At 41.1% G+C, this 72,089-nt stretch overlaps 1 protein-coding gene across 1 annotated transcript; it reads left to right on the plus strand.

Annotated features, from left to right (window-relative positions):
- Nucleotides 1-28,625: 28,625 nt before the first annotated feature.
- LOC146521966 (uncharacterized) lies at nucleotides 28,626-31,253 on the plus strand. Its single transcript, XM_085153810.1, has one exon. The coding sequence runs from the start codon at nucleotides 28,787-28,789 to the stop codon at nucleotides 30,839-30,841; it is 2,055 nt and encodes a 684-aa protein (XP_085009936.1). The 5' UTR covers nucleotides 28,626-28,786; the 3' UTR covers nucleotides 30,842-31,253.
- The last annotated feature ends 40,836 nt before the right edge of the window (nucleotides 31,254-72,089 follow it).

Here is a 72,089-nt window from a genome sequence, read left to right on the forward strand (position 1 = left end):
CTTGAAGGAACATGCATCAGTTCTTCTGTGTGTTGAAGTCGTGACATTATCACGGCTTGTACTTCACTAGGTTCTGTAACTTCCTTCTCTTTCATTAGGAAGGCCTTTCATTGGTCTTTTTTGGGGAAACATGTTTCTGAAGTATAAAAAAGGACAAATTCAGTGAAATTCACTCTCCTTAAATCATTTCCCAAATACCTTATGCTTTTGTCTCTCTTGTTCCCACCAGTAAGCACAATATAACAATACGATCCCTTGACCAACTCATGGGTCCTTTCTTTAATCCATAATTTCACACCTGCTTATGAGATATGGGATTACAGTCCTGTTTGGTTAAAAGGGCCAGCACCTACCCACTGTCAAGTACACCCAAGCCACTGTGGATGTTTAATGAATTTCTCAACTTTTTCCTCTTCCCTGACGTGCAATCCCCTCTCCTGCTTAACAAAATACACGCTGGTGCTAGTCTCACTTATGGGGCAATAGGGAGAGAGTGGGGTCAGGGTGTGTGGCTAAACATTTGCATTTTTCTACACATATACGTACTAAATATGGAAAGATTTTCCAATTATAACTAATTTAAGGTATAGCTCTTAATAGAAACATATAATTTTTTATCTCATATTAGATGAGCAATAGTATTATCAGTACCAGGAGAGGTTCCCTAAATGCAACTAAAATACTAATGGTCATGTGACTACATGAGTTATTTCTAAAAACAAAATGCAGTATATCTTTAAGATACATTAAATACAGTTTAACTGCTAGTTCTTATTTAAAAAAAAGTGCTTAATCCATATCAAACTGTTGACTTAATTTATTTAAAATCATGCTCTTTCCCTGGATGAGTAAGGAAACATTTATTTTACAAACAATTTTGATAGAGGTTATTATTATTTATTTACTGCAGATAGACGAGATGGTGACAAAAAGGTAATTTACAGTAATTGTGGAACCTTTTTGTAATGTGTAAAGGCTGTAAAAATGCTGTTGAGTGGGGTTCTAATGAGGCACTAAACACCATTTATTCATTTTTAAATGGATGGTGCCTCCGCGTGAACAATTAAAATGGAAATGAAAAACAAGGACATGGCCTCAGTGTCTTTAATGATGGTATTGGTCGATCTTTTGACGTAAACCATTTTTATAATTTAGTTTCTTCTTTCAATGTTGCTTTTAAAGGACCAATACTGTTCTTGGAAGTGTAAGAAAAATGAAAATACATTCAAACTGGGTATGCGAGAGCCACAAACAGGGTTACTCACTAGGAAACATCGCTGAGAGACCCTGAAAGAAAATGTGAAAAACAACACACGCAAAAAAAGTTCACCCTTAGGAATAAGTTTAGTCCACCGTTACAGTTACAGAGAGTGTCCAGTTTTCATTTTTAGAAAATCTCTCGCTGTAGCCTCCATGTAAAAATGATTCAGCTTCACCAGAGGGCATTATGTGGCCCCTGGCTCCATCTCTGGCGTCTCCCTCACCACTCTGCTGATTAGCCGAGTATGAAGATTACTGGCATGTCATGGCCAGCAGGGCTGTACACACCGAATTGTGCCAGGGGATCCATTCGCTCTGGCACAATGACCGGGCCAGAGTTTGCCATGGGCTCACTTTCTGATGATGCAAGAAACTTGGAGAGAGGGATAGTGTTGTGACTCTCTCCAACAGAGGATATAAAACTAAGGGGGAAATTGCAGATTTTCAGGAATAACACGTAAAATGCGAGAATCCTTTATGCTTTTGGGGTCTGATGTCTTTGAAAATGGCTGCACATTTATCACGTAGAATATCCACCAAGCAGCCCCAACATTCAAACTAGACGTTTGATGATGGATTATCTCATTATAATAAATACTCAGTTCTTGAACTTGATGTTTTTGCAGCAAGAAAACGAGTAAGAGTTTATGAAATGAGGCACTGTGGGCCAAATTGATGGCCTGACAACTGCTTATATGGTTTTTCCAAACAGCAGGTCATGTGGAGGTCATGTTCCCCATAAGCAGTGGTTTGTACACAAAGTTGTCCTGAGGAAACAAATGGACTTAATCATTGATGTGCATGGAGAGCGAAAGCTGGCCTGTGTGATCTGATGCCAAAGAGCTGCAAAACGTCAATCGCTGAAAAGCTCAATGCTGGCAATAAAAAGTTTTCAGAAAAAGAAAATAACAACAAGAACTACAAAATCCCCCAAACAGCGCATTGCTGTTTAATACATATCTACAATCCAACATGTTTTTTTTTTTTTTTAATTTTTTATTTTTGCCTGTCCCGTTTGGCTCTTTTGCCATCAGAATTATTGTCTAAAGGCGAAGAAAGATGCCCAACGGATTTTCTTTACCAAATTGACCATCCCAGCTTTGCCGTAATGGTCCATTTGATTCACCTTTTAGTCTTTATTTTATTTTCACTTGCTGAATACGGGACAGACTTGACTGGGGGAAAGAAAAGGGAGAAAGAAAGAGGGAAAGAAAAACAGTTGAGAAGAGGGACGGGGGAGAAGGGCAAAAAACAAAAACCAACAGAATAAGCAGAAAAAAAAAAATACATATATCGATCACCTGGATCACCTGTTGAGAAAGAAAAAAGAAAACAAGCAGAAGAAAACGAGAGTAATACAATAAACAACATCACAATGATATATGGGAATATGACAGTAAATACTAAATATTAAACATTATTGTGCAGCACGTAAGATCGACAGCACAGTGTGCATTGAGGTAGGAGCCAAAAAGGGTGTAGTTTGTGTGTGTGATCACCCGTGTGTACACCTGTGAGCATGGACGCGCTTGTTTTCTTAAAAGGTTCCCTCATGTAATGATCTGCTAGAGGGTGTGGGGGGCCACTACCCCGTCCTCCAGGGCATGAAGCAGGTATGGAGGAGATCAAAACTCCAGACATCCAGAGGCCCCCAGAACACAAGAGACCAAGGAAGACCAACAGAGGGGCAGCCGTGCCACTGTCCCAGAAAGAGCTGAGGAGAGTCCCAGATGAGGGGTCACCCAGCAGCCACGGAGCAGAAGCCAGGGGGGGTTGCAGTGATGTGCCCGTGAGCTCCGCCGGCAGCCAGCTGTGCCTGAGTGACCGAGCCCCAGGCCGAGAGGCCGGGGGCACCCCACCTCCGAAGTGGCCCAAGCGAGCCCCAGGCTCCAGGCCCCGATAAGCAGCCGCCAAGGAGTGAGCCGGTGTGTACCCGGACGCCCACCCCCGGACACAAAGAACCACCAACGCACCGATGTCTGAGGGAGTCCGCCCCCGGCAGGGGAAGTAGTGGGGGGAGATAGGCCTCCAAACCTTGGAGGGCCTGAGCTGTCCTCAGAGAGGTGGCGTCTGATACCCAACCTGACATATGGACACAGACATACAGGCACACACAGATACAAACATCCATTCCCACCCTCATGCTCTCATATGCACTTACTCCACACTCAACCAACGTGGAGACAGACATAAAGAGACGCTGTACACACAATCACACTCCCCAAGCGTACTCTACGAACCGGGTCTAGGTACCCTTGCCCCTGGAGGGGGGAACTGCACCCAGACCCAGGTTGTGTTACCCTTTTCCCTGCGGTGGGGAGAAGCAGACCGCTCCGACTCCGCAGCAGCAGGGAGGCCCCACATTCCGGACCCCAGTCGGACGGCCAACTCCTCCTCCTAGCCCCCCTGCTCCAGCAGACCGCAGAGAACGAGGGTGAGAGAAGACTCCTAACCTCCCTCCACCCGCTCATTGTAGTGTTGATGTATGTGTGTTCTAAGGTGCATTTAAAACCCAGGAGGGCATGGAGCTACCTGCCAGAGAGCAGCAGGTAAGCGCATAGTCCCTCCTGCTAGCCCTCAATGTCTACGTGTATTTAAAATTGAGAGGTGCAACGACGCCAGGGGTGAGGTGTACACCCTGATGGTAATTGGGATTCCGTGTAGCGTGCCCACCCCCAAGATCCTATATGTATGTGTAATGAGAGTGTGAGTAATGTGAATGTCTAAGTTGCGGGATAAAATTGAGGCAGAGGCAGCCAGAAGGGGACAGAGGGGGGGGTTACCTCCTCTGCACCCTGGTGACACACCCCTACTCCAAGGCCCTGCATGTGTGGGTGGTTGTGGTGGAGCGGGAAGAGGGAGGCAGCTGGAGATGGGGAGGGAAGGAAGGGAGGGGCAAGTGACCCCTCCCTGGGGCCAGCTCCCCCGCTGACCCCAGTAGGCACCCCCATACTCCGCGACCCGCCAGGCCCATCCGAACCGGGGCCCAGTGCAGCGGCGCCGCCCGGCCCCACAGAGCCCGGGGCAGTCCACCCAACCCCACCACAGAGAAAACTGCACCCACCCCATCATCCACTCATCTTCCAGACTACATAAGACAATAGACGCCCAGGCTGAGATCTTCCTCCACCTCTCCTGTATCTCCCCCTCTTGCAGAGAGAGTTCCTGAGAGAGGAAAGCTCCTGCAAGATGTGACAACCCCCCCCCCCCCCCCACCAGTTGAAGAGCCCCCCAGGTGGCTCGGCGCACCGGCGGCACCCTGCGCCAGTGGTGGGCCCCCATATACCCACCGGCCCACAACCCTGGCAACACACCAACCAGGACCCAGGCCCCCGAGGCCCGGCCAGGGCCCCAGGCCAGAGCCGGAGCGCCCCCAGAACCTCACGCCCGTCCCGGACCCACCCAGGGGCAGCCAGGCTACCAGGTCAGTAACCCCCGTCCGTCAGCACAGACCCTCCCCTAGCCCTGCTGCACGTAGCCACGAGGAAACCGCCACCTAAGAGCCAACAGAGCCCCTAATTGGCCATGACCGCTACCCCGGGTTGAGCCCCCCAAGGAAGATGCTCCCGGGGAACCCCCCAACATGTTAATGCTGTTGAGTGGGCTTCTAATAAGCTGCTATCCACAATTTTTTCATCTTTTACAATGAATGGTGCATTAGCGTTAACAATTAAAATGGAAACGACAAACAAGGAGTAGACCTCAGTGTCTCCACTTACTCGGGGAAGAAATCGCAGCAACGTGCACAGTGGAAACAAAGCAAATCCTTCGGTGGCAATGTGATGTTCTCCAGTGAAAACTTGGCTCCTTGAGCTCATGTAGATATAACTCGGGCACGTACTAGCAACCGAAGATCACGGACACCCCTTCAGGGCAACTGTACGGTGGTAGTAGCCACTTGCAGATGGGTGTATGCACCCTGTCACTGCTGAATCTCTTCAGGAAAGTTTGAAGAACAGGATAAAGAGTTCAAGGTGTTGACTTGGCCTTCAAATTTCCCATCTCTCAAGCGCATCGAGCTTGTGTTGGATGTGGAAGTCAAGTCAAATCCATGAGGCCCCACCTCGCAAGCCGGCAGTACTTAAAACATCTGCTGCTTATGTCAAGGTGTGTTGCGCATGCCAACAAACAATCTGAAAACTACATGCTTGGAAAAGTATAATGAAACTTGCCTCAAGGACAACCACATGTGGATTTTGAATATCTCCAATCCAGGCGTTCACCGAAAGACAGTAATTTCCTCAGCATTCCCCACGGTGTCCACTTTCATGTAATCTGAATGAATTTATTGACTTCACCTGTGGATGGTGTTGAATATTCAGCGCATGTCAAAAAAAAAAAAAAGTGGCATGTACACGCACATTAATAAAAATCAGAATCTTCTCCTCAAAAACAATTCCACAAAATGTAAATGATGCATGTGACCTTGCCTCGTGGGGAAATGAGAGGAAAATGTTGCACACATCATTGTCAACAGAAGCGATAGAAGCAGAAACTATTCCCCCGAGGCAACTGGAACGTCTCTTTTCCTCCCCCTCCACCCAGCAGGAGTGGCAGGAAAAAAACAGCTTTTTAAAATGAAAGATTGTGAGCTTTTGGATATTGACATCAACTCAGTTTCTCCCAGTCAAACAGGTATTATCTGCATAGTGAAGCATTTTGCTTTTTAAAAAGTCTGCGTAGTCGATATGAGTGTGTCCACTTACCGTGAATAATGGATGAGGTGTGAAAGGATAGGTGAGGTGAGAGCGGGTGAATTCATGCATTGTGTGAGACAGGAAATCACAAGGATAGCTGCTGCTTAAAAATATGCATGCATAGTCACACAAATCATTGTACATTCACTCACATAAATCATCACATGCAAACAAAAAAAGTTTTTTTTCCCCCGGTAATTCTGAGCTGGTATTCAAACAGGATTCAGATCTTTGTAAGCAGCGCGTTGCTAGGATGGAGTACTACTTTTACTAGTGTCAGTGTTCACAGGAAAAATTAATTGTAAGATAAAAGGGGCTATTTTATACTTGCAAAGAAGAACGTGTTTAGCATTAAAAACTGAAAATTACAGCATACACTATATGGAGCAGTGCTTGAAAATTAGTAAAGAATTAGTAAATTAGTAAAAAGTTCAACACACCCCTCTAAGGGCAAGAGCTATACTAAAATTTTGATGTTTTATGATGTTTTTATTACAGTATGCTGATGTCAGCTTGATTTTATAACAACATGCTGATATCTGACCTTTGACCTATGGCCTTGAAGCGTTGCATGCTTTGCAAATGATGTATTTTATTATCTTTAACCATATATCTGGAGCAGAACTGACTGAAATCTTTGGCCAGTAACCCATTATGGTTACTTTAAAAAAAAATTTCAAAGTCAAAGGTCGACTTTGCGCTAACAACGATGGTCAAGCTCAAATGCTCAGGTACTCATGCCCCCCCAAGGCTTAGTATATTGTTGTGAAGTTTGAAGATAATATTTGTACTGATTTTCATATTTTGGTGTGATCTTGACCCGATTTTCACCTAAATTAAAACAGCTCAAGCTGACACAAAACTCGGAAATTATATGTTGAAAACTACAATGCTAGACTGCAAACAAACAGACTCGCTGTATGGTGTACTACTGCCATTCCCCACATTAAAAGGACCCAGTTGAGGTGGTTTGGGAACATGACCAGGATGTCTCCTGGTCAGACCTGGCATCTTCCAGGTCAGTTGTCCCAGGTACATGCAGTAGGGAGGAGTTTCCAAGGCAGTGTAGAGGAATTTCTTTCACTAAGGTATTAATCACATTATTTCATTGTTTTAACATGTCTGACACTCATACTTAAGACAAATGGTAGGGGGTGTAGCAAAGATGTTGGGGGGAAAACAGGAACTCCAGAGGACCAGTCTTTTGTCTCTTGAGGACTCTGGGAAGTAGCAAGGGAGTGTGAACCTTAAGGTGTGAAACAGCTGTGTACTGCCTTTTGTTCCTGGAGAAGGTTTTTAACTGAGAGGTTGACTTTGGCTCAGTGAGACTCTGCTGACCGTCTGTCCCGCGGCCATGGGGGCTCCACAAGCTTGGTTGTATGTTGTGTGCATGGGAATAAAAGAATGTTAGCTACCGCTCACCGCTCGTCTGCAGACTTTATTTAAGTGGAAAAACTTCCACAACAAAATGGCGCTGTGAGCAGGGTGGTCCGTGTGGTCGCTGAACAACGGTTCCGTGGACGGGCTGATCACCCCTGAGGGAAAAGGTACCTTTGTCTTACCAGCTGTTGAAGCGAAGGAAATGGAGGAGTCACGGAGCCGTGTGTTTCAGTCACCACCGAGATCATCGATTTTGAGGGGACTTCTGCAGATGGGTGAGTTGTAGCTAACTTTGTATACAGTTATGAGGAGTTTTTTGTCTGGCCGAGGGGGGGAACGCTGGCCGACCCCGGAGTTCGAGTCTCCGGGAGGAAAAACCTGGTGGTTTGAGGCCCCAGGCTTGTGTTGGGTACGGCTCATCACAAGGACATTGGCTCGAGCGCGCTGTTGGGGAGAAGCCGGCCCAGACCTGTGTTCGGTCGAAGTACGTCACAGGGACAGCAACTCGGGTACACTGTCGGGATCCATTTCCGTGTAGAACGGAGTGGCGGTGTTCGTTCCTTGGTCCGTAGAAGGCAAGGGCCTCACGGGGGACGCCTCGTGTAGTAAAATGGGATCTAGATCCAGTAGATCGGCAGACGTTCCACCAGGCGGCCAGAGACAAAACTCAATACGTGACTGTATGGTAAGAATTGAGTAAATGTGTAGTGTGTAAGATTGCAGAGAATGGTTGTGTGGGAAACGTTGATGTGTGTGTAAAAACAGTGAAAAATTGGGTTACAAAATGTTGAAAATGGGGAACAAAAACAAGAAAAAAAAAAAAAAGAGAGAGAGAGAGAGAGGAGTGTAGAAATGTGTGTAACAGTTGTTTCCAACTAGAGGGAGAAGGTGGTACTGCAGGCCACCAGCTCCCCTAGGGTGGACACACACGAAAATTTTTTTTAGCAGAATTGTTGATTAAAAAGGAGCAATAAAATTAGGGCAAGGGTTTTGTGTTTAATGATCAAAATGTCTCAGTGTGTCACTTGCAGGTGAAGAGCAGACCTGGATCAATTTTCCACGTGCAGCAGTCGGAAGAAAATTATAGGTTAACACCATTAGAAACACTCAAGCCAAGCTTTGGCTAAATTGTTTTACAGCTTAACTTCCACGTGTTTGTCACCCTGAGAACACAAGCTCCAAGAATCTCTCCCTGAAGACAAGAAATGCAGTTCCAGAACAACGAGATGGATCTCAAGAGCTCACAGCAGCATCCTGAGCAGTGAAGAAAAGGTCCAGCAGCAGCAGCTGTGCAAGACAGCGACAGCAAGGAGAAAAATGGCATCATCATGACTGGATGGATGGATGTGCATTTCCAACGAGCTGCACCTTCACTGTGTGTGAATGGACTTTTGAAAAGACTGCTTGAGTTGGACATTTGCCACTTTCGGCGCAAAAATGGCAAAATGAGACCGTGGAAAACAGGACAAAGCTGAAAGACAACTGACTCTCACTGGACTGCTGCAAGGGGGAGAGATGAGATGAGACCACAGTCAAAGGAGAAGGGGACAACATGGAGGAATGCTGTTGTAGTGTGGGAATAAAATTTGGGTTTAGGAAAACTGGGAAGGAAAAAACGACTGCCTTGCGTGGAGAATTGAAAAGTGTCTGGAGCACCGCAAAAAGGAGAGGTACACAAAAATTACACAAACAGAAAATGCATTAATCCTACTAACACAAACACACATGCAATGAAGCTCATGAAGACCAAATAGCATTTTAAGCATTTCTGTTACCATCATCTTGTCCGGTTAGCTTAGTAGGTTAAGAAGTGATACATAGACTAGTGAACTAGTATTATTTTTGGGGAAGGATGATTGAATCAGGGGTGAACAGAATGCTGCGGGAGGGTCAGATGAGTGGGGACTAATAGATTATTGAGTTTCTGGTTTCTGATGTGTGAGGGAGGTCTTATCATGACACACATCTGGGTACATGGGGAAAACAAAAACTCATTTTCTAATAGAATATTGCTGTTGTGTGAGGTGTGTGACTGGTGGATGAAAGTTTTGGGGATTTACTGATGCATTTTCTTTTGGTACCACTTTGAACCTGCCAATTAGTTTTTTTTTTTTTTTATCATTCTAAGAGAGTATGCTTAGACAACTTCTAAAAAGAGGCCTTCATATTTTTTGATTTTTAACAGTGCACTGAGATTTTTGTTTGGCAATTTTCTCTTTTTCAAGCAGGCCTGCAAGATCGGAATCGAAAGCGCTATACAACATGTTGATCAATCGCAAGTGAGCTTCTCCAAAATTAAAATGGGCTCGGGAGAAAGCCACTTATTTGGGACAATCAGAAAACAAGTCCCTGGCAAAAAGGATTCAGCGAGGTAATCCAGTCTAAATTCTTTCTTTTTCTTTTTTTGAAATGACGTCATTGCTGGCAGTAGAGACTTATTGCGACACAAGAGGTTCTGCTATCAGCAATAAACACGGGGATTGACTGGACTGACAAAAACTTGACTGACTTGACACCAATATGCAAGATTGCACCTCCACCCAGAGAGACAAAAGGGTGGATGTATATATGTATGTTTCTTTGTTACAGGAGCAGAAAGGTGACAGCAACATCCTGGGTTGCATGGGCTTTTGAGCCGTGCTGACTTAACCTTTTAATTGCCACTTTTGGTGTCTTTGTGAATTTACCAGCGGTGTGTTATTCATGACCTTGTATTGTTTACAGTGCAGAGGTCACTGTGAGAAAGTGTGCATACAGACGCGCTGCGCTAACATCTATATCACTTTTTCCACAGCAGAGGGCTAATCATATGATCTAATCACATGATTTACAGCAGGACACACCACTGGCTAATGTTTTTTTTTCTTACAACAGGGCCTGGAGTGAAGCTACTCTAGGGGAGAAGCCCTGAGAATTGTTAGCTACCGCTCACCGCTCGTCTGCAGACTTTATTTAAGTGGAAAAACTTCCACAACAGCAGACACAGGGAATGTAGGAAAGATTACATGTCTGTGCAGGCTAAAATTCCCTGGTAAGTTGGAAGAAGTGGCCTGGTGGAGCGAGGTCCGGGCATCTGCGTATATTGTGATTAGTATAGTGAATTTGCATGATACATATTACCTCCTTCATGAATGATGCAAACTATTTTTTTTAAGATTAAAAAACAATCTACATATGTTTAATGTAGATTGCTGTTAAAAACACCTCTGGTAGTTTCAGGGATTAAGATTTAAAAATACAAAACTGTTTCTGTGTCATTCCATCATAATAACCTGTTAAAGGAAACTTTGTGTGTGACCCGAAAACACATGTTTATAATCATCAGGGTTGCAAAGTGAAAAACTATAAAACAAAGTGCACATACAGCCCCACAGTATTAGTGAGCTGTAATACAGTGCTACCAATAAAAGGTTACAAATAATTTCACATAGCATAATATCATAGAAAGTTATGCCAAAAAACATCCCAGAGATGCCATTTCTTCTGTAGTTTAGTACATTCATGCAAGATATTTTTTGCATTGAAGTGAGAAGTGAACCCAGTTGTAGTTTGCTGCAGTGTGTATGAAAAGGAAAGGAATGTTTTCTGACTGTGGTGACGATATCAGTGAATGAGTCAATACTGGAAATTATTTTATGACATCCAGAGCAAAAGAAAAATGTTGCTTCCCAGAAATTTCAGAGTACCGAAATGATTGTGCTGTTGGGAGAAAAAAGTTTAGCGTCTTAGGCACAGGTGTCGAACTCATTGTACATTAGTGATGGGTCGTTCGCGAACGAAATGGCTCTTAGAGCCGGCTCTTTGAAGTGAACGACGCGAGCTGGCTCCTTATTGGGAGCCGTGAGGTTTTTTTTTTCTTCTTTCTCTCACCCTCTCTCTCGCCCCTTTTTCCGCTAAACTCTGCACGCACGGCCTGTACTTTGCGCTGGGCAGAGGGGGGAGGGGCGTTAGTTACACTCGCAGTAGCACAGGAACAGAGCCAGAGAGAAAGAGAGCGAGGGACAACAACGTCACATTAGAAAGGTATAGTAATCATCCACTATTTTCAGATGCAGATGATAAAGGATTCAGAAATCATGCAGGCCCATATGACAGAGAATGTGCATCTTCTTTTTGTTTTAATATTTTAATTTATATTTAATTGTGTTGTGGTTTGCAGTGTTTTGTGTTGTTTCACGTTAAATTTATTTAAAAGGAAAAAGCTGAAAATTGAAATAGTTAAAAGTCTAAAATGTAAATAGTTGTTCTTTGTATTATATGATTTATTTATTACATTTTATGTGGAGTGAATAAATAAAGTATATTTATGGTGGCCCTTAGAGAAAAAGCATGTACAAACTCCAAAACACGTAAAAACTCAGAAGCACGTACAAACTACAAAACACGTACAAACTCAGAAACACGTACAAAAGACAACAGAAGTGCTCCAGGATGCTAGGGCGCAGTGTTGAGCTTTTGTTACCTAGTGGCTACACAAGCCAGGAAGTATCAACAACCAGATTTGGTGTGTGGTAGTAACAGGTAATTTTTTTTTTTTTAATTATTTGAATAAATATGAGTGCTTGTCTATAAATACACAAACAATACACACATGCTTTCAATTGTGTAATTTAAGTGATCTGGGTAGCTCTGTTTTGGAAGTTCAGTTAACGCTAGAAATGTGCTTTGGAGTTTGTATATGCTTTAGAGTTTGTACGTGCTTTGTCTCTAGGGGCCATATATAAACATATATAAATAAAACCACTTTTTTTACATTAGTAATTCCTTTTCTGCATAATTTTATATTATTGTTAATGATTAAATAATTAAAGCAACAAAACAACCTGAAGAGCCGGTTCGGAGCCGAAAGAGCCGTCTCTTTTTAGTGAGCCGAGCCGAAAGAGCCGGATCTCTAAAAAGAGCCGGAAATCCCATCACTATTGTACATCGCGGACCACATACAGCCGCTTTAATCTTGACTGGGCCAGACCAGCGAAACTCCCAGTTCTGTCATTTTAAAGAAGCCACATGTTTAACTGATTTAAAAAGAAAAAAATAAGAAGAAGCTTAATTACTTTGTGTAGTATGAATGGCCATAAGTTAGGTTTTTATCAGAAAGAAAAGCTGCAAAACTTATGAAAATACAGTTAAAAGTCCAACATTTCTGCAGCAGATCAAACAGGTTCAGAATTATAAATGGCTTCAAGCGCACATTCAGGCCTGTGAGACTCATTCAGACACTCAGACACTGAGCCATGGCTCTGTGCTACATGCAGACATTTCTGCATCTCTGCCATTCAAAGACACTTTTTATATAACATTCAATACTGAACCGTAACTTTAGTGTTTTTCAAGAAAGCAATTTTTTTATCCAGCATTTTCGTAAAAGACTAATTTCTATGTATTTGCGTCTATGAAGGACATGTTTGGTTTGAAACCTTTTGTCCTCCACAATGGAAAATAGCTCAAAATAAAAACGGATTTGCAACTTGTAATTGTATGACTCAGCTTTGCAGTCTCCAGTGTCACTGAAACGCAGCCAGATGCTGCTCGTTTTACGTTTTCGCTCTTTCAGTTTTTTCTGACACGCTTGCATTTAAATCCCCGTCTCTCGGTGTGCCTGGACTTTACTGCTACACTTGCTGTCTTCACAACATCTGGTCACCTTCCTTCTTTAACATAATGGTATAATCTCAGTCTGTCAAAATAAAGTCCCACCCCTGCCTGCATGGATTCACAGAAGGGCTGAAGATTAGGCTCCCAGATACCGACGGGCCATTAATAATTAACATCTGAAATTATCTCAAGGATGTGGCTCACAGGCCATACGTTTGACACTCCTGGTCTAAGGAATATGAGTTTGAGGCAAAGAGACATTAAGTTCTTTGAACACAATACTGTTACTGACTCCAAAGACCAACGGCAAAGTTCATTCAGCGTGCTTCTTCTTAGTTTGACCAGTTGTAACTCATATAACTAAATAAAACACAAACTAATTCCAGCCACAAAGTAAAACTCTGAGAATTGTTTTGATCTGCGATTCTTCAGGAGGTGGCGGTGTGTCTGCAGACATGTAAGGAACTTGACATGAGTGAAAATGCACAGGTGTCAGTTTCACACTTATCCTTCAGTTGTCACTCTGTAAAATCCGCACCTGCGTTCTCCTGCTGCTTTCCGCACTTCACCCTCAGATATGTCTGTGCATGAAATTTTTAGGAAAATCACAATGCTCTCGCTCCATGTACAGATATATCCACCAGATGGGGAATGAACAGAGTAACGATTCAGAGAAGTCAGAAATAAATAGCACAGGAACAAACCCTGACCAGGAAAAGGTGAACACAAGGAGCAATAAATAAATAAATCAACACTGACCATAAAATATGGTAAATTCGTGTTACTTATTCAAAATCGAACAGCCCGTGTGTGCTTTTGCATCATTTGATACCCATATTATACAATCAGCTCACCACAGGACTTGATCTGGAATGAATGAGTGGAATGAACTTGATTAGAGTGAATGCTTCTGCAGAGCTCTGATACTGGTAATAGTAGCATATCGTAGAACAATCGAGAACCAGAACTCCACATGCTTCCTTGTGATGGATTCACTTAAGTCCTTCAGCTAGTGAAGCACATGCACAATGCTGTGAAAAAGTATTTGCTCCCTTCCTGAGTAGCTGGCGAGTCGTTTGTACTCGATGCAGTTTGTCTGTTTTCCCATTTATTTGCATACTTGCTGTAAGAGCCCTTGATGTGTTATGCGGTTTTCTTTAGACAGAAGTTTTTAATAGGCCGTACAAAGTACAGTAAAACAACAATTCAGCCATAACCTTTTGTGCAATATTTATCTATACAGAACATAAAACATCCCAAACCTTTCATCCCCAAATTCCCGCCATTATTTACAAAGTACTACAGGAAATGATTTTTGTCCAGTCTAGTATTTTCTCCTCTCTAGAGTGTAATAGCATCATCACACACACATCAACACTCACTATCAACCTGTAGTCCTGTTTTACATAACGTGGCTCCACAAAAACATGCACTGCGAGAAATCATTTTCAGGTACTCTCTCAACAGGGCAGACTTCCTGAAAATTACAGGTTTCAAGCTCTGCGTCATACAAATGACTAGTATTATGGTGATGACAGGGAATAAGCAGGCGTGTGGGTGTAAAAATGGGTGGAGGGAGGGGAGGTAAGTGGAAAGGAAGAAGGGCAAGATCACTTCAGAGACACGACCTCCTTTCCTGCCCACTACCAAGAGCTCGGATTGAGAAGAGATGACGAAGAAGCAGGCAGTCATTTAGTGGCACCAGTAAATATCCCAGTACAGCCCACCCCCACTGCCTGGATAACTAGGAGGAACAGAGGAAAGCTTGGACCAAATTTCCACCCTGGTGGTACGTTGCTTTAATTAAAGCCATTTGGCCTGGGGGAAAGTTCAGGTTTAATTCAATTCAGGTTTATTTATATAATGCAAAATCATAACAAGAGTCACCTCAGAGCGTTTTATGCTGCAAAAGGACCAGGCGGCATTCAGGAGGAAATCACAACAATCAGACAACATGCTTTCAGCAAACACTTGGCAAAAGTGGGAAGGATTTACTCTCTTTTAATAGGAAGAAACTTTCAGTTGAGGCATGCTTAGCAAGCCATGACTAGCTGGGGGTGAGGGGAAAGAAGAAGATAGGATCACACATGAGCAGTCAGAACTTATAGTGGCATTACTAATGGATGGTTTGAGGTCATCTGATCTGGCCTTAATTATAAGACATATAACTTATAAGTGTAGTCCTAAAGGTGGAGAGGGTTTCTGTCTCTGTTTTGAGCTGGTTCCACGGTAGAGCGGCCTGATAGCTGAATTCTCTGCCTCCCGTTTTACTTTTAGAAACTCTAGGAACCACAAATAAACGTGCGGTATCAGAGCTGTTTCGCTTTCTCATTCCTGTCAGCACTCTTGTTTGCAGCCTTTTGGATTAACTGGATGATTTTTAGGGAACAACCTGATAATAATGAAGTAACAAATTCATTAACTAATATTTCATCATCACCCCGAGACAACATGTTTCCAATTTGAAAAACATCCTGTCTCGTGTCTGTTTAGCAAAGTTTAGCGATACCCAAAGAGGGCAGGATGACAGCAGATGCCCTCTTACGTAACCTACACCTCTGTATCCGCCTCCTCATTCTCATCACCCTTTAAATCTTTTGCCCATGCCACAGCTGGCGCACAAAGCTGACAATGAGCTTTTCATTGCTGCCATTCACCTAGACACAAGCCACGGTAATTGTTTCTCGCTTTGATTCTCGCTTTGATTGTGCATCCCCCCCGGCTACCCGCCAAGCAAACTCAACAAAGAAACCGTGGGTCCTCTTATCACCGCAGATGAATGGGTGTGCAACCAGTTAATATTTCAGTGAGGTGGAACAGCAGTGAGAAAAGGGGGAGGATTTCTTTTTGCCAGTTGAAATCAAGCAAAGAACCCAACCTCCTGTCAGTGGCCCAGCGATTCCACGTTGAAGTGTACAGCTGTCTCACCATCTGTGAGGGGCCTTGTAAAATCCAGGACTGCATGAATGAGGTTAAAGGTAGATGATCATGCACTCGAAGGGATAAACTTCTGCTGGCCTCGTCTTTACTGGATTACATAGTTAAGGATGTCAGCATATGATATTTTAACATGCGGTACCACGCTTACGGTACAAAAGTGTGAGAAAACAGCTGTGAAATGTGCAGATAGAGGTGTCCAGGCACCGCAATGAAAGCACTGCACGGATAGAGAGGAGTAATGCAGCAGCGAGATGAGCTGACAGACTGTTACACTATAGCGAAGCATACAGTGTGTCCTTGAAACGTGTCACTACAAAACACAATAATTGTCTGCTCTGAAACACTGAAAACACATCTCCAGCGGGAATTGGCAACAGTGATTTATTTGCATGTCTCAGGGAGCCCTTTGCTGTTCATGGCTCCCATGTAGCATGTCTCTGACTCATCTGTGATGTATTGAGACTCATACAAGAACAGGAAATTCCTATAGTACCTATCTCAGGCAATCTCTCATGTCATGCCGCCAGTGTATAACATGATTAACTGCTCTTTTTAATGCACATAGCAAATGAGACAATAAAATTATGTGAGCGAATGAAGGATCTGTTTGGAATTCACTGTGGAAAGCCAAAAATTGGTGATACTATAGCACGACTACACCGGATGACACGAGAGGAATCTCAAGTAAGGAATATGAGCACAAGGGTAATATATATTTTCCACCCACTGCTGCTGCTGATAGATCTAAAACGCTGATCTTTTAAACTAAAATTGACAGAATCTTTGGACATGGAAAAAAGATCATATTCTGTGCTGTCATTTGCACTAAAAAGAAATATATGTCATGTTTTCCACAAAGTGAGCTAAATCGCAAACATTATAAGATAAAAATAGAAATAGAGGGCACACAGCTGCCATCCTTGGCCTATCAGAATTCTTCTGTCATCAAAGAGCCTATTGTCTGCTTTATAATAACCACCTGAGAAAGGTGAACCATTCATACTGTTGCAAAGACCCATGCACACAGTTAAAGGTTCAAAGTTTTGTGGCGACAGGTATATATAATTCGGTCTATGAGCTTATACTTGGACGATAGCACACTTTTTTGTCACACTGCCTCTGTACACCACCACCAGTTGATCTTAAATCAAATAATCAAATTGTGATTGAAGTGCAGACTTTCAACTTTAATTAAAAGGGATTTAACCAAAGTGTTGCACTAGCCTTTAATTACAGCAATTTTCACACCCAGAGCCTCAAAATTAATTGGACAAAGTGACATAATTTTAAATATGAGGATTGTTTTAATACTTGGTTGAAAATTCGTTGCAGCCAATGACTGCCTGAAGTCCAGAACCCATGGACGTCACCGAATTGTTCCCGTGGGATGCTCAGCTAGGCCTTTACTGCAGCTGCCTTTACTTGCTGCTTGATTGTGGGTCCAATGAATGAATTGGCCATTGAAGAACATCCCATTTTTGTGCATTGAGAAACTCTTGGGTTGCTTTTGCAGTATGGTTTGGGTCATTTTTCATTTGTACTGTGAAATGCTGTCCGATCAGTTTTTAAACTTTTGGCCAAATTGGAGCAGAGTGTGTTCATCCATCAGTCACATCATCAGTAAACACTAGTGAGCTGGTTCCATTAGCAGTCATACATAGCCATACCATAATATTGCCTCCGTCTTATTTAACAAATGGCATGATAGACGTTTGGTCACGAGCTGTTTCTTTTCATCCTCACATCATCAAGTTGTGTTTGATCCACCACATTAAAAGCCAGAACTGTGCAGGCTGTTTTAGACGTTTCCTGGCAAAGTTTAATGTCACCTTCATGTTCTTGAGGGTAACCTCATACTCGACCCTCATACCCTTGGACTTCAGATTGAGAGTATCAGTGAACACCTACCAAATACAAGTTCAGTACTTGGAATCAACATCTTATTTTGACATGGAATAACAAAGCAACAGCTCTTGCCTGGACAACTTTTCAGTCAACTGACAATTAGTTTTTGATTTTTGTAGTTAACGTTTTTTTACTACTTTTGTCAAACCCCTTGAATTAAAGCTGTAAATGTACACCTAAGTTACATTTTGATTATATTTAAAATCCAAGGTAATTATGTACAGAGACCAAAATATATAAATCAAAAATTCATGTAAATAACTGTATGAAAGTAAGATGTTTAATTTACAGCATTTACAGCTGTCAATCAGTAAATCTTTATTCATTAACACTGTTTAAGTACGCTCTTTCAACAAAATCATCCAATCAGTAGATGCTAACATTGTTGTATAATCCGCTAATTTAAATGCTGCTTCCCAAAGTTAATATGCATTTCTGAAATAAAATTAGAACCTGGGGATACAATATCATGCATTTTTAAACTGATTCACCAACTTTACCTCCACTTTTGACTTACAATCATCTCTGTCTCCAAGCCTGGATGTTGACTGTGAACAGCTAATATTCTCTGTATTCATGCTACCAAAAGGAAGAAACTTATTGATTTTGGTGACCTTAAGACCTTCTCTCAAGTGGTATCAGACCAAAAAGTCTTTACTGTCGTCTTCTGACCCCTTACTCATTCCACTACACCATTTGCTGAGAGAAAAAAAGAAACACTTTTTGGAGACTTTTTGACCTTTCTAGCCCCACCACGGGGGTAAACTTTCAAATTTCAAAGTACCCTTAGTGCCTGTGGTGATATTTGGCAGAGGAGAATTCATGCAGCCAGCTTTATTGCAAAAAAACAAGAAGTTTATAGCAATTACCATTTAAGATATTTTACTGTAATTTTAAACAGAAAATTCTTAATTGGTTCAACTGATTAAACCTCTTTAATTAAAGCTCCAATCACATCTTGACAAGAGGAGAAAAAAGTTATTTACCTAAAACAAACTGTACTGTAATTTAATCTGAGCTTTTACTTTAAAAATAATAATATTACATTTCTTAGATCACCAGTTATTACCAGGCAAATTCACAATACTGGTAAAATAAGTGATGGAAAAAGCTGAGACACTGCACACGCATTGTAGGCTAATAACCTGGACAGATGACATCATGCACTTAGTAATAAATTAATATGTTTTAGATCGATTTTTACTGTACATTTTTTTCTGTTTTTGTTAAAGTGGAAAATGTTTCATTAAGACTATGTGGTTAACCAGCAGTCACCTCCCAATTTCCAAGCTGCTCTAGTAAAATCTGATTTTTATAACTGTGTGTCATGTTTTGTAGGCTCGTGGGAGTTTGGTACATTTTAGTTTTCTAGTTTCTGAGTTTCAGTTTTTGTCTTTGAATTATGTGTGAACGTTGTCCTTGTTTTCCTTTAAAAGCTAGTGAGAGCTTTTCATATTTGGTCCCTTGTGTTCTGTGTTATTTAACCTCTCCTGTGTCCTTGCGTCATGTTTTGGTCTGTGTATTTTTTGTTTTATTTGTTTTATTTTTTTTAGAGTTTTGCATTCTTAGTCATCATCAGGCGTTTTTGTTGTGAGTGCATGTTCAGTTTTGTTTCTCATAATTCATTTGAGGCTCTGTACTCTTGTATTTGAAGCTTTTCAGTTCCTTTTGTATTTGAGTTCTAGTCTGTTCTTAATCTTGGTTTCATCTATAGTACCTTTATTAGTACAGGTGTTAATTTAGTGAGTCTGAGTTAGTTGCTGTTTCACTTTGGTATTTGGCTCGTGTGTTGCTGTGGTTTTATTGCCTCTTTTAGTCACTTTTAGTCACTTATTTTGAAGCAACATCTAAACTAAATTTAACTGTTCACCAGGACATTACATGACCATTTAAATCTCTTACAGAATTCATTTAAGGCTCCTGAGTGCCGTGACTTTCTCAGCATGTCTCTAGTCAACCGTGGTCCATAGATGTGCAATATTAAACCTGCATTAAAAGGCTTTTTGGCCACTAATGAGCAGCAGAAGCAAGCTCTAGCAGCACATGGTTACCTTTGTGGTTACATGGCGATCACACTAACAAGCAGACACAATGAACATATTTTATTCAAATGGCCTTTAATTTGTTCATGTTCAACTGATGAATTTAATATTTTTTCATCACCCCCTGAGGAAAATATATGGCTTTTTAGTGGTTATACTTCACTATGGTCACCACTTTGTCTGTCAATTAGTACTGGCCAGACAAGGTGCAGTCTTTTTTTTTCAAGGCTTTTCTGTTGAAAATGCCACTAATGAAAGCAGTTAGACGGAATCAGGTTTTCTAAAGTTGGAGCCTGAGAAACCAAAGCCATAAGTTGAAAGAAGCCAGAAAGAGCCTTAAAGCCTCATAGAGCGGAGTGAGACTATAAAATTATTCTTGTCACTATGAGCAACACGCGTTATATAAGCTGCATTTTTACTGTAGAAGGATTGATAAGAGCTGTTTAAATAATACCTGGCTACATTAAAATTATACATAGAGAACACAGTAGTTTGAGTTATGGGGCCATGTAGGAGATACTTACAGTAACATTTCTTTATCAAATAATTATTAGGGGTGTAATTGACCTCAAATTGAGACTAAAACTGTTACAAATATCCTTCATGTCTTGGTGTGGTTCTGTCTTCTAGTGTTGGAGGAATCCCCACCTAAAAGATTAGTGAAACAGTAAAATACTACTTTGGTTCTCAGAAGTCAGTACTTATCTGAAATCGTATGTGAAGCAAAACCAGAAGCGCACTTTAGCACACTAGAGGAGATGAGTCTATGATAGTGTCTTAATGTTCTCATCATTAAATTCTCCAAAGCAGCCAATCGTGACGTTGGCCCTTTGTTTCATGTTCACTTAGTGGTAAGAAATTGTGCTGTGTTTTGTGTGAAAATTGCATGTTTACACTTCTGCAGGTGACATTTTTGTCTTTATAAAGTAATAGACTGTTAAAGGCTAACAAAGTCATAAGTACCCGAGTGCTATTTTCTCTAAGTACAGCATGTTGTGTGTGTGTTGCTAGTTAAGTTTGGCATCACTTATCCAGAGTAACCTATCAAAAAACAGCAGTATATCCCCATCAACGTAGCTCTTTTGTTTTTTAGACTTTTTACATAAAAAGTTCTTAGTTTGCTTCGGTAACCGCCAACACATTAAGTGGAGTCAGTTGTTTTTGTTTTAGATCTTAGTTAAAGCTCCTGGGAAATGATCCAGAGCTGAAGCAGAAAACAAATAAATAAATAAATTCATTTATAGATATTCTGATATAAACAGAATTTGTTTGTGTCTTTTACATAAAATAAAGAGAAATTGCACTAAAGCTAATAGAATACAAAAAGAGTAGTCTTTGTACACATTTGAGCTTATAGGATGTTTTATAGTGTTTGACTACTTTCTTTATTAATCCCCTGCTGAAACCTTCCTGTCTAACATTTGCTACATTAAATAAAACTGAAAACTTAGCTAATTTAACTAAAATTCACCGAATAATTTTATGAGCATGTCGTTGGACTATGGCAGAACCCACGCAGGTGTGGGTGTGGGGTGGCAAACACAGAAGGACCTGAGGCCTGCGACTTTATATTTTGTACATTAACAACACTGAAGTCCAGACTGAAATCTGCCATTCACTCTGATCTTTGATTTAAAGTATAAAATTGTCAATTTCTGCCAAAAATAGGCATCTACGAACCTTCGTATCACACAAAACTGTGATTTACTTATCATGACAGCCACTGAAGTTTCGAGTGTGTGCCAGCCCCTCTGGTTTTTGGTGGACTGATATCAGCGCTCCTTGTAAAGCGAATAACAAGAGCTTATCCTGGAGGGGTAATTGCTTGCAGGGGAGGACATCCTTTGATGGAGCCACAGTCTGCTTATCTCTTACCCAAGGTTCTTTCAGAAAAGACAAACAAATAAAGAGCGAGAGAGGAAAGAGAGAAGGGGGGAAAAAAAACTTCAAACGTGGTTGTAATGAGGCAATAACAAGCTGCTACAAGATGTTTTGTATGCACGTCGCCATGGCAACGGCAATTGGGAATCTAATGCGAAAGACACCACATTAAATTGCATTAACGAGAGGGAACTGTGGCACGCTCTCGTAAGACGTTGGGCGCATTGTGATTGGAGATGAGGACAAAGACACTGGTTAAGCAATGCGACACGTCGACGATGATGACATGCAACTTAGTGTACAGTACACTGTGTGTCTCCAGATTTGTGTGTACATAATGAACAATTTGTTCAAGAAAGGGACACAAAAGTAGGCTGTCAGTTTTTATTTTTTAAATAAGACTCTATTTTGACATCTACTTCAAACATGTTGCAATGGTGGGGATGTATGAATGAATTAATAAAGTCCTCTACCCACTTTACAGTAAAGTGGTGAGATTTTATTATGAAAATGACATTAAATTGATATCTTAGAAAGTATTATTTGAACAAATGTATAATAAATTTGTGTTTGTAGGCTCTGCAAATTTAGCATCTGATGTAGAAACATCCCGTTGGTGACTTATTGGCCTCTAGACAGTCTGAGTCAAGAAGAGATTTAAACGTCTAATTCAGTGGTGCCATTTATCTAAACTTTGAATAATCACATAAAAAGATAAATATGGATATCCACATACAGAAAAAAGCATTTATTACTTCCGTATTTAGCTTTTACAGTATCAGGCTGTCAGCATAGTAAGTTTGCAGTTTGTAGACTACACACATGCAAGTTTAAAAAGATGCTGCTGCTAAAAAACATTTCCTGTGGTTAAAGGTGATAAACTCTATCTATAAATACACATGCATACTACAAAAGAATGCACGTTCTTATGAAAGAATGACTGCGGTACACAGAAAAGTGCTCTTTGGCCTCAGCTCTGCATGTCACACGTAGAGGCTAATTTATATTCCACCATCATATTGTCCCCCATTGAAATAAACTCAGACACTGTTCTGAACACTTTACCGTTCACCCCACTGTTTCTTCATAGAGCAAAATTACACATTGCATATTCTTTTGCCCTTGGGTTTCCAGACTAAAACAGAAATAACATAAAAGATGCTTAATGTCAAATTTCACACAACAGTAAGCTGCTCTCCAAGCAGCGCTATGAATCATGTATAACTACACTTCCCCCAAAACTTTTTTCTCATCCCACTGCAGGGTGGTTTTTTTCCTACTCAAAAGGCAGCTCTGCTCCCAGCTCTTTAGTTTTAAATATGCTGTCATATCTGTCTTTCAACAAGATATTTGACTATGTGTGGTTTGTGAAAGGGTTTAGATATGTGCGCTGGGAGAAACAGTACAGACATCCATGAAAAGTTAAAGTAGAGCAACGTAAAAATCTCTTAACTGTATGTAAAAACAAAATTATCATCATCACCCTGAAGAAGTAGAACTGTTAAACATTCCATTATAAGATGCATGTTGTTACTTTCACTGATTTCTTTCCCTTGTACCCTAGAGTTCGCATACTCTCCAAAAGGTCCCACGCTACACTGACGTGGAAGAACAAAAGGGAAACAAAATTCATCTTCTTAAATGTATATTCAGTTATCTTTGCTTTTAAAATGAATCACTGTACATCTTTCTTTTGGGCCTTGAACAGTTATTTCAGTTACAGCAGAAAAAAACCTGTACAGCGAATTGAAACAAAAGGACTGAATAGTTATCTTCAAGTCAACCTTGTATTTTTAAATGAAAATGTTTATACGGTCAGTTAGAACATTTATTTTGAAATGGGAAGAATTTGAGTGTTAAAATAGTATGAAATTGAAATTCCTAAGCACAATCATCTCAAATTTGATACTTGAAGTAAAACTAACTTTTCCCGAACCAGCAGCCAATACATAACTACCATGGAAAGTTTCACATTAGATCGGTGATAGAGTGAGAAAACTTACATTTGTAAAGCCGCATGGGCATTTTTCAGGAGTCTGGTTGGTAACACTCTGGCTGTTTGGATCATTTGTAGTTTGCATGGGAGATACTGGTTTGGTAAACGGTAAATGGACTGGTTCTTATATAGCACTTTTCTCCTTTAACCACTCAAAGCGCTTTTTATAACTCGCCTCATTCACCTATTCAAGAACTTTTTTCTATGGCTTTTCTACATAGGTGATTTCTATCTAACATTCACAAACATTCATATTGATTGACTGATAATACTTTATTTATCCCAAGGGATGCATTGAAGAGACACTTTAGATTAGTATCTTGTCCAGGGATATTTGGCTTGCAGACTGCTCTTCCTCCTGAGCTACAGCCACCCCTGTAGTTTGTCTACAAACACTTGCCAACTACTGGCTGAGCTATGGCGAAAGTTAAAACTAGTTCTCTTTCAAACATTCGTTTCGGTGTCTCACTATGGGTAACGCTCTCTCAGCGTTGTCCTCAGAAGCCTCTATATCATTACTAGTGATGGGTCGTTCGCGAACGAAATGGCTCTTAGAGCCGGTTCTTTGACGTGAACGACGCGAGCCGGCTCCTTATCGCGAGCCGTCACGTGGGTTTTTTTTTTCTTTCTCTCACCCTCTCTCTCGCACTTTTTTCCGCTTCACTCCACACGCGAGCCTTGTGCTTTACGCTGGGAAGAGGTGGGAGGGGCGGTAGTTACACTCAGTTGCACAGGAACAGAGACAGAGGGAGAGAAAGAGAGCCAGGGACAACAACGTCACATTAGAAAGGTATAGTAATCATCCACAACTATTTTCGGTTGCAGATGATGAAGGATTCAGAAAGTTTATTCATGCGGGCCCATATGACAGAGAATATGCATGTTCTTTTTGTTTTCATATTTTAATTTATATTTAATTGTGTTGTGGTTTGTAGTGTTTTGTGTTGTTTCACTTTAAATTTGTAAAAGGAAAAAGCTGAAAATTTAAATAGTTAAAATTTGAAATGTGAATAGTTGATTTTTGTATTATATGATTTATTTATTACATTTTATGTGGAGTGAATAAATAAAAGTATATTTACGGTGGCCCCTCGAGACAAAGCACATACAAACTTCAAATCACGTACAAACTCCGAAGCACGTAAAGACACGTACAAACTCCGAAGCACGTAAAAACACGTAAAAACTCCGAAGCACGTAAAAACTCCGAAGCACGTAAAAACTCAAAACACGTACAAAAGACAACAGAAGTTCTCCAGGATGCTAGGGCGCAGTGTTGAGCTTTTGTTACCTAGTGGCTACACAAGCCAGCAAGTACCAACAACCAGATCTGGTTTGTGGTAGTAACAGGTAAATTAACTTTTTTTTTTTAATTATTTGAATATATATGAATGCCTGTGTATAAATACACAAACAATACACACATGCTTTCAATTGTGTAATTTAAGTGATCTAGTAGCTCTGCTTTGGAAGTTCAGTTCATGCTAGAAATGTGTTTTGGAGTTTGTACGTGTTTTGTCTCTAGGGGCCACCGCATATATTTATATATAAACATATATAAATAAAACCACTTTTTTTACGTTAGTAATTCCTTTTGTGCATAATTTTATATTATTGTTAATAATAAATTAATTAAAGCAACAAAACAACCTGAAGAGCCGGTTCGGAGCCGAAAGAGCCGGCTCTTTTTAGTGAGCCGAACCGAAAGAGCCGGATCTCTAAAAAGAGCCGGAAATCCCATCACTAATCATTACTCCAGCCAGTATTGGCTGGCAGTCGTGACGCTTGCGTCAGGGAGGGGCCACCCTCTTCCCTATAAAAGGGTGTGACGCAGCGTCACCCGTCATTCAATTTCCTCTTCTCGCTTCTTAGAATCCTCATCTCTCCTGACTGTGAACGTGAGTGCTAGCTTAACTGTCCACACGAGCAAGCTAACACCTTGGTCACCGGGCGCTAGCACGGCTCGCGTTTCGTGTCACCTGCTCTTCACCACAGAGCCAGGTCGGAGAGTGTGTTAGCTGCCACCACGCATCTAGCTCAACAGTTAGCTGACCAAGCTATCTGTCTTTGCTACACACGGCCACCAAGCCAAGTAGCGCAAGCGCTAGCTACCACACTAGCTAGGTCATACTAGCTCACCATAGCTACCCGACCGAGAGAAGAAAAGAAAAAAAAAAAAAAAAAAAAGTTCAGCGTTAGCCGTCCAGCCATTCCAAGCTAGCTACACCAAGCTTCCTTAATATGGCAGACCGCAAACCGCTGCCCAGAATTTGCTCCTGTGGTTGCAAAATCTCAGGTTCAGATACACATGACGCGTGTGTGATGTGCCTCGGGCTGCAACACGCCCAAGCAGCTATTTCCACACCGGGTATATGCGAACACTGCGCTCGCTTCACCCACAAAAGCCTTCGCCGAAGGCTAGCCCGCCAGGCTAGCTTGTCGAAGGAGGACCCAATGCTGTCTCCAGTCGGCCCACCGATGGAGCACACTGAGTCCGCCACACCAGGCACCAGCTGGGGCGACGAGATGGATATCGTCCTCCCGCTGGTGGATGATGCCGAGGTCAGCTGCGAAGCTATGTTTGATTCTCTCGAGGCTAATGACGAGCTACTCAGCGAATCCTCTGAGGGAGCGTCGGAACATCTCGTCTCGGACGAGGATGACGACGTTTTCTTTGCCCCCTCTGGTCGAAATTCTGCGACACAAGGGGCCGATTGTGATAACCCCGGCACACAGTCCCGCGGCATGGAGCTATTTGACGTTGCAAAACGGGCAGCTGAAAAGCTGGCAATCCCATGGCCCGCGGTGACAACGGAGACCTCCACCTCACGATACGAGGGTAAAAGGCTCCCCGTAGCAAAGCGCACTACTAAGCAGGTACTGCCGCTTTTCCCCGAATGCGTGGACGAGGTCACACGCTGCTGGGCAAAGCCATTTTCGTCACCCAACCCCGTGCAGGGAGCGGCGGCGTTTGACTGCGCTGGAGTGAAAGAGAAGGGCATCTACCAAATTCCCACAGTGGAGAATCTGGTGGCTTCTCATCTCCACCCAAACCAGAAACTTTCCATGTCATCTGGTCCGTCCCTGCCCTCCAAGGCCGAACGCCTGCAGTCCTCCCTGGCTGACAAGGCGTATAAATCAGTTGCCACCACCGCGAGGGCATTGAACGCCTCATCGCTCCTGCTAGCCTACTCGGCGGAGCTCCAGGACCAGGCTGCTGCGAACCCGGATGCTAGCGAGCTGTGGGAAGAGCTGGGCGTAGTTACGGACCAGTGTCTCCACCTCACTAGAGCAGCAGTACAAGCGGCGGGCAGAGCCCTCAGCATCATCGTCCTACAGGAGAGGGCAAGATGGCTGAACTTGTCGGGGCTTTCGGACAGAGAAAAGCGTGACATTCTGGACGAAAGCATCGACCCCGCTGGGCTTTTCGGGACCGCCGTTGCCACCATGCAAAGACGGTGCGAGGAGAAAAAGAAAGAGGGAGAGGCCCTGCAGCTGTGTCTCCCTAGGAAGACCCAGGCTGCGCCTCCACCCAGTCGCCGCACGTTCGCTCAGGTCACCAGCCGTCCAGCCGGCGTGCCGACGTTTAAAATCCCTCGCCGCCCAGCCCCGCAGGTCGCGGCCCAGGGTCCCCTAGGATCGCAGAACCCTAAGACCCACTGGCCCAGGAAACACGTCCCGCCTGCTGCCGCTCAGGGTGCCCCACCACCAGCCAAGCAGTCGGACCGCAAGAAGAAGCGGACTGCCTAACATCCCCCACGGGGAGATCGGAGCCGGACCAGCCCGGGCTCCAAGTTCACTTCAGGGCTCAGTTCCGGAGCCCGTTCGGAGAAGTGTGTTCTGCCTCCACCTTTCAGCGCCTGGGACTCGAGTTGGATCCCACAGAGCGCATTTCAACAAAGAGACGGCGAGACACTGTTCAGCTGAATCAAGCATGTCTGTCTCACAAAACACACTGTTTATTAAAAACTCACCCGTTGCATCCAGGCATGTCGCCAAGGGCACGGGAAAAATGTGTGAAAAACACAGAAAGCATGTTGAAAAACATAATGCCCCCACGCACCCAGACACCACCGGGGTTGATTCCCTCAGTGGTGTCCGGCCCCATGAGCGCTGGTCGAGCGCTGGTCAAGCGCGGGCCACCCGCGCATGCGCAGTCGGGTCTGGCCCGAAGGACCAGTTTCCGCCACAAGAGGGAGCCAGAGCTCCGTCTACTGTGGAGTGCCTGTCTTTGGGGCCGCTGTCAGCAAGAATAGAGAGATGGCGAGCTCTCGCTGCGCCAGAATGGGTTGTGAGGACATTAGAGCGAGGCTATCGTTTGCAATTCGCAACCACCCCTCCCAGATTTCACAAAGTGATTTTCTCTCTTGCAAAAGGCGAATCAGCCAGGATCCTGCAAGAAGAAATAACTACCTTGCTATCAAAGGGAGCAGTACGAGAAATACCCCAGGAGCAGAGCCAATGCGGCTTCTACTCAAAGTATTTTCTCGTGCCCAAGAAGGGAGGGGGACTGCGTCCGATACTGGACCTACGGGCTCTGAATCAGCATCTGAGGTCATACAAATTCAGGATGTTGACGACCACCACTCTGCTGCATGTAGTGCGCCCAGGCGATTGGTTTACATCAATAGACCTGAAGGACGCATACTTTCACATCCCTATTTACCCACCTCACAGAAAATTCCTGCGCTTTGCGTTTCAGGGCAGAATGTACGAGTACCAGGTCCTGCCGTTTGGTCTCTCACTGAGCCCTCGGGTATTTGTGAAATGCACAGAGGCAGCCATAGCCCCACTGAAGAGGCGGGGCATCCGCATAGCAACATACATAGACGATTGGCTGCTGCTATCAGAGTCCGAAATAATGGGAAGAGAGCACACCAGGTTGACAGTGGATCATCTGATGGCTCTGGGTTTCACCATAAACTACCAAAAGAGTGTCCTGCAGCCAGCTCAGGCCATCTCTTTCATAGGAATAGCTCTAAACTCCGCCTCGTACAGAGCGTGTCTCTCTGTGGACAGAGTAAAAAAAAAAAAAAAATGCTATCACATGCCGGCATTTTTCAGTTGGGAAGATATCTCCCATTCAGAAAATGCCTGCAGATGCTGGGATTAATGGCGTCTTCACTGGCAGTCATTCCACTAGGCAGACTGCATATGAGGGAATTTCAGCGATGGGTTGCATCACTGAGACTGAATCGAAAGCGCCATACCTACCGCTATATCAGAGTGACAGCAGACTGCGCTGCAGCACTCCACTGTTGGAGAAATCCCACATTTCTCACTCAGGGGGTGTCACTGGGGGCTGTCACAGCCAGAAAGGTGGTGACCACGGACGCGAGTCTCACGGGCTGGGGTGCTACTCACGAGGGCAGAGCAGTGAGCGGCAGCTGGGGCTCACAACAGAGGGGTGCTCACATAAATTGGCTAGAATTGCTAGCAGCATTTCTAGCACTGAGACACTTCCTTCCCCTGTTGAGAAACCACCATGTTCTGATCAGAACAGACAACACCACTGTTGTGGCATACATCAACAGACAGGGCGGGTTACGTTCCCGTCCCTTGCACATGCTGGCTCGCAGACTGATCATGTGGAGCAGCATCAGTCTGTTGTCACTGAGAGCTACTCACATTCCAGGAGCTCTGAACTTGGGAGCAGACTTAATGTCCAGGGGAAACCCGCAGTACGGGGACTGGACCCTGCACCCACATGTGGTGACCCAAATCTGGACCCGCTTTGGCCAGCCACAGGTCGATCTGTTTGCCTCGAGGGAGAACGCTCAGTGTCCACTGTATTTCTCCCTGAGGGACCAGGAGGCTCCGCTAGGGGTAGACGCATTAGCTCACAACTGGCCACATGCTCTGCTTTATGCGTTCCCTCCGCTGGCCTTAATTTCTCCCACTCTAACCAGAGTGAGAGAGAGAGGGCTAACAATGATATTGATCGCCCCAAGGTGGATGAGGTCCCACTGGTTAGCGGAGATTGTGCCCCTCTTGTGGAGCGAACCTTGGCCTCTCCCTCTCCGACGAGACCTAGTCTCCCAAGCCAGGGGGGAGATTTTTCACCCTCACCCCGAGCGCCTTGCCCTGTGGGCTTGGCCCGTGAGAGGTTGAATCTGAGTACGGCAGGACTCCCCCAGGGTGTTATAGCCACTATTCAGAGTGCTAGAGCCCCCTCCACAAGATCATTGTATGAGAACAAGTGGAGGGTATTTGAGGAATGGTGTGGAAAGTCTCACACTCTCTCCTTTCAATGCTCTGTGACAACAATTCTCTCCTTTCTCCAAGAACTGTTAGATAAAGGAAAGGCCTTTTCCACAATTAAAGTATATCTAGCAGCCATTTCAGCCTGCCATGTGGGCTTCGTGGATGGCCCGGTGAGCCATCACCCGCTAGTCTGCCGTTTCATGAAAGGGGCACGACGGCTCCACCCGGTGTCTAAACCTCTCGTTCCCACGTGGGATTTATCCCTGGTGCTGGGGGCAGTTTCACAGCCACCATTTGAACCACTAAACCAGGTGGAAATAAAAATCCTGTCTTTGAAGACTGCATTGCTCCTGGCTCTCGCATCTGCGAAGCGTGTCAGTGATATTCATGCGCTGTCAATACACAAAGAGTGCACCCGATTCACGCGGGATAACTCTAGAGTCACACTCAGGCCAAATCTGGCCTTTGTGCCCAAAAATCCTTATCTCCAATGCACCCCATTGGAGTTGGAAGCTTTTTGCCCTCCTCCTTTCTCCTCCCCTGAACAGGAGCGCTTACATGCTCTCTGTCCAGTTAGGGCTTTATGTACCTATATGGAGAGAACGAAGGCTTTCAGGAGGTCGGATCAGCTGTTTGTTTCCTGGGCTAAACCACATCTTGGCAAGCCCGTTAGCAAACAACGCATTTCCCACTGGATTGTTGAGGCGATCCAATTGGCTTATTCCAGCACGGGTCTGCCCCCCCCGGAGGGACTTCGTGCTCATTCTACCAGAGGGATGGCAACCTCTTGGGCCCTTTTTAGGGGTGTCTCTATAGAAGAGATATGTGCAGCTGCGAGCTGGGCTTCACCTTTGACCTTTGCAAGGTTTTACAGGTTGGATGTCACTGCACCGTCTCTAGCCCACACTGTGTTAAGTGTGGGTCCCCACGAGACCTCCTAAATTGGCAGTCAGTCGTTCAGATGGGCTTATCTGGCAATACGGGAGTCTGCATATCCCCATAGTGAGACACCGAAACGAATGTTTGAAAGAGAACTTGAGGTTACTCTATTCCGTAACCCCCGTTCTCTGATAACATGAGTGAGGTGTCTCACCAGATCACCCTCCTTGCACGAAGCGAGGAAGAGGTGAGCTTATCTTGAATGACGGGTGACGCTGCGTCACACCCTTTTATAGGGAAGAGGGTGGCCCCTCCCTGACGCAAGCGTCACGACTGCCAGCCAATACTGGCTGGAGTAATGATATAGAGGCTTCTGAGGACAACGCTGAGAGAGCGTTCCCCATAGTGAGACACCTCACTCATGTTATCAGAGAACGGGGGTTACGGAATAGAGTAACCTCAAGTTTCTTATTGCTTTAACCAGCATATTTCAAAACATACAACTTTTTTGGTGTTTTCCAAACCTTGATGCAACTAATTTTACCTAGCAACTACAAACAACCTCCACCAAAGACTTGCTAATCTGTCAGGGTTAGCTGTCATTTTCTTAGTGGCTGATGGTTGACATAAGGGTTGCGGACTGGTCTCTGTTTCACTGGGGCCCTGTTCTTGATAGCTCACAGAAATCTGAAAATATCAAATGGCACCCCAAACACACCCAGGGTCACAAGCCAAAACAATTCTGAACCACTGGTTTAATCTTCAGGTTTACATTTTTAATGAGCTTGCCGTCGTTTTGGAAGTTAAACTGTTACAGGTGTTAAAAGTAGAGTATTGTTCCCAAATGTGTGAATGTTCAGAATTCAAGTAACATAATATAAATTTTCAAAGAAAGCCAAATGATTCCAAATCTATACTTAAAGCAACACTATGCAACTTTAGCCATACTGCAGCTTCACTCAATAGTTGAATATAATGTTAATTATCACATTATAAGTAGTTTATATCAGTAAAGCTCATTATACAACATTTGTCTAAACTTGTGAACATGTGCCACCATTTAAAAAACCCCGTCTATGTAACATGAATGTGGGATGTAGCTCAAACCAGATATAGCTTTTTGAAAGAGTCAAAAACAGGCTTTAAACCATTAGTTTTTGCTTTGTAAGCTTAATAAAATTCATAATAGAAATTCCTGTTGTACAAGATTTGGCTTGCCAACAACAGCACCAGGATGCATTTGTCTTATGACACAGACAAGTACTGGACAGCAAAAACACTGGGTACATTACACAGAACACTTACATATTACAGCAAGTTTTAATTTGCAAGGAAAACTTTATTTCAGTTTTCACCTGAAGAACTCTTAAAAATAAAATGTTATTTCTTACCTCATCAACTTGAAATAAATGTAAATAGTAAAACAATAAAACAGTGAAAATAGCAAGAAAGCATACTTTCAGCTTTTAAAGAATCATATATGTTCCTTTTGCCTGCTGGATTGACTGTTGGACAGAAGATGGGCAATGAAACAGTTTAAATGTGCTCCATTATTAGATATGGTGTTTTCTTTTCTCTCCTCTGCCCTCGTAAAGAGAATTTCACTTGGGACCATGCGATTTTATTTTTGAGAAATGTTAAAAAGTAACCCAAATTCACCCAAACACTTTTTCTTCTCTCTGTTTTTTTTAAAATAAATTTTCAGAGTCCTTTGTTTCTTTGGAAATGCTCAGATGTACTTTATATAGAAATACCAAGCCATGAATCATGTCAAGTGAGATTTTACTGTACATTTCTGCATTCGCTGACTTCCAGGGACCTTTTGTATTTATGTCTCTCTTTCTCCTTGTGTGCTTCCTCCTCTCTCACGCTCTCTTGCTTTCTCTTTTTATATCTTTGCACTTTGTGGGAGAAAATAATGCAGTGAGAAAATACTTATAATTCACTCTTCAATTGCAAAACAACTTTAATGTGCACCACTGTTAATAGCTTGTGACTGAATAACCTTCCATTTAGTCAAACTTTTCAGCGAGGGGGCTGGAAATTATGCATAGCCATTTTGGAGAATGAGGGAGAGTGGGATGATCCGTAACAGAGGGGACAGGAAGCCATTGGCAGCGGAGGGTGTCGGGCATGGGTTGCGATGCCCTCGCGACACGAGATAGAGCAAAGAGAGCAAGCCACCTAGAGTGCATCAATTTTTCAGCAGCTGACAGAGAGGCATGCTATTTTTCAGGTTAGACTCAAAACAGCTGAGCACTTAGATCATCATTAGAGTGCTATTTTACAGAGCTCCAACCTTAATAGCTGCTGTACATTTCCCAATGCTGCACACTCTACCTCCCTCTAGCCGGTGCTCTGCAATTCTTGATAAATCACATAAACCTTTCCTTTTTGTCTATATACATTCTTGCTCTAAGAAAACATAGATACGGAGCGTGTTCATTAATTTAGTTGATTATTCAGTTTAATAAAGTGGCAATATGCTGCAATCTAATGGAGGTGGGATGTTTAATCAGATTTTTATTTGCCAAATGAACCAATTAGTTTCAGTCCTGAAAGTCTGTGTCAGAACTTTATTAAAAGACAGAGCTATTTTGCAACTTTTCACGAGTGGGATCTTCATATTTTTTCCACAGCAAAAACAAAGCTGAAACACTTTATCCAAAATGGGTTTATGTGTTGTACTCATAGCTAAACATTTGGATAAAACAAATGTGTTTTGTGTGTAATGGTAAAACTAAAAATAAAAAGGCACTTTAACAGAATCTTTAAAAATAGAGTGCAATCTACTGTATTTAAATTAAGGAATTCTCTGTAACCATGTTTCCAATTTTGCCATTTATGGAAACTTCCATTTTTTTGAAAAAAAAAAAACATGCAGAAAATTAGCAGGACTTTAAGTGTCTGACTTTAAGTGTGTAGATGTTTTCTTTCCATTTCATCTCACAGTTCAGACTGTAAGAAACCCAAAATATCAGGAAAAATCACTGTTGCTTTAGCTGCATATTAGTTAGCTGGCTTGTAGCGACCTACTACTTCCATACCTCACAAAATGAATCCCCACATACCCCCCAATGCTGAGTGTATTTCTTTTCTAATGGCTTTGTCCGGTGTTATTTCTGCAACTGCTGATTTCTGTCAAACAACCACAAAGACTGTTGCTGTAAAGAGAAAATCGACCCTTTTTGTAAAAATGACTTTCATTTTGTGTTATCCTTTATTTTTCCAGGTAAAAGATTACAATCTGTTGTCCTGGCCAAGAGTCAAGTCAGTTTCGTAGAGCTCAGTTTTTGAATTTCACCAAAACATCATCACAAGGAACTCAGCTGACCGGTAGCTTTGAGTGAGAACAAGACCACAAGGCAATGTAAACAATGGAAATACGTCATAATTTCCAAGTGTTTTAAACAAAGGCTTTCCACATGTTTTTTTTTTGTGGTAGGAAAATCATTCGACATGTTTTGAAGGCCCTTCGGATACATTCAATAGATGAGATAAACAAAACTGTGTTTGATTTAGGAGAAAACTGCACAGAAGAACTGAGCTGAAGAGTAAAGAGGGAGAATAAAGTAAGGATAAAGATAAAGAAAATCCAGACGCTACCCTGCATACATAAAGGAGAAAAGTTATGACATCAAGGAGAATCGTGGATATATTCTCTGATGTTGGTTTAAGAAGGATTAATATACAACACAGTTAGATTCATAAGGTTTCAGACAAGGACAATTTTTATAGATTTGTCTCGGCACAGAGGATTTCAAATAAAACAATCAAGATGTCAAGATGCAATTGAAGTGCAAATTTTTGACTTTAGTTCAAGGGATTTAACCAAAGTATTGCAAAAGTGACTGTTTAGCAAATCCATCCGTGTTTAAACATAACCCTCCCACTCTCACATTCAAAGAATCAAAAGTAACTGGGCAGCGTCTGGGAAGTAGCTTCACCGTCAAATGGTGATCTTGCATTTTGTGGCTTTTCATTGGAACCCTCAGTGAGGTGGAAAGAGTTGTCAGTGCAAGTGAAGGAGGCCATCATTAGGCTGAAAAACCAACAAAAGGAGTGAGACACAAACATGATTAAGCGCTTCATTTTATACACCTGTGGCAATGCAAACGGATTTAGATAAAGGGGCCCAATACTTTCGTTAATATAGTATAGCTGAAGGATTGGCCAAAATTACAGCGGTTTCTTCTGACGAAAAAGTATAAAGTTATAAAGTTTTAAGAGGATCATTGGGCCTTTGACTTTTTGCATAAAAATGCTTTTTAGCATTTATTGCAAAACTGTTGTTAAACCTCTTTGAAGTCAAAATGACCAAAAGTTAACTCATTCATGTCATCGTCCAAAAGAGCATGGACCTAACTGTAGTACACATGTTTTGCTTCAAGTCGCAGTCATGTCACCTGATGGCATCATCAGTTCTTACAGTGGGCTTTCCTTTTAAGCAAGGACTTCAATCAGTTTTTACTCTGAGGCGTTTCAATGAATCAGTGCTCTGTGTATCTTGGTTTCAAACACATTACTTGTAGTTGGGCATACAGTATTGTGATAATCTCTGAAAATCTCAGCGTGACTTGTGATGGCTCACCATAGGAGCAAAGCCACATCAAACCAAACATTGCTGGGCCGAAAAGGCACCGGGGAAAACAAACCATTAGCTCTTTGAAAAATTCATCAAAAGGTTCCTTTTTTAACAACCCACAGCAATGTCATTGTAAAGTTGAAGTAATCTGACAGTAAAATTGCTTTTGTGATTTGACTATGAAATGGTTTTAGTCCTCTGGCGGCATATTAGAAAGTACAATGATTGGACTAATCTTAGGGAGGTAACTGAGGGAGTCCACTGCTCTGTTGTTTTATGATTAAAGAGTTTTAGCTGATCACTCTGTTGGGGCAAGAGAAAAGAAAGATCTGTTGTTTTTTCTTTTTCATTTTGTTTTTTCTGGTCTGTCTGCCTTGTTGTGTTCCCCCGGCATGTATATGTGGTTGGAATAAATGTGATGAAAGGTGTTGTGGTTTATCTCTGGACCTTTTACACTTTCTTCTCTGCTTTGTAGTTTAGAGAACCTTTGTAGCCTGGACACATGATCCTCAAGTGTTCTTAGCCAGGGTCTTAGAAGATGGGATGAATGGAAAGAGACTGATGGACACTGAAGCTATAGGATTGAAGTGGGTCCCAGGCAGAAACGGATTTGTAAGGCACGGGGATAGAGGGCACAGTATAGCAAGGATAAGCTTAAAAAAACCCTTTTGTTCCAGATCAGTTGTGACCACACTTTTAAAATCAAAATGATGCTTTTTTTTTATTGACTGAACTCTGTGGACATTAGATTTTGAAATAGTTTACAGCCTCTAAAAAAACCCCTCATGTTTTATTTATGAATTTCAGACTAGGCTTGTGGGGAAGGCTTTGCCATTTCATTATTTGTTAAAAAAGAAACATAATTAAGCCATTTTCCATTCATGGCCAAGAAAGACTCCAATTTTTACCCTGCCAACAACAGGGATGAGAATGGCAGTGATGGTCAGTCAGTTCATCTGTCAAACCTGTTGGTGGAGAGCACAGTATTTCAAAGACCCCTGAACAGATTGCATGCACTTTGCTGTGGGAACATTACAAGGTAGTTTCTTCCCACACAATAAACCTACCGCACAAATACCTTGTTTAACATTGAAAATCTGAAAGCTTGTTATTTATCATTAGATTGCTGCTTGAACAAATTATGCCTACCATGAAACAAAATGCATTCAGATTTATTTAACCATAAATGCTTCCTCTGGTCCTAGAAGAAGGATCTCTAAAGACTTTTGTAATCATGGAAGACTGTAGTGTGACTACAGGAATGGTATTTTTTAGCTTTTTTGTCTAATGTCTATGTAGAGTCCTATGCAGAGAAACCTATAAAACAAATAAAACATATTGTTTAATAGCCAAATCACAAATAGTTACTTTACACTGAATGTTAGCACTGGTTGACATGGTAGCATTACACGTATAAAGTTTCCTGACACACTTACTTGCCATTTTAATATGTCATGAACTTTTTCCAGCGCCACCCTTCAGTATTAAATAAAATAATTTTAGACTTCACTTCAATATGCAGATTCTTAATTCTTAGTGTGCCTTGATGTGTTTTTAACCCCTCCAGGTCCAGCACTGTATAACTGTCTAACATTTTAAACTTTAGAGCCATGTCCATACTGATTAAAATGCCTTAATGTGCAAGAGACCTCACTTTTTCTTGTCTTTATTGTGTTTATGTCTGCAGATTTTGAGAAGACTCGTCCACGGTCACTGACAAATGAAGATGTTTTAGTGCTTTAAATCCTCTATAATAACCTAAAAAGAAAAAAAGAAAAGAAGTACTGAGGGGTACAACACTTGGATGACACTCGAGAAGACATTCATCATTTTTCCTGAATGCCCATTTCAGATATTTGGTTTCTGAAATGAGGATTTTTAAAAATGAATTATATAATCTGTTGCACAACTTCACAATGACACCATATTGTCAACATACTCTAAACTTTAAGAAAAAAAAGACAGGCCATCTCAATATGTGGAGCATTTTCCAGAATATATTGAGTGTTGAAAAGCCATGTGCTCAGGTGTATGGATGAACCTGTCAGCTGTGAAGAGATACCACAATGACATTTTCATTTTTGGTCTGTTATTTCCCCTCATGAGACACTTGACTTATGGTGAGAAAAGTTTTCACTATGACACTTCAGCTGACAGAGAATTGGCTCATTAGCTTTGGTTGCAGTTGTGACATTTCAGCTTCATAAATCCAGACAAATGTATTTATAGAGTGCTTTAACAAAGGGATTCATCACAAAGTGCTTTTTGGAACAACAAAGGCTACAGCTTACAGATAAACAACTGAAAAAAAAGGAGTTTCATTATAAGGTAAATAATAAAATAAAGGCAGAGCAAATAATTAAATTGCCAAAAAAATAAGCTAAAGGTGTTTTATTGTTATTTAAACCTGCACTACTGTCACACGTTGAACACACGTTTTGTTTACTACATTTAATAATGGGCTTTTAAGCACAGTTGTGGGACTTCTGTGAAGCTCTGAAAAACATACAGTGTCTTTGATGTAATGCAGAACGTCACAGGCATCCATCTCCTAAATGTTAGAAATACATTACATTTTCCTAACCAGTGACATTTCTTTCAAAATCACAAGGAGCCAGCAGTACTGTAATACTCATAACAACACTATTAGAAAACAATCCATGTGTTATAGATTTGGACTTCAGTTTCAGCTGTACTTCCTGCTAAATTAAAACATTAGAGCAATAGGTGGATTTATACAAATTATGACATGCTAGTTGTTGCTAACTATTAGTCATGACAAAAGATAACACATTAGCATGCTAAGGTGTAGCAGATTATAGCATGCAAGCTGGTTAGTTTATGGACATAGAAACATTTGCTTTAACTTTGCATATTCTTCAGTATTTAAAATTGTGAAATGATAAATTAGAGTTAGCATGGCTAATGTTCACAGCATTAACTATTAGCATGCTAGTGTCGCGTGTAATTGGTTTTGCAACACATTGTAAAACGTCACACCATCTTGACAGTACTTCATCTCCTAGCATGTTATTGTAGCAACACTACAGTGTAGCAGTTAATACATTTTGTTGACAGAGGAAGGAAGATTGCTGGTTTAATTCTGGCCAGAGGCAAAAATCCTTAGAGTTGTGTGAGCATCCAGCTTAAACTCTGCTAACTCAAACAAGAGGTGCTAGCTGCTGTGGTTTGTGACAAAGGAGCAATTAAAAGTAGCTCAGCTTGTTCTGAACATGTTCGCTTAGTCGTGTTACATTCACCCGATATAATGAATTAAAAACTACCTTTGTTTGCTCCCTTAGTCACAGCAGGAAGATCTGTGTTTTTGGTTTGGCAAATTTTTATAGCAGATATTTTTTCCTGACACATATTTCAAAAGATTTTTATTTCTCCTCCTGAAATCAAACTGCAGATCTTAAGCTGTTTAGGCATGTTAGGCAAGTCTAACCCACAACACAAAAGAGCCTGATACTACAATAGAATAGAATAAACTTTTATTGTCATTCTGCATGTACAATGAAATTGAATTAATCATTCAATATTAGCTAAATTGCAAACTCTCTTTGCCTCCATATTGCACCGTTTGCCTGCATGCAACCAAAGTCATGAAAAACCTAAAACCGGACTACAAACTCAAACCAGAAAGCTTCTAAAATCCTTGCCCCTTGCCTACATAATTTGCATATTGCCAACTCTTTAGATGCCCACAACTTTTCCTTTTGGGTGAATACACACACTTTGAAATATAACAGCCAGTGTTAAAATTAAGATTTTAATTCTTAAAGTGAGAAATATCCCAGGGTAAGAACAAAAAAACCCAAGACAAAGAGAACTTTGTCTTTTAAAAATGTAAATGTAATGGCTGTAGTATCGCTTGGCTTAAAGTTTGTGGGCTTTTGTTATGCTGCTTTGTTGCAGCTCAAATGTTGGGAAAGGAACAAAAGCTACTCTAGTTTACCCACACATTATCATGTCCGCTTCACAAATCACACAACAGATTGATCAGACATAACAGATGCATCTGGCAAGATTTTCACAATCCAGGCTGGTACCAGTGGACTTCCATGACTAGCCCTACATTTATTATTCTATTACTCGACTGTTTCCATTTCTACAGTTTATGTTAATTTATTGGAGTGATTTTACGCCTGACTTTCAGATACTAATGTCTGCTGGAAATGTAATAGGAGGTAGGGAATGATTTTCATGCTTTGGATTGCTGCAAAAGAAATTTGTAGAGCAGCTCACACATTTTTTTTGAGTTGTATTTGTTTATTTTGTGTATCTGTGTGTGTCCATGGAGCATTCTTCATGTGTCTTTTTTAAAATTTTAAATTAAGCAAGTTTAGGTTTCTTTCTGCACCTGATAAAATACAAAATCTGGCATCTGAAAAGTTTGTCTGTTTTGAATGTGGGGATTGCTGGGAGATGTGATGATGGCGAGCCATCATTCTCCAAGTAATTTAGTTTGGGCAAATTGAATTTTGCATTAGAATGGAAGCCCTTCAACTGACCAGAACACAATTTATGTGAAATAAACCTTTTTATCCTGAACAATTTACTGATGGAAACCAAACAAAAAAACCCCCCAAAACACAGAAAATGAAAAAAAGAAGGAATTAAGCATCAAATGCATATTCTAAATGGCATTTTTTTGAGTATGATAAGACCCCATATCTCATGTGATACAAATCCAGTTTTCTTCAAGCTGGTTCCGTTTGCATACAGTTAAAGTTTCCTGGCTGTGCATGATTACATTTCTCATTAGCTAAGTTGCCCTCAAAACTTTCAAGCAATTCAGTCTGGAGGCCATCTTGCTCAAATATCTTTGCGTGAGAGACGACCAAAAACTGGGGGAAAAAAGAAGGAAAAAAGCACTGCCACAGCAGAATGTTCCCCTATCTCTGTCTCGTTACGACCAGTCCTATCAATCCATTCATTTGGAGATAATTAAAAAGTTGCCAAAATAACAGCGTTCAAATCTGTGAGCCAGAGCCATTAAAACATTTTCTCCCTCTCCCTCTGCTGGTGCAGCTGCCAAGCGAGGTGACACTCCAAAATGGCCAGCTGTTATCAGTGCACTCCACACCAGTTGGTCTCAATGCTTTAGAGAATTTGTTTAATAAGATTTTTTCCCCCTAAACCTGCCATTTCCTTCCCCTTTACCCGTGCCAAATTTGCAGGCATGTGGGGATAAGGGAGACCAGGAAAACCCAAGCATTTAAGCGCTGTTATTATGAAAATTCTGAAAATCCCTCTGTCTAATGAGTTGTCAATGCTAGCAGGATGAGAGCAGCATGGGGAGCTATTGTATGGAGTTTGAGACGGACCGGCCTGTTGTCTGTTTATATCAAAGCGTACTGGAAAGAATGGAAAGCTGCGCCAAACGAGCTCCAAGAACTCACTCATCTATGGAAAGAATTAAATGTCAAGAACTGGTAATTGTTCTGAGCAAGGAACTCTTGAGGTCAGACTGAATCAGAATAAAGGAAAGAAGAAAAATGTTGAATCAAATGAACAAAAACTCCACTCTCTACTTCAGAGTTGTAAGCTCGTCAAACATTTCTCACTGTGGAGACCGTTATTTTGCGTGACTTTAAGCCAAGAACATTAAAAACGGGCCCTTAGCAGATTTAGGACAGTGCTGAAATGAAGTTGACCCAATCAGCAGCAGTTCAGAATGAATGAAATGGTGGAAAACTCTCCCTGTGTCAGGGTTTGCTAATTAAAGACGTCCATCAGTGGAGTTGTTCCTGCCAGCAGGTCCGCCATCGCTCATAGCGGCTGAGTGTCACTGAAAGTGGTTTGCTTTTATTATATTCCAAAAGAGACACAGTTAAAGTGTAATTAGGAATGTGAGCATGGGCAACGCACATCACACGTGTGCTGGAGTGATTGGTGGAGATTTTCCTCAGAGCTCGTGTCAGGCTTTAATTACTTTTCATGAAAAAACGAAATAAATGCACACATCATGCTAGTAAATCCCTTTCCCTTTTACGTGATCTCGACCCCCCCCCCCCCCCCCCCCCCCACCGCTACTCACCCTGGAGCTCGAGCTGGGTGTCTATCATGATAAAAGTTGCTTTACAAAAATAAAGTCAGTATCACGCCGCCCAGACAGAGAATTTAATTCAGGATTTGTAAGAATTCTGACCTGACAAATTGAGATAAAGCAATCTCACCTGAACACCCAGCAGATAATAGCATCTCAAGGTTTACTCACTTGAGGTTTTAACGTGGTTACTTGGGCTTCTATTATATACATTATTTTCAGGACGTGAAGTGGGTGGCTGTTCAGTGTAAGCGTCTCTGTAATTCATTTTGTTTTCCAACCTCAAGTAAACCTGGAGCAGCAATAATGCTGTGACTATTGATTATTCATTGTTTTCAGTGCCATATTTCCAATTGTCCGGTGACAGCTTGGCTAGGCTGTTTTCTTTCCCCACCTGATAATGGTAATGCTGAGTTCACAACATGTGGCTTTACAGATAACAACAACCAAGACCCAAAAGTCCAGATACAGTTCAGTAACTGCAGACTCAGAAGTGACAGCAGAACGCTTAGTGTTTTTTTTTTTTTTGCTGTACTTCCTGTTAGCCACTAGGTGTAGATAGATGGAAGATGACAAAATCTATATAAGAAAAATAAAACTACACATGTTTTATGCAGTAAAACAAAAGGGCATATAATCTGCTGCAATTGTGTTTTTGTTAATACAGAATTGTGTAAAAGTCCTGAGCCATCCACTCCTTTCTTTATATTTTACTTTGAAGAAGCCAGACTTTCTAATGATTTTTAAAGGTGTCTTTATCAATAGTTCTCCAGGCTGGAGGCAAAGTTTTACTTTGCTGTGAACATGAGTGAAAAGAAAAGTTCAGTCTTTTAACATGACTATTTTCAGAAGAACACTTTTTGGGTGGTGAACAGTGATTGGCACTCTTCTGTGTGGAATTTGCATGTTTCCCCCCACCTGTGTGGGTAGTCCTCCCACAGTCCAAAGAGTAGGCTTATTAGGTTAATGATGAATGTCTGTCTCTGTATTAGCCACACAATAGCTTGGCAGCCTTGATAGCTGGGATAGGCTTCAGCCCATTCGTCACCCTGAAATGGATAGTGTGAAAAAATTCCCAACATTAAAAACAATATGACGTGAGAGTAACAACTAGATTAACATTAAAATAATAACCTGTCAAACACACCTCGTGCTTTACTGAGACAGTTATTATTTTACACATCTAGAATGAGAGTTTCGGTTGTTACATTTTGATGACATAGTGCATGTATTTTTGTTAATTCATGTACATGTTTTGGTTAATTTGTGCACACCAGACCAGTGTTGGGTAAGTTACTTTAGATTAGTAACTTAGTTACATTACTAGTTACTTCTATCAAAAGTAACTCAGTTACTTCAAGTTACTCATTACTTTCAAAGTAACTAGTTACTAAGGAAAGTAACTTTGGTTTTACTCAGACTTCTCTTGTTAATGTGTTGCTTCCGTAACTGGATACCCAGCAAGATTGCCAGTCTTCTAGCTTGCTTACTTGCCACAAGTGCACTGTGCCACCTACCAATAGAAAGGAAAAGATAATGTGCATATTTCCATGAGAGAAATCCCACGCCTGGACCATCGTTGACCGCTGACATGATTCTAGCCTACGTCACAGCGTCATGTGCGCCTTTTACATCCAACACAAAAACTACAGTCGTGGTGCTTTCGATTGTACTCAGAACTCGGAAATTCTGCCTTCTGAATAGGACGATGTAGGTAACACCAGACTGCAGATGAGCTGCATACAGGGCTGGACTGGGACAAAAAAATCGGCCCAGGCGTTTTGACTGACCGGCCCATCATTATAGGAAAAATCATAAAGCCTTTGAATGAAAATAAATGCTGTTGTGACAGAGATGTACACTGTTTTTTATGGTATATATGTATCAATACATCAGTCGTTTGTTGTAAGATTCAGATAATATTTTTTTAAAAGCGAGACATTTTAAATGAGAATAAGAAAGAAAAGTATTTCCTTGTGCCCCCCTCTCCCTGTCAATGCCCTACCTGGCCCCCTGGCAAAACTTTGCTAGATCCACCCCTGCACAGTTACCAGCTGTCAGCTATGTAGAAAAGGATCCTGGCGTTATTTCTCATTCATGTCACCTAAAATGTAAACCTGTTTCTCCATCACCTGTTCAGCTCTGATGATTCAGTAAGGACATCTCCTGGTTTCATCTTCATGTTTCCCTCTCACCAGATATCCAAACCGACATCATGACCAGCAGCTTTTACAGCTGTGGCTCCAGCAAACATCAGCTGACACTAGAAAGCAATATTAAATAAATTCTAACAACAGCTGATCAAGCTTAAACGTGCTGCTGTCGTTTAGCGCAAAGTGGGCGATAAACAAACAAAAGAGAAAAGCCGTTCAGCTGATCATTGATCAGTTTCATGACTGAAGTAGAAACGTGACAGGGAGGGGGAGAGAATGACAGAAGAAGAGGCAGCTGTTACTTAATAACGCGTTAGTCCCAACACTGCACCAGACACAGGTAGAGAACCGGTGTACTGGCCAGACTTTCATCCTAAATCCAAGTAAGAAGTGATGCTAAATACAAATTAAAATCCCGAATTATTGCTGGAAGAAAAAATCATCCAAGCATGCATCTAAAACTCCACAATGCTGGACAGTAACTAGATCTTAAATAATAGAAAAAAACTAACCCGACATACTAGGATAACAGTGAAGATATTAACAAAACCCAAGACTAAATGATATAAGAAGTCAGGTTCACTATTCGGCTATTAAAGAGATCAAACCAGACATGCAGAATTTCAAAATGTTGAACATTTGAATAAAACCCAAACAGAAACTCCAATATATTCTCCAAGAATCCAAAACTTGGATACACAATATGTTTCCAAATGGCACTAAAACCGTTTCAGAAGTTAGATTTCCAAATAAGTTATAAAAAACCAAACTAGAGTAACACCGTCTTGGTTGGTAATTTAGTTCACTGTGTGGAGCAAGTGATCCATATGCTGTAAGGCTAATGCAGAGGCTGGCCTGAGGCCATTCACTGCGTGTCTTTCCTGGTGTATCTCCCAGCTTTCTTGTCTTCTCTCCATTGTCATATTGCAAAAATGGCTTAAAAAAGCACCTCTCCCAAAATATATTAAAGTATAAAAGATATTGTCTGCATTACTACTATCCCTTCTCTTCTGTCACTGTCACTCAAATGGAATAACGTGCATTGCTGGACTATGAGCCAACATCTATCACAAATCTCTGTTACTATTAGGCTAAGACAGCCAGCCATTGCATTCGCTGTCATATTTCACTATGTGTGTGATCTGTAGCGCAGAAGTAGCTACTCTCACTGTATTTCTTAAATATTCCTGCAGTATAATACTCCTATGATAATCCCTGTGACTCCTGTGATGCCCAAAATACACTCTGAACTGGTCCACTTTTCAAACTTCCTAACAAAACACTTCAAGAGAGTCGTGACTGCTGACGGTCTCTGCTATAAGTGTTAGGTAGGAGACGAGGAGGTCGCATGACAGCGGAAATTAATTTGCAGCGATCGCGCTTGTGTTCGGCTGTTGCAGTTAAACATAATTAGGGGTCGTGTAGGCTAACTAAAAATGGCCCTCCTTGTCTTGTATTGTGAGAAACCGGAGAGAACCTTACCTCAAGAAACTCAGTGTGCTGCATACAATTTCAAGGTGTATTTACTTTAATACACAGTTATAAAAAGCAATTGGAGATAAGTGGATATAATGGAACTGAAGACTAAAAATGTCACGGCTAAGGGTTCTGGCAGCAGGGGTTGTGGTTCACATCGGGTGATTTATTAAGGCATATTTTTGCAGATTTGCTCTCATAATGGGTCAGGGCATTAAAAATGTTGTCCCGCACGTCGTTAGGTTTCTGTATAGGATTATAAAGTTATATAATGTGCTCAGTGTAACTGGCTCGCTTGAAAGAGAACACATTACTTTAAAGGCAAGAGGAATTTTTGCCTTTTTTGCATTGATTCAGGCATCAGGACTATTTTTTTTAAACCTTCACTTAGATAAACCACTTTTCCTGAATAATATTAAAAACTACAGAGATATGAATATAATTGTTGGAGACAAAGGTGCCATAAGTTTGTTGTTTCCCTATATGCCATTAAGCTGCCTTCCTGACTGTAAAATAGACTTTGTGGAGAAGAAACACTCTTTTGTTTTCTGGCAAATGCTGCAATAAAATCAATGATATCAATTAATCAAGCTGATAAACTAAAGGTCAAAGATTTCTTCGGTAAAATACCATTAAAATACGATGCACCCTTTTTTGCAATTAGTCTAGTTGAATCCATCGCTGCTTGGTGGGAGAGCAAGAATTACACATTAGGTTAAATGTCAGGATGATGCTGTTGAAACAGCAGAATTCCTTCTTAATTAAATAAAAGTGTTTGATTACGTAAATCAATGTGTAAAGGTACGACAGTGCTTTCAATGTATAGAGTGGCTGGAAGAGAAGCAAATAAATAAATTGTTTAGTGCAGCAAATTATAATAGAAACTAAATCAAAGGTGGGTTTTTTTTGTTCCTCCTGAGGATACAATCAAAAAATGCAAATGCGAGGGAACTCATATGCTGATGTAATTTAACTACAGAGGCAAGCAGATAATGAGTAAAAAGCCCATGCAAATGTTCTCACATCCTGCGCGCGCTTCTATTCAGATGCATGCATGAAACATAGTTTACACTAACTGGAATTAATTGTCTTTGGTGCATGGCTTGCAGTCAAATGAGACATGGGATTATGCTGATTGTAATGATGGCGCCGCGTTGGGTCAGGGGTGGCATAAGCATGTGCTTTAAATGCATGAAACCCCAGGAAATCAAGATTGGTATTTTTCTTTATTGCCTCCAATCTGTGATTTTTAATGTTATTGTTATTATAACCCACCCGCTTCTGGGACGTTTAATTTCTTTATTATCTGAGAATAACAATTTACTCCCATTTAATCACACTACAGCCTTTCAAACTTGGCTGAAATCATATAACCGTGAAAAAACATTCTGCATATTAGAGATATTTGTGGAGTTTTATTGTACTCTTAGCCCAAATACAGTTAATAATAGTTATAGAAGTAGAAACAGAAAGGTGTTAAAAAGTTGAGCAAAGTCAACTGAGACTTTGTTTAGCTGGACTTGGCTTGTAGTGTTTAAGAAACCATGTAATAAACAGAAGCAGCATTTAAGCTGTTTTTGAAGAGACAGAAAGTCTCTTTTAATCTTTTTAATCTTTTAACTTTTAATATATATGCTGTAGCTTTAAACTTCAATTTAAACTTGAATTCTGTGTTGGCCTCATGCCTCACACTACTTGTGCCATATACCAAACACACCCTTTCACTTTTGTAGTCTATTCAAGCTGCAGCATTTCTCCAACATTCTCCCTCTGTCACATCAGAGCAGAATCTGCCCCGCATCCCGTTTTTGCTGTTTTACCCCATCACCATCTCAGCGTCCACCTGTAGGCTCCCAGGGAACGTTCACCCATCATTCCCCAATATTTATGTGCATCGCATTTGTGTGCAGCGATGTGCTCGGGACCTAGATGCCAATCCCGAGTAGTCTGACTGAAATATAACATCGAGATACCATGTCTATGAGAAATTTTGCTCTGTTTCTGTGCTGCTGCAGAGAAAAAGAGCGCGAGAGTGGTGAAGAGGCACAGTAGGAAACAAATGCCTTTACCCACCAGGGCTTTAAGGCTGAAGCAGTTCAGGCAAACTTAAAACTGGTCATCTGATGAGCTCTTAATATTAAACAGGCTTTAAGCCACTCTGAAAGCCATTTAGACTGCAGTCTTCCTGCCACATGTAGGCAAACGTGACACTCATTTGAATAACTCACACTCGGATAACTCTCTGGTCAGCGTTTAGCATTTAAAACTGCATTAATGTTTTCGCTCTGTTCATGAAATCATAAGACATCTGGTTTCTTCTCTTTGCCAAGCTGTGCACAAAAACCAGTATTTTAGCTCCAGTACACACACACACACACACACACACACACACACACACACGTGTGTAAGATTCGAAGCAGCACTGATACCATTTATGGTTTATATAATACATCTCATTTATTTATGTATGCATTTATATAGCATGGCTGCAGTAAGGTAGACTTTATTATCGGGTGTTTGGTCTCAGTGTGGGTCACATCTTAAAGATCTTTATGAATAAATTCTTAAAGTGATTGTTAGCTGTGAACCAAGATGACACAATATTCTTTATTCTTGTGGAATATTGGCTCTTCTGTATAAACCACGTTACTTCAATCCGCCCGCCTGAACATTTTGCCAATTTTTTCAAGAGCATTTCACATCACTTTGTCTATTTTCATGACTCAATGTCGAACTTAATTTAAAACTGCAATGTTTAGTTGGGACTGCATGTTACTGTCAGATAAAGGTCAGGGGTGAAGTTACACTTCACGTTTTTTTTTTAAATAAGGATGGATACTTATCCTTGGAATAATGAGTTACCCAGACACCCTTTGAATTCGTCTTACCTAACCAATGTTTATTCTGCTTTACTAGATTGTTTATGATATTGCAAAAAAGAAAAACAAGATATTTTCAGTTCTAAATCAGCAAATAAACTGCCTTATTAGCAGCAACCACAGCTGACTAAGAGGCAAATCTTTAAACATGCTCTCATGGTGGCCTTGTTTTCTAAATGCCAGCAGATGTATAGACCAAAAAGTGGATGCAAATATGCAGAAATATCAACTATTTCGCTTGATAAACAAGGCCAATGGTGTGATAAGGTCCATCTAACACTTTACACTGTCTTATCAACAGCGACCCTGTCTAAAGCCACGGGGCTGACTAGATGTGCGCGAGTGTGTCTCTGTTTCTGTGTGTGTGTTTGACAGAACCACTCAGGTGTTCTCCCCCAGGCCTCCCAGATATCATCAGTCATTATCCTCGTCATTCATCAAACACCGCAGGTGCACGTGAGCATGTGTGCTTCACCAGTACCCTCCCGCTACATGTCTACCTACCTTTTTCTGCTGCACTTTCACTCTTCCGCACTTTTCCCTGTGGGCCTTTCCAAACGCAGCTCCCAGGAGGCCAAGGGGGATGCAAATTTGTACATTGTGGAGGAGCGAGCTGATGTAGTGTGTACAGAAAGAAATAGGCAAAGTTATAAATAAGAGAGCAGGTGAAATGCAAACAATATTTAAATTTTTGCCATTATACTGTATCTACAGCCTGGATCCTTAAGCAAAAATACCCCAAACCAAAATTAACCTGTCTAGTCCAAGTTGTTTATTTTTTCCTTTCTTTTCTTTCTTTTTGAACATTAATTCACCTCTGTTTATGTGCAGAAAACATCCAATTAAGCATTTTAAATTTTGCTTTAGGTTCTTGTAGTTGTTAAATGTTAGTACTATTTACTAGACAGCGCTCTGCCTTTTCTCATTCCCACTTAATTTGAGAAGCCTTAATGCATGTGGCCTTAAGGGGAACTATTCTGACAGTTCATTCTATCTTCTAGAGAGTAGCCATGTAATGTCATACCTAATGGCATGCCTCTTTAATAGCAACAGCGATGTTACCTCTTGGATTCTGCTTTATGAAGCCTCAGTGTCAGACTCATGAAAATGAGATATTGGTCTTTGGAGCCAAAAGTAGCTGTATTTAAACCCGAGTTTAAAATACATTGAAAGGCTAGTGGTGCAATGGTTATAATTGAGTTAAACCGTCAATAGAGACCAATCAGTTCTTTAAGGATTTTTTTAACGGTAATAAATTCCACGTTTTTGAAGTCAGCCTCAAGTGGTAACTCCAGGAACTGCAGTTTGTGGCACACTCCTTTACTGAGGGCTGCTTGACTTGTAAATAATTTACTAGCAGTAGGTAAAAACACAAAAAGTATTTCCAAAAAGCAACCCCTAGTTACCACATACTGACACTTGGTTTGTGAAGTCCATAAATAACAACCATATTAATGATAGTGTTGAAATGAAAAACACGTAATCATGGTAACTAAAGAAATACAAAAAGTTTGGCTTCTAACATAGAGTCAATTTTACTGAATTGTTGGGATCTCACCATAATTATGCTTACATTATCTTTCTATACTTCTGTCCAGTACATAATGCGTTCAGCTTGTCAAATTAAGGTAGAAGTTACCGTATTTTTCGGACCATAAGGCGCATTAAGCGAAACAAAACAGTCCGATAAGTCAAACTTTACTCAACTCATTCTTCTTGCTTCCTCCACTCCTTGATTCATTAATGTTGAATTCTCTTGCAGCTGCTCTATTCACATGTTCTGGACCTGAAAACAGGGTTTGATCTTTGGTTTCATTCTATAATACTGGACTTATTTTTCTAAGAAGGTTTAAACTTTGAGGGTGTTTAAACCAGAAAGGAAAGGGTGAAAATATTCATGCCTGACTGAGAAAAGTATACAAAGTGTGTAGTGAGGCATTTTACAGCCTTAAAAGGATATAATTATAATAATAATAATTGTTAAACTATAATAATTGTAAAAAAATACAGTTGGCTACTTCGTGGATTTCACTTATCCCAGGTTATTTTTAGAACGTAACTCCCGCGATAAACGAGGGACCACTGTACTTGTGTTTTTCAGACCAAGAGCAGGAAATGCGTCCAGTTTAATGAAGCACCTAAAAAAAACAGCATCCCAATCTGTTCACGGAGTTAATGGTGAATGAGTTTCAATTCAACATCCAAACTTCTCTTCGTCTTGTGTTATCCTGAAATACAGGGTATATACAGCTGACATTACTGCTGTAAAATTAACCGTGGACAATGATATTTAAATGCTTCAGCTGACATAATGTAACTAGCATTATATTTCATAGTAAAGTTAGGCTGCTCAGTGTCTTATCAAAGAAATATAATGCTAACATTTTAAATCAACAGTCAGTGATTTAGAATGACTCTTTTAATAAAGGAGTTTATGTTTAGCGAGATCAGACAATCATTTTGTTTTGGTATCAAACTATGTCAAGAATTGTGTAATGCTGCTGGGAATGCTACCACCTACTAAATTGCTGGTATTGTGACATCCCTACTGTAGTGCAACTTAAATCATGATTTTCCTAGAGGTTTTCCTCCCCCTAACCTTAATAAGTATTTGTTTTGCTATACATTATATATGAATGTGTCCAAAACATTCCTGCTAGGAAGAATTCTTCTTCTTTTTTTATTAAATAAGAAAAGACTCATCAGTAGTCAGTAAATTGCGCTGTTCCGAACTACAGTTTGGTTCAAGTGCTTTTTGTGAGTGCCTTTTTCATTTTCATAACTACTCTTATTGCTTCAATTAAGTCCAACCTCTGCATCAACTCAAACCATAAAACCCAGTGGGCTGCATTTGCATTACGTTTCTGATTGCTAAAGTAATTGCACTACATCACAGTCAAATATAAAGACGTGGAATAGAGAAAATCCATCTGCGCTACATTTTTTAAAATCAAGAATCACGTGAAAGGGAATTCCTAGTGCTGTCGCCGCATCTATCACCTTGTTGTGGCCTGTATAGTTCAGCAAGTCATCAGGGTTTGTTTGCTAAAAGAGCACTTTTCTATAAAAGTAGCTACATTTAAGCGAGAGAAATGAGTAACAACAACCAAACTTCACAATACAACTCATTTTGCCATCTTTTTTCACTTTCTTACTATTCTTATTGGTATGCAGCCCTCGGTACTGGTCATACTTGCTTCTTTCCAAAGTCTCGTCCCCCAGACCGACTTGGCTCCACCCAGGCCCCAAAGGCTGCATAGCTGCTGATTGAAATTCTTTAATTGGGGCTTGAATGATACAAGCCAAAGGCATGTGCTGCTGCTCTGTGGCTCCTCTGCTCTTCCATCCCCATGTGTCCTCTTGCCTCCAAACTTTTACTGCCAGGGCCACAATAGTAGGACAGCAGAGAATGTTTTCTCATTTGCAGGGCTGGCGCGGCAAACTGGTAAACACCAGCCTGTAACGGAGGGGAGCCATTGGTGCAGGCAACAACTGTGATGATTTTAAAGTGGGCCCAGTGCAGTATGAGTTCGCAGCCTTCCCCATCACCCCCAGAATGATTTTCCTAAACCCAATATTATGTTGCACATCTGTTGTGACGGACTTCCTGGTTTGAAGTGCTGTTTGTGCTGTTAATGGGACGCTTCCATTCACCCCTCTTTAAATGTTTGATATGACATCTGCGTTCCTTCAACATGGTAAATATTCATTCCATTTTTTTCCTTTCTTCAGTTTATTTTCACACGGAGCCAATCACATATGCTATTAACATTAAACGAATACATCTCTGTTCCTTTTTCCAAATGCCCAGATGGTGACCAATGGAATTGTTCCTCGAAAACAAATTAAGGACGAGAGCAAATGTACAGATGGAGGGTAGAAATTAATTTCTAGCAAATTACATTTCATATGTAGATTGCCGTCACATTAATGGTCTGGTTAATGCCTCTGCAAACGGGGAATAAGAGGAAAGAGCCCGTGAGAGAGAGAGCGAGGGAAAAGGAAATGAGAGAGGGAGACAGAGGAAATGAAACGAGTGAGGCAGCAGACTGGAGAGACATCAGGCTATGATGCAGTGATATGAACTCCTCGCAGATGATCACCTAGCTGACTTCTACTTTCTTCAGTGGGAAACTGGGAAAGTGATACTGCTTCTGCTTGGCACGGGACTTTTTTTCCCCGCTACCCATGCCATCCAGATTCAGCCTCTTAAATCACAGATGCAATGCATGCAGTGTGTAAGAGCTGGGATCTGCAGTGAGGTAATGGTGCCAGGCAAAGTGAGAGGAGAAAGGCGGAGGGGAGGCGCAGGAAGTGGAGTGCGTGTGCCTCCGCATGTTCGGAGAGAAGGAAAGCGTGCTGACAAGAGCTACTGTAGCATGGGGAGCACTTTTACTCAGTTGGTATGTCTGCCGCTCCTTCTCTGTCTCACAGTCACACACAGACAAGTGTGGAGTTGAGAACGTTGTGCCACTTCACCTCGGTAGCATTCATGGCTCACAGTTCTGTGCTGGTCATGGAAAATTCCTTGGCCCTTTCCACCTATTTTGTATAACTGCTGAGAGCAACGAGTGCACGGAAACCATGGCTGTTAAATACTTAAAGTTGCTTGTTTAAGACACAGATTTGTAGTGCAAAGACTACTGTTGTGAGTATTGGTATATATCTATCTATCTATCTATATATATATATATATATATATATATATATATTTATTTATTTATTTAACATGTAACATTTAACATTTGTTTTCTAAATTTCCAAAATATATGCATGGAAGCAGGGTATAATTTCTATGAAAACCACTTTTTTCACCTGTGGAAGCTGCGCACTTTACTATTCAAACAGTCCCAGCTTGAAAATATGTGCAAAGGATGAGCAACTGTGTTGGTTGAGTAAGTAGTTGGCGATTTTGTACATAAAACCTTGAAATTAAAAGTTAAGTGCAACTCTCCAGACTCTCACAAAGCTTCAAGTTACTTGTTTAAAAGAGCCGTGCTTGTTGCAGTGAGGGCAAAAGACCAGGCTGTCGAGAAAACAATATGCATCTTGTTGATTGTGGGTCAGTGCTGGATGAACTCGACCATGGCACCATATTTTGTTCACAACAACGCTTTTTGAATGTGGCCCACCTCTAACTGGGGTGTCTAAAAGGTTTTTTAAAAGCAGCTAGTGCTCCTGGGTCCTGGGTATTCAAATGTTTAAAGCCATCTGGCATTCCAACCTGAGGAACAAAACAAGGTTTGTCTGAAATAAAAGTGAAATATTTAAAACTCCTGGCCATAACACATGGTTATTGTATATACTCAGTAATATATATATATGTATATCTATCTATCTATCTATCTATCTATCTATCTATCTATCATTTGATCCCCTTCTGAAGAAGTAGTTTTATTGTAACAGACAAACCTTCAGCTCTTTCTACTGTATAGTGACTGAGGTCTGGAGACTGGCTAGGCCGCTAAACTTAATGTGCTTCCTCTTTAGCCATTCTTTTTTTTTCTTTTTTTTTTTTGCCTTGGTGGGTATCGTTTTGGGTCATTGTAATGTTGGAAGACCCATCCATGACTCCTCTTCAGTGTTCTGGCTGAGGGAAGGAGGTTCTCATCCAAGATTTTGCGGTACATAGCCCCATTTATTTGCTCCTCAATGCAGTGAAGTCGTCCTGTAACCTTAGCAGAAAAATAGCTCAAAGCTCCTTGCTTACAGTGGGGATGGTATTCTTTGGTTCATACTCTTCTTTTCCTCCAAACAAGTCAGGTTTGGTTGACACCAAAAAGCTCAATTTTGGTTGAACATGGGCTTTCTCATGTGCCTTCTGTCCTCATTAAAATGAAACTAGCATAAAATTAGAGACTGTTCAATTCTTTGTGAGCAAATTTACAAGCTAAGCAGGGGGAGGAAAGAGCTGATTGGAAATAAGGACAGTGGACTCAAACTGGGGACATAACAGCTTGCAGTGAAGGGAGATTAAGAATATATAAAAGGAAATTTTGAAAATTAACTTAACAGTGAGGTAAGCGTGCATTCAGGATCTTGGCAGCCTTGTACAGTCTGCAGTCTTTCAAACATGAGCCTCACTTCATAGCAGCACATGATATTGCTATTTGTGTTTTTTAGTTAAAGGGGCTATTGCTCGTTTGTTTTGAATGAGATGTATTCCCCTGAGTTCTTAATCTGAGTCTACCAAATGAGCCCCATTATTATACAGACGGATGGAAATGAGCTAATTATTTCCTCTTACTAATGGCCTCACAGTATGCCATGTTAAATGTGTGAGCAGAGGAGCATCAGAAAATCTTATAAAATACTAAACACAACACTGAATACCACATTTATATCATCTTAATATGGGTTATAATGACAAGAGCTTACTTTGAAGACTTTCGATTTATGTCCACTCATTAAACATCATAAAATACCAATGCAATTTGTAGCCAATAGTTTATTCACAACAGAACATTTCATAACAGTTTGAAGACATCTGGTCATCGAGGTTTCAGTTTCTGAAGGTTTGGTGCTGGAATTCGGGCCGATTCTTGTCTGATATAGGTTTCCAGGTGCTGAAGAGTTTGTGTTGTAAAATGTTCTCTATAGGTGAAAGATCTGGACTGCAGGCAGGCCAATCCAGCTGCTGGACTCTTCTTCAATGGAGCCCCGCTGTGGTAATAGCTGCTTATGTGGTTTTGCATTGTCCTGCTGAAGTATTCAAGCCCTTCCCTGAAATAAACCTTATTGGTCAGGGAGCGATAAGGTTTTATAAATAAAGTCTTATTATACCTTTCACCTTTCATAGCTCCTTCCATAACATGCAAGCTGCCCATACCATATGCACTTTTGGACCGCCATACCATCAGAGATGCTGGCTTTTGAACTGAACACTGATAACAAACTCAAAGTTCTCCCCCTCTTTAGATGGCGCGATGGACCAGGTTAACCAACAGTGGTTTCTGGCAGTATTCCTGGGCCCATTTAGTAATGTCAGTGACACAATCATGCAGAAAACGAGCATCCAAAAAAGGTCTTCAGCCTTGTCCCTTACGCACAGAGACATCTCGAGTTTCTCAGAATCTTTTGATGATGGCATGCACTGCAGATGATGAGAGTTGCAATTTGACATTGAGGAACATTGTTTTTGAAGTATTCCATCTTTTTATGCACTCTTTCACAGACTGGAGAGCCTCTACCCATTTTTAACCCTCTGTGAGTCTCGGCCTCTCTAAGACATCAAATCAAATCAAATCAAAATTTATTTAAATAGCAAATATTAAAAACAACAAATCTGACCTTAGTGCTTCGCAGTCAGTAAAAGCATGAGACAATTAAAACAAAACAATGAAAACAGGACAGGAGACAGCAGGTGACAACAACCCAGAAAACAGCCAACTAGTTAGAATCAAAAGCCAAAGTAAAAAGATAGGTTTTAAGATGTGATTTAAAAGACTGGATAGACTCGACGGTACAAATATGAACAGGGAGGTTATTCCAGAGTCTAGGTGCTACGGTTGCAAAGGCCCGGTCACCTCTTGACTTCAGTCGAGACCTAGGTTGTGCTAGGAGAATCTGATTGGATGATCTGAGTGTTCTATTGGGATTGTACAAGTGTAGGAGTTCGGAAAGATAGCTGTTTTTTTTTTTTTTTTAGATTTTTTAGAATTTTAAAAGTGAACAAAAGAATTTTAAAATCTATACGATATTTAACAGGGAGCCAATGTAAGTTGGCTAAAATTGGAGTGATATGTTCATAGATTCTAGTACCTGTTAAGAGACGCGCAGCTGCATTCTGAACTAACTGAAGCCGGTAAAGAGAAGAGTGTTGGAGACATCTCTTTTATAGCTCATCATGTTACAGACCTGATATTAATAAACTTAATTGCCAGCTAGATGTTCTCCCAGCTAAATATTTATTTTAACATTCGTTCTTTTTCAGCCATTTGTTGCCCCTGTGCCAACTTTTTTGGGGCCTGTAGCAGGCATCAAATTTGATATGAGCTTATTTGGTGGATGAAGGTGTAAAATTTCCCGGTTTGAACATTCGTTATATTATTTATGTTCAGCAGTGAATAAAAAATTTTCTCATGTGATTTGAAAGTCTTTTTGTTTTCATTTGTTCAAAATTAAAGAATGTCCCAACTTTTTCAGATTCAGGTTGTAGTTTGCGCGTAACATATACATAAGTTAAAAAGCACAATACAAAAAAAAAAGACACAATATAGATGTTAAGAGACATGTTAATTTCACTACTATTACAACAATACTGTAGAATAAGTACTTAGTAGTACTTACTCTACAGTATTGTACCCAGTGTCATGGATGAGAATCAAACGTTCGGCTTCTTTGTATATAAGGTGCTGGTTTTTTTTGCACCATGCAACATGACTGAGCACAACAAGAGTGTTTAATCAAGTGGTGATCTTATTATTTTATCAGAAAATCACAATTTCTAACCATAATCAAGTAGTTTTCTTGCCTGAACTTACTCTGAAGGCAAGTGAAAGTCTAAAGTTATTGGGACCATCAACAAAAAAAGTTGCCTCTCAAGTAAATGATGAGAGAGATACCCTACTGCAATCACTTCCTATTCTTTGTTGCTACAGAAAATTGGAAGTGCTATAATTCATATCCACAAAAATGAATGCATCAATGCAATTTGAAGACTATTTTAAAACCCTTCAGACTTTGTAACAACAGTTGTTTGTGTGTATTTGTATGAAAAATGTGTACTTTTTCTTCCTGTTTCAAGCATGCATAGAGGAACCTGTATGAAAAAGATCCTAATTTACAAGATATGTTGGATCACTTGGACGTCTCGCTGAGTTGTGTGGAAAGCGTATTCTCTTTTTTTCTTATGTAGGACAAATTTATGGCCCACAAACTTTCAATCGAGCCTACTTCAGTTCTCGCGTACTCTTAAGTTAAATATGAAAACACATCTTCATAAACTTTTTTTTTCCTCCTGAGCTTTCCATACTAATCCACTCTGTCATCCAGTCCTATTAAGGTTTTTAGCAGTGCCTTTCCAAGACCACATGCTGTACAAGAACTAGAGTGGTGTGCAATTATCAGCCTCTCTAATGGTGTCCCCTCTCACGTATGGCCTCAAAAGGCTATTTTCTGTTCAGTGGTCTTCGAGGGGAGAAAAAAAGGAAAAGTGCAGCCCTACTTCAGTAGAGAGAAAAAGAGCTAGTACAAATAGAAATGGAGATAAAAACTACAGGAACTCACCGGCGGATTAGAAGGAAGCAATTTTCCACACTACTTTCAAAAGTTTTTATCAACAAAAGAACAAACTCAACTAAGTCAGCTCTGTTCCAAGAAAAATGCCAACCACATGAACAAAGAAATCAGGCCTTACCTAAACATATGGATGAAGAACGGATAATCAAGTAGAACAAACGGCAGCATTTGTGATTGCCACTGTAAATATCAGTGAATAGGGAATACCGCTGTCACTTTTAGAGAATGCCGGAAAAGATGCCGGAACCCATATGCAGCATATCCTTGAATAACACTAAGCATTATGAAACCAAGATAAAAACTGCAAAGCAAGCCCCCCATTTTTTTTTTCCAAAGAAGCAACATGCTTATTTATTAGGTGCTGATGCAGTCTGTTGAGTCGACCGGTCTCTGGACAAGGAAGCTCCTGTGGTTTACATCAGAGGTTGCAGTAGTTGACACATTTACTGTATTTTAAAGTTGCATTAACAAAACTGATGTTAGTAAAAAAGCATCAGTCACTGTAATACAAAGCATAATAAGTTTGCTTTGACAAATGCCATAAAGGCAAAATTGCTGTGACTTGTTTGTGTTGCCTTTAATCCACATCAGTCAATAGAGTCACTGCTTCCCATTTAATGCTATGGTTGCAATTGACACGGCCTTTTGTTTGCCATGTATGAGTGTATTGTTTTGATTATGTAGGACAAGTAAATATAATAATCTTTAGAGACAATTGTCTCACTAAAATATCTATTTAGTGTCTGTAACACAGTCTTTATTAGGGTTTTAGATATGCCCAGCTGTCAAAGAGTTGTGTGTTTCCTCTGTTTGTGATGACTTAAAGTCTTGTTTTATGTATGAGCTGCTGGGAAGGGTAGCAAGTATTTAAATACAGCATCATCAACACTCCAATAGTGTAGAATTTAAAAACATATTTTAATAGGTTTTATTAATATATAATTCTTATTTTTGTGCAAGTTTCATGATGATGGTTGCATGAATCTTCTCGCGGCAGAATATAAGAAAGTGTTCACTTTTTTCTCTCTCAGCAAATGATGTAGTAGAATGAGCAAGGGGTCAGAAGATGACAACAAACAGTTTTTGGTCTGATACCACTTGAGAGGTCTTAGGGTCACCAAAATCGATATGTTTCTTCCTTTTGGTAGCATGAATAGAGACAGCCTTAGCTGGTCACAGTCAAACATCCAGGCTTGGAGACAGAGGTGATTGTAAATCATACAAGGAGGTCAAAAATGGTGACTCAATCAATTAAAAAATAATACGCTTTTGTTTCCCCGGGTCATAATTTTAATTCAGAATTATAGAATAATTTTGGGCAGCAGCATTGTTACAGGATATTATGAAGCCTTTAAATGACCAGATTATGCAACAATGTTATTATCTACTTTATCATGCAGCTATTCCAGCCTAGATGAGCTTGTGTCAGTGATGTACCCTATTGTCTCTTTGGAAACAGTATACTTATATATACTTATTTTACATATTTGTTAATAACAATGTTAACAGTGTGAAAAACAAATATATAATTGCCAAATCTTTAACGTCATATTAACACTGTCTGAAGTGGACAGGGCTGTGCTCCCTATCAGGTCCAGCCAAATGCTGCAAAACTAACTGGACAGCACTTAACAGTGCAAATGAATAATTATGCAAAGCTTACTGCAAACACAACCCAAGTTTATCAAGGCGAAGAAATGGGATATTCTAAAGCAGCCGGTGAGTCACCTTTCCTCATTTCGACCCAGTAGAGCATGTTTTCAGTTTCTGAAGATAAAACTGAAGGCAGTGAGACCCACAAAGAAGCAGCAAGTGAAGGTGGCTGCAGTAAAGGCCCGGCAGAGCATCTCAGGGGAGGAAACACAACATGTAGTGATGTGCATGGATTCATTCTGGACTTCAGGCAGTACAAATATACCTCAATATAAAACAAAACTTCTATTTAACATTATCTTAATTTGTCCAATAGATTTCGCGCTTCTGAAAATGGGGGAGCGTGTATGAAATGGATCTTATTCCATAACAATAATGCAGAGTTTTTGTAAAAGGTTAAAGTGAGATCATCAGTCGTTATCAAAATAAAATAGAGTAATAACAACAAACTTTAGAGTTGCTTGGCAGTAGACAGTGGTGCCAGCAACTATTGTCTACAATATTTCAAACTGACACACAAAAGTCAGTCTTGCCTCACATTGCATTGCTCTATTTAGGTGCTATTAAGGACGGAGTAGAGTGCTGATTTAATGCTGCAGACAAAAACAAAACAGCAGATGGTTTGCCTTTTTGTTGTGGATATCAAGGACTGCTGAGAGATGTTTTTAGGAATAAAATTAGTATTCTTGCTGGACAGTGCTGCCCGGCTTCACACCAGAGACAACAAAAGGTGAGAGAAAACAAATCACCAAACATCTGTTAGTAGTTTAGATTATTTTGGGGGTGCGGGTGTTCGTGCGCGCGCGATCATGGGGCATACTTTTTCGAAGACACCGTCGCTTCTTCTGAAGACTTAATTGTGCACTGGGATTTGTTCACACCCACAGCTGACCCCTGAGTCACCTCCCCTTGTGGCAGCTCGCTCTGTTTCTTTCTGAAGTATTTATCCCTCTCCTCCCACTTCTGCTCCTTTAGCCCTCAAGCGCCATCCCTCTCATCCCCCCGTTCGCAGTCACCTGAAAATACTCGCTTCACTGTTACTCATTTCAACCTTCAGGCTCTTTTTGCACAAAGCCAGTTGTAGTGGGCTTCAACTGACTGAACCTAATGGAGACTCTGCTCTTCTTACACCTTTGGACTTTCCTCAACTGATAAGGTCAAGACCTCCAGCAGTCAGTATCTCTGGCTCTTGCAGTTTTTGTTTACACTTGGAGCTTTGGGTCTATTCTACTCTGTTGGATTGAGTTTTGTTGTTGTTGTTGTTGTTTTCTTTTTCTTTTCTTTTTTTTGCTGTCCCTGCAATGCAGCGCGCCTGTACTTACTGTATATGTGTGTGTCAGTGTCTATACTCACATGGCCATGTCAAGCCTCGGCTCACTGATGTTTCCCTGAGCTTTCTCCTCAACCATAGGAGCACACAGCTCCTCCATCCAACTGTCTGCATCTACTTCAAAGGCAGACATGACTAAGACAGCTCAGCTCAAACAGCAGAGAAGCCTGGATAGTAGCCTGCCTGTGGGTTCTGTTCAAAGACCCTGACCTGATTGTGTGTTGCGCGTATGAGTGCCTCTGTGTATGAGAAAGAGGAAGATTGTGAGTGGGAGAGCCGACATGATGTGTGACAGGCCCACATGAAAGATATGAAAGAAAAAAAACCCCACAGCCTTGCATCGCACATACATTCAGACGTGCATAGAGTTACACGCAGAGGGCCACGAATGGGTGACACAGTGCAGACGAGAGGAAGAAAAGAGGAAAGTGGACCCAAGGGACACAGCTGACAGCCCGATACTGCCTGAACACCCAAGCTTGTGTTTGACACATAACATGCATTCAATCTGATTCATTCATAGCAGATGGCTATAACCCCTATTGCTGTAATTCTACAGTCATCCTGGCTAACCACAGGTGTTGACTTGAATTTGTGTCCAAAAAATTGTGCCGTGGGATCACGTTAGAAAGTCTCTATTTACTGAACCATTCATCTAGGACAAAATCAACAACCTTCGAGAGGAACTGTGTTATGTACATGAGCTCTCTTCAGTCATTGTGTTGGGTTTGCTTTTTGGTCATAAAATATGCTCAGAATAAAAGATGATTTAATGGATTTCAGTACATCTTTGTGGTTAAGAAAAACTTGGCGCATATGTTTTAAATGTAATGCATTTATTGGCTTCTTAAAAAAGAAAAACTAATACAGCTGCAACACCGATTCAAGTGAGGGCATATTTTGTTAAGTTGGACAGGTACTTAAGATTTCAGACTGCTTACCTTGAAGAAAGGGGGGAGACGGGTGGTACACACTTAATAAATCTCTTCTGTATAACATGGAAATTTTTATGCTATTTCATGAGTTAGAATGGCCCTTTCTGTTGAACTTTGTTGCTTTTAAGTCAGACTTGAAATACAGTTACCAATACATTGGAAGAACTGTGAAAATTTGAAGTATAATTATTATCTGCTAATTCTTTGTGACTGATCTGTATTGCATATTGAGCAGAATGCATGGTGTTGATATCTCTGGATGAAGGGTGGATGCAGCTTGTGAGGTTGAAAAAAATGCAGAAATGCCTGCATTCTACCTGAAGGCCACCAGATGGCGATAGCTGTGGTTGTAAAATGACTTCCAGTCCCATAGATGTCTATGGATAAATGGCTTTCTGAATTGACCTCTGCAAACACTTTCATGCTGAGGTCATGGGCTCAGTCAGTCATTTTGGATCATACTGAATAAAAAAATAATTCAATCTGAGTGATACGGGATGTATGAAACCACAAACTCATTTATAACGAGCTGCAATCACAAGGCATTGGCCAATATGCATGCAAACAAGATGCCAATGGAAGAAAACAGTGGTTGATGTCACACTGACTACGTTCATAATTTATATCGTCTAATAGGTTAAGAGACACTGATATCTCTTCCAGCTAAGTTAAGGAATTGCTGCACAGCAGGCAGTTTAAAAACAGAATGAATCAATTAATACATTTTAGATTATGGAGTACTAAAATATGCTCATCTCATTGTGATTTTGTAATTAATGTTGTAACTTTTATGGGGCAGAACCAGAGCTAGATAGAGGTGAAAAAAAATCCCTTGGGATTTATCTAAATCAGGTGTGAGGAACTCCAGGCCTCAAGGACCAGTGTCCTGCAGGTTCCTGGGTCAACACACCTGAATCAAATGATTAGTTCATTACCAGGCCTCTGGAGAACTTCAAGGCTTGTTGAAGAGGTTATTTAGTCATTTAAATAAGCTGTGTTGGATCAAGGACACATCTAAAAGCTGCAGGACACCGGCCCAATGAAGCCTGGAGTTCCCCCTCCCCTGATCTAAGAATTGCACTGACAGTGGACATTAAAAAAACTCAATGTGGTTATTTTTTATTTTATTTCCTTTATCGAGCACAGGGAGTAGTGACCAGTGCTGTATTACATTTCTGCAGAGCAGTGTGTCCACAATAAACACTGCAGAAACACACAAGCTGTGTCTTCCCTAAGCAGTGCACACACAGAGCTCCCCAACATCAAAAATCAACATCCACGCAGTTAGCTTACCTTTACAGGACACTCTCTCTCATATCACATGCGCTCCCAAAACATCTTCAAATGTCTGTCAAAATACGGCTACTAATGTGATTTGGGCAGATCCCAAACATTTCAGAATAACACTCTGCTCTCACAAAGGTACTGTCTTCTGTCAGACTATAATATAGGAATTTGCAGATGGATTTGCAAAAGTAATGATGTTGGCAGCGTGCTGTGTGTCATATTCTTTCCTTTGGCTTTGATAAATAGTTGTGCTGTCACACAGCATGCAGAAAAAGTAGGATGGATGCAACTGACGCAGCACCAGTAACTTCATTATCACAGGGATGAGAAGGAAAGAAAAAAGAAAAAAGTGGTGCGGGTTTAAGCGGGTCGTGGGACGCCATCATTTTCTTATTACTGAGCAAGTATCTCCATGCCGTCACTGGAAGCAAAGCCAGGCTGCAGGACATGAAAAATTAACTCATTGTACAGTAATATTCCTTATCCTACCTATCAGATTTAAATGCTCATTAACTGAAAGTGCCGGAATGCCAATCCGGATCGTTCTGGCCCACTTTAACCCACGGTTATTGGTAGTTTCTATACCGCGTTCCTCGGCTCTGCATTAACTATGGCTAAACTTGTGTCTCTTTGCCCTCTGGTTTTCCACAAAGGCCAGTGTCAGTGTGAGACACAACCACACATTCATTCGCATAGTGATTCTCCCTAGAGCTTAGAAAAGTAGTGTCCAGAGTCACCACTTCCACTTCTTCCCAACTGCTTTTTTAAGCATTTGCCTCAAGAAAGAGTGAAGTGTAATGCTGGAAGTAGCATATATACTGTATACATGCATAAGCGCCACTTGTCTTGACATGTTGTCCTACTGACACCCAAACAAGCCATTAAAAAAAGGCGGAAGAGTCATCCTAATCAAAATGGCATTTTCAGCTACAATGCCCCTTTTGGTTTGGCTCCTCCATAATAATTAACATTACGCTCAAGCCCCAGCAGATGAGGACCTTGTAATGAAGGTAGTGAAGTAATGATATCCCATTATGACATGCAGATCCCTTGCTGAATGCACTGCCAGAGCTGCAGTCTGTGGCGAAGTCAGTTACCCCTTCAGAATACAGTAGCAGTGGAGTCCTTCAGCCTCATATAGCTTAATTTAAGAACGTCAATATTACCAAGGGCATCAGCAAACACCACTGGTAATTGACGCAGTAATCATATCACATTCAGGGCTAGGTAATGTTCATTGCCATGCTATTGAAATTGATTTTTGATGCACAGGGAAGACAATATAAAGTAGATTACCAACAAGGTAAAAAAAAAAGTGATAGATGACTATTATGGGAGGTTGCAGTAGGTCACTAGTACACTGGCCTATTTGTTTATTTGATGTTCCTCATTAGATGCTAAATGGAGAGTAGAGGAGAAGAGTTGTGAGCAAAAAAAAAAGGCAAAGACAGGCAAAACGTGCCAAAATCTTTGAACACCTGGGCAAAACAGGTGTGTGCTCTGTGCTCAACCTTGGTTTGGGTCATACCAAGGTTGCAAGGAGGGGGGACCTTACAGGGATTAGAGAAAAAAATGGCAAGGACCTGGGGTGTCTCTTAAGAGTAAGCATTTCAAATTGCATAAAAGTGCATTAAACCGTTATGCACTTCACAGTCATCAAGGACGTATGACCATACACTGTATCAACAAGCTGTGATTATTATAGCCATTTCATGATAATGCAGAAAGAATGTAAAGGAGCTAATATAATTTTATGATTTATCTCCTTTATTCTACGGTGCAGGCAGGGAGCAGAAGAATGGCACGTGTTATTGCGTGATGCTATTTATTGCCGGGTCAAGACGCTGAACTTAGATTAGCTTCCTTTCAGGCTTTTTAATGAGTAAAGGTAATTGGCCATGTCTGCTGAAGCACTTATATGTGAGAGTCATAAACGTGGCGCTGAGGAGAGAATTAAAAAGTCCTCTTGTCTTCTGCATTATACAGAATAGAGATGTAAACAGGCCACTCGGCGGAATTGCAGTTGAACTTTCGGAGCCTGGTCATTAATTTTGGCTCTTAGCTAGAAATGGATCGAGTTTATAGGTACAGTCTCAAATTTCCAAGGAGGGGGGAAAAAATGACAATAGCGTGAGTATGGAAAGTAGAAGTGCCTGCTCCATGTTAATTCCCCCCCCCCCCCTTTGTGCTGTACAGCATTTCCAGATTGGTGCACAAGCAAACAAATCACAACATTTTCATCTGTGGGAGTTTTGACTGTGCCCAAGCTCCCTGCTCTGCTTATCCTTTCATACCATGCATTCAGGGCTTTCACCATGCACATGCCGCTGCTGATAGGGTTCTGTTGGGCTTTATGTCCTGTGTCTTATCAGGTCAGAGGATTCCGCCGAGGCTCGGTGGTATTGTTGATGTTGACCTCCCCAAAAGTCACACAGAAAGGAGCTAAATTAAGCGGTGGCAAGCGGAAAGCTCCAAGGAGAGCCCAATTGCAATCCAAAGGCAAATTAACAAATCAAACACTTTGTCGTTGCCAAAGGAAATTGATGTTAAAAAATGAGTGACAAGTGTTTAATATTGAAAACTTACCTTAATCAACGCGTCATTGGGTTAAAAAAAACACACAAAACATAGCACTTGAGTGGAGGTGACATTATGAGCTCGGAGGCTCTTTGAATGCATCATCATCTACATAAAGGCAGATATGAAGGTTATCATTGTCATTTCCAATCTGTGGAGCGACTAGTCAGGATAAATTAAATTACAACACTATCAATGACAACTGCCCTTGTACTAAGTCAGTCCTTTTATTCATGTGTGCTTAAGTTTTCTGCAGTCATCAAGTGGTTAGGTCTCGCAAAGTTGAAAGTAAAGTGAATAATGAATGAGATGGCTTGTGAGGTCTCAGACACAGGTAGATGCTGAGCTATTGAGACAGGATACTGCCGAACGCATCAGTAAGTATATTACTATCTTTCAATCATATGCGTCTGCCATTCAGCATACATGTATGTGTAGTCTCGATTCAAGAATGGAGGACAAAAAGCTAGTGCTTACATTTGTAATATTTAGTAGAGATACAATCTCATCGTTTTTACCTTTCTGTAAATGGACAGGTACTTTGAATTGAGCTGTGAAACCACTTTCGACTACAGGTCTCATTCAGGCACACATATATTCATACAATACTCATCACTGTGTGGTTTGCGGGATGTAGCAAGGTGGCTCAGAAGACGCTACAGAGGGTCACTAAGTAGGCCCGGGAAATCATTGGGATCCCGCTATCTGATATCAGTGACATCTTCAAGGTCCACTGCCTAAACAGCGTGCCTACATGGCTACCAACATCATCCACCCTGCACACCACCTCTTCAAACTCTTGCCATTCAGAATGAGATACAGAGCAACTTCAGCAGAACAGCCTTTTTATTGTATGTCTGTGTGTATATGTATTAATATGGTGTTTAAACTGCATATATACAAATCTATCTATGCATCTATCTACCAACCTGATTTTGTTGTGATGCTGTGACAGTGGCACGGTGACAATAAAGTCTTGCGTCTCATGTCTACCACCTGAGCCGCTTTGAATTCATTCGCAATTTATAACATTATTGCTGATATTTATCCTGGATCAAAGTCTGACCAACTGGCGAGATCGGGCAAGATCTGAGGATTACCATCTTCAGATCTCGCATTTTGATGTACATGTTAGGCATGTCATCCCACCTTCCTGTCTGCTATCATTTTGGGGGGGGGGGGGATGATTATGATTTTTAAAAAATCTGCGACAGAAGCTCAAGTTCACCTTTGGATCTGAATCAGAAAGGACAGGCGGCATGGTGAGAGTGCTAAAGCGGCAGAGATAAATGAGCTCATATCCATGCAAGTGACCTGTGATTACATATAAAAACCCTTAGCATCTGACCATCGTCTGCATCACGGACAGTCGCTTAAATCACTTCTGAAAAGGAGTTGCAATTTCCTCAGGTCCTCGTCTTTGCGTTTACTTATTCCTCATACGCCCTCTTCTACACGAGCTTAGATACTTCACATTCTTTATATTCTACATTCAATAAATGCTCATACACCTTGATTCCCCTTGGCAAAGTGTTTTGTTTTCCTTTATAGAGAACTGATGAGACCTTTTCAAGGTGAGGCCGATTAGCATTCCTTTGTATAGTGGCAAAAAGAGCAAAAGGAGATGAAGTTGGTAGTAGAGTGCACTCATCCAGTCATGAATCCCCATCTATAGATCACATAAGGTATTAATATTACAGTCGCAGACGCATAATACCTCACGCAAAATAAGAAAGGCAGTTGTACCCGTAAGCTGACACACACACAAAAAAAATCTTTTTTTTTTGCTCCCTTACGAAGCGATGAACGCTCTGCAAGGGCCTGTGGATCATAGCCAAGAAGCTGGTTAGGTGTTGGAACTACAATGCTTACCCTCAGCTAAATGTAGTGTTACAATCATTAACTGTTGTTTAGTAATTGAAATTTCACAGGATGCTGAATCCTTTGAAGCTGAAGTTCAGTGTGAGATAGCGGATGAAGCTTTGATCCCTACCACTCCAGCTTTGAATAAAAATATCAACCAAGATGAGAAAAAATGGAACAAGAAGGAAATTATCAGGAAGGCAGTGGAAAAAAACAGCACAAAGGATGCCTTTAGAAAAAAAAAAAGATTAGTCAACATAATCTCAAAATAACATCAATGCCTAGTGCGTTGTGATGCTCTAAGTGCATTATCGACTGTGGGGAAATGTGCTCTGCTACACTATTTGATGTGTGAAGCTTGTTGTGAGCCTGCAAAACATGAAGTTGGAGGCACAACACTAGTTATTCTTTTATTTCTTGCATTCTTATTACATCTCCTTTGCCCCTTTACAGCTTCTTTTCATAAACCCTACTACACCCCGACACCCCCACCTATGTCTGAAAGTTTCTTGTTGTTTCAAAGACACCGGCTGGAATAAATATTGGGTTGCATCCTCAAAGGGTTTTAAAAGCCAAAGAGGAAAGGTCTGGTTCTTTCATGTGGCATTTAATAAATGTACAGAGAAAGGGAAAGGTGTGAGAGAGCATGCACGGGTATTGATGGTGACAGAGTAGATACACCCGCCTCTCCATGCTCCATGAAGCAGGATTCAAATGGTCAGGCCCCCCCTCTTGAGTGCCTCCATGCTCTGGCCTCTTGGTGTGTCTCCTTAAACGTAACGGATTATTGAACGGGCCGCTGTTTGATGTGAAACGCTAGCTTCCCTTGTAAAACACCTCCAAAATGCCAGAAATTTGGGCTTAAACATAAATTAAATCTCTTTTCTGGAAATATTTTCAGCCCCTTTTACTTTTTGCTGTAAAAAAAAAACACAGTCTGGTGTAGCAATGTGTGAATATTGCACGCCTGAGAAATTATTTTTTAAAGTCTGTGTGTGTTGTAATCTAAATTATTATCTTCCCCAGTGTTCGATGATGTTGCTGCAAGGTTTGTGAGATGGCACTATAAATAGCCTTAGAATAGAATAGTTCAATTCAATTCAATTCAATTCAATTTTATTTATATAGCGCCAAATAACAACAAATGTCGCCTCAAGGCGCTTCATAGATACAGAGAAAAGCCCAACAATCATATGACCCCCTATGAGCAAGCACTTTGGCGACAGTGGGAAGGAAAAACTCCCTTTTAACAGGAAGAAACCTCCGGCAGAACCAGGCTCAGGGAGGGGCGGCCATCTGCTGCGACCGGTTGGGGTGAGAGAAGGAAGACAGGATAAAGACATGCTGTGGAAGAGAGACAGAGATTAATAACAGATACGATTCAATACAGAGAGGTCTGTTAATACATAGTGAGTGAGAAAGGTGACTGGAAAGGAAAAACTCAATGCATCATGGGAATCCCCCGGCAGCCTACATCTATTGCAGCATAACTAAGGGAGGATTCAGGGTCACCTGGTCCAGCCCTAACTATATGCTTTAGCAAAAAGGAAGGTTTTAAGCCTAATCTTAAAAGTAGAGATAGTGTCTGTCTCCTGAATCCAAACTGGAAGCTGGTTCCACAGAAGAGGGGCCTGAAAACTGAAGGCTCTCCCTCCCATTCTACTTTTAAATACTCTAGGAACAACAAGTAGGCCTGCAGAGCGGGAGCGAAGTGCTCTAATAGGGTGATATGGTACTACAAGGTCATTAAGATAAGATGGGGCCTGATTATTTAAGACCTTGTATGTGAGGAGCAGGATTTTGAATTCAATTCTGGATTTAACAGGAAGCCAATGAAGGGAAGCCAAAACAGGAGAAATATGCTCTCTCCTTCTAGTCCCTGTCAGTACTCTTGCTGCAGCATTTTGGATTAACTGAAGGCTTTTCAGTGAGTTTTTTGGACATCCTGATAATAATGAATTGCAGTAGTCTAGCCTGGAAGTAATAAATGCATGAACTAGTTTTTCAGCGTCACTCTGAGACAGGATATTTCTAATTTTAGAGATGTTGCGCAAATGGAAGAACGCAGTCTTACATATTTGTTTAATATGTGCGTTGAAGGACATATCCTGGTCAAAAATGACTCCAAGGTTCCTCACAGTGTTACTGGAGGCCAAGGTAATGCCATCCAGAGTAAGAATCTGGTTAGATACCATATTTCTAAGCTTTTCAGCGCCGAGTACAATGACCTCAGTTTTATCTGAGTTAAGAAGCAGAAAGTTAGTGGCCATCCAAGTCTTTATGTCTTTAAGACATTCCTGCAGTTTAACTAATTGGTGTGTGTTATCTGGCTTCATGGACAGATAGAGCTGGGTGTCATCTGCATAGCAGTGAAAATGTATGCTATGTCTTCTAATGATGCTGCCTAGGGGAAGCATGTATAATGTAAACAGAATTGGTCCTAGCACCGAACCCTGTGGAACTCCATAATTAACCTCAGTGTGTGAAGAGGACTCTCCATTTACATGCACAAATTGGAGTCTATTAGATAGATATGATACAAACCACTGCAGTGCAATACCTGTAATACCTACAGCATGTTCTAATCGCTCTAATAGAATATTATGGTCAACAGTATCGAATGCTGCACTAAGGTCAAGAAGGACAAGCACAGAGATGAGTCCACTGTCAGAGGCCATAAGAAGATCATTTGTAACCTTCAATAAAGCTGTTTCTGTGCTGTGATGAACTCTGAAACCTGACTGAAACTCTTCAAATAAACCATTCCTCTGCAGATGATCTGTTAGCTGTTTGACAACTACTCTTTCAAGGATTTTTGATATGAAAGGAAGGTTGGAGATTGGCCTATAATTAGCTAAGACTGCTGGGTCTAGAGATGGCTTTTTGAGTAAAGGTTTAACTGCAGCCACTTTGAAGGCCTGTGGTACATAGCCGATTATTAGAGATAGGTTGATCATATATAAGATCGAAGAATTAATCAATGGCAGGACTTCTTTGAGCAGTTTTGTAGGAATGGGGTCTAAAAGACACGTTGATGGTTTGGAGGAAGTAATTATTGAAGTTAACTCAGAAAGATCGATTGGAAAAAAAGAGTCTAACTTAACATCAATGGAACTAAGAGTAGCTGTAGATAATATTACATCTGTGGGATGATTATTGGTAATTTTTTCTCTAATGATAAAAATTTTATTTGTGAAGAAGTTCATGAAGTCATCACTAGTTAACGTTAAAGGGATGGTTGGCTCAACAGAGCTCTGACTTTTTGTCAGCCTGGCTACAGTGCTGAAGAGAAACCTGGGGTTGTTCTTATTTTCTTCAATCAGTGATGAGTAGTAAGCTGTTCTGGCTTTGCGGAGGGCTTTCTTATAAAGCAACAAACTATTTCTCCAGGCTAAATGATGATCCTCTAAATTTGTGACACGCCATTTCCTCTCCAGATTACGAGTCATCTGCTTTAGGGTACGTGTTTGAGAATTATACCACGGGGTCAGGTACTTCTGATTAGAGACCTTAGTTTTCACTGGAGCTACAGTATCCAGAGTCGTACGTAGTGAGGAGGTGAAATTATTAACAAGATAATCGACCTCTGTTGGGGTAGCGTTCAGATAGCTGCTCTGCTCTGTGTTGGTACAGGGCATTGACGATGATAACAGTGGCTGGATTATATTCTTAAACTTAGTTACAGCGCTTTCAGAAAGACATCTACTTTGATAAAGTCCACTCTCCACTGCTGCGTAATCAATTATTGTAAATGTAAATGTTATCAAGAAATGATCAGACAGGAGAGGGTTTTCAGGAAACACTGTTAAATGTTCAGTTAACAAGATCTAGCGTGTGATTAAAGTGGTGGGTGGGTTCTTTTACATTTTGAGAGAAACCAATTGAGTCTAACAACAGATTAAATGCCATGTTGAGGCTGTCATTTTTAGCATCTACATGGATGTTAAAATCACCCACAATAATTATTTTATCTGAGTTCAGAACTAAATTAGATATAAAGTCTGAGAAATCAGACAGAAACTCTGTGTAAGGCCCAGGTGGACGATAGATGATAACAAGTAAGACTGGTTTCTGAGTTTCACAGCTGGGGTGGACAATGCTAAGCATCAGGCTTTCAAATGAATTAAAAGTCTGTCTTGGTCTTTCATTAATTAATAGACTGGTGTGAAAAATTGCTGCCACACCACCCCCTCGACCTGTGCTTCGAGATTTCTGGTAGTTAGAATGACTCGGGGGTGTTGATTCATTTAAACTAACATAATCATCCTGCTGCAACCAGGTTTCTGTAAGGCAGAGTAAATCAATTTGTTGATCAATTATTAAGTCATGTACTAACAGAGACTTGGAGGAGAGAGACCTAATATTTAATAATCCACATTTCACTGTTTTACTCTTTGGTTCAGATGTGGATACTGTATTGTTCTTTCTTTGTGATTGTTTAAGTTGTTTGTTGCTGGTTTTTAGTTTGTTTTTTGTCTTTTTGGAAGCAGACACAGTCTCTATGGAGATGGGTTTTTGGGGGGGTAGCAGGAGGAGAGAAGCTGCAGAGAGGCGTGTAAGACTGCAACTCTGCTTCCTGGTCCCAACTCTGGATAGTCATGTTTTGAGGGGTTTAATAAATTTGTCGATATTTCTAGAAATGAGAGCTGCTCCATCCAAAGTGGGATGGATGCCATCTCTCCTAACAAGACCAGGTTTCCTCCAGAAGGTTTGCCAATTATCTATGAAGCCCACATCGTTTCTGGGACACCACTCAGACAGCCAGCAATTTAAGGAGAACATGCGGCTAAACATGTCACTCCTGGTCTGATTGGGGAGGGGACCAGAGAAAACTACAGAGTCCGACATTGTTTTGGCAAAGTTACACACCGATTCAATATTGATTTTAGTGACCTCCGATTGGCGTAACCGGGTGTCATTACTGCCGACGTGAATTATGATTTTATTGAATTTACGTTTACCCTTAGCCAGCAGTTTTAAATTTCCTTCAATGTCGCCTGCTCTGGCCCCTGGAAGACAATTGACTATGGTTGCCGGTGTCTCTAGCTTCACATGTCTGAGAACAGAGTCACCAATTACCAGAGTTTGACCCCCGGCGGGTGTGTCACCGAGTGGGGAAAAACGGTTAGACACATGAACGGGTTGGTGGTGTACCTGGGGCTTCTGTTTAGGACTACGCTTCCTTCTCACCGTTACCCAGCCTTTCCCCAGCTGCTTGGGGTCTGCCGGGGAACAGCTAGCGGGGCCTACGCTATCTTCGGCTGCACCAGCTACAGGGGC

Source organism: Neolamprologus multifasciatus, chromosome 3 (assembly GCF_963576455.1).
Source record: "Neolamprologus multifasciatus chromosome 3, fNeoMul1.2, whole genome shotgun sequence".
Lineage (NCBI taxonomy): Eukaryota > Metazoa > Chordata > Actinopteri > Cichliformes > Cichlidae > Neolamprologus > Neolamprologus multifasciatus.

What these genes read in the sequence shown, in the direction of transcription:
- LOC146521966 (XM_085153810.1), top strand. Translation starts at nt 28,787, where the DNA reads ATGCCTGCAGATGCTGGGATTAATGGCGTCTTCACTGGCAGTCATTCC.